At 30.5% G+C, this 72,089-nt stretch overlaps 6 protein-coding genes across 8 annotated transcripts; 4 read left to right on the top strand and 2 right to left on the bottom strand.

Annotated features, from left to right (window-relative positions):
• Nucleotides 1-6,510: 6,510 nt before the first annotated feature.
• Nucleotides 6,511-11,649, bottom strand: LOC101251372 (GRF1-interacting factor 1-like). 2 transcript variants are annotated; one of them, XM_004236751.5, is made up of 4 exons: nucleotides 11,190-11,649; nucleotides 7,975-8,051; nucleotides 7,589-7,673; nucleotides 6,511-7,084 (listed from the first exon to the last, which is right to left on the bottom strand). In XM_004236751.5, exons 1-4 carry the CDS (start codon nucleotides 11,268-11,270, stop codon nucleotides 6,701-6,703), a joined length of 627 nt encoding a protein of 208 aa, XP_004236799.1. In that variant the 5' UTR covers nucleotides 11,271-11,649; the 3' UTR covers nucleotides 6,511-6,700. The 2 variants fall into 2 exon arrangements, with proteins under 2 accessions (XP_004236799.1, XP_010319284.1); XM_010320982.4 differs by lacking the exon at nucleotides 11,190-11,649 and adding an exon at nucleotides 8,391-8,437.
• An 11,966-nt stretch (nucleotides 11,650-23,615) lies between these two features.
• PELOTA (protein pelota homolog) lies at nucleotides 23,616-31,355 on the top strand. Its single transcript, NM_001279230.1, has 16 exons — nucleotides 23,616-23,666; nucleotides 23,804-23,886; nucleotides 25,095-25,170; nucleotides 25,629-25,703; nucleotides 25,788-25,844; nucleotides 27,608-27,653; nucleotides 28,117-28,192; nucleotides 28,396-28,471; nucleotides 28,568-28,600; nucleotides 28,677-28,745; nucleotides 28,891-28,997; nucleotides 29,276-29,348; nucleotides 29,469-29,507; nucleotides 30,569-30,663; nucleotides 30,956-31,062; nucleotides 31,282-31,355. Exons 1-16 carry the CDS (start codon nucleotides 23,616-23,618, stop codon nucleotides 31,353-31,355), a joined length of 1,137 nt encoding a protein of 378 aa, NP_001266159.1.
• Nucleotides 31,356-34,673: 3,318 nt separating this feature from the next.
• On the top strand, nucleotides 34,674-40,630 carry CDPK2 (calcium dependent protein kinase). Its single transcript, NM_001247855.2, is given in 7 exon segments — nucleotides 34,674-35,985; nucleotides 36,527-36,670; nucleotides 37,682-37,834; nucleotides 38,509-38,624; nucleotides 38,719-38,886; nucleotides 39,833-40,057; nucleotides 40,333-40,630. Coding segments are annotated over 7 exon segments (1,746 nt in total). The 5' UTR covers nucleotides 34,674-35,171; the 3' UTR covers nucleotides 40,459-40,630.
• An 8,155-nt stretch (nucleotides 40,631-48,785) lies between these two features.
• Nucleotides 48,786-53,676, top strand: LOC101251972 (uncharacterized). Its single transcript, XM_004236753.4, has 4 exons — nucleotides 48,786-49,511; nucleotides 51,042-51,203; nucleotides 51,359-52,048; nucleotides 52,339-53,676. The coding sequence occupies exons 1-4, from the start codon at nucleotides 49,149-49,151 to the stop codon at nucleotides 53,410-53,412; spliced, it is 2,289 nt and encodes a 762-aa protein (XP_004236801.1). The 5' UTR covers nucleotides 48,786-49,148; the 3' UTR covers nucleotides 53,413-53,676.
• Nucleotides 53,677-55,032: 1,356 nt separating this feature from the next.
• LOC101252275 (protein DETOXIFICATION 16) lies at nucleotides 55,033-58,638 on the top strand. Of its 2 annotated transcripts, XM_004236754.5 has the most exons (9): nucleotides 55,033-55,327; nucleotides 55,487-55,585; nucleotides 56,014-56,558; nucleotides 56,644-56,730; nucleotides 56,808-56,864; nucleotides 56,937-57,175; nucleotides 57,247-57,365; nucleotides 58,042-58,128; nucleotides 58,461-58,638. In XM_004236754.5, the coding sequence occupies exons 1-9, from the start codon at nucleotides 55,166-55,168 to the stop codon at nucleotides 58,500-58,502; spliced, it is 1,437 nt and encodes a 478-aa protein (XP_004236802.1). In that variant the 5' UTR covers nucleotides 55,033-55,165; the 3' UTR covers nucleotides 58,503-58,638. The 2 variants fall into 2 exon arrangements, with proteins under 2 accessions (XP_004236802.1, XP_010319286.1); XM_010320984.4 differs by lacking the exon at nucleotides 56,808-56,864 and having other exon boundaries at nucleotides 55,053-55,327.
• A 4,467-nt stretch (nucleotides 58,639-63,105) lies between these two features.
• LOC101252869 (dnaJ protein homolog) lies at nucleotides 63,106-67,801 on the bottom strand. The gene is made up of 7 exons (XM_004236756.5): nucleotides 67,562-67,801; nucleotides 67,303-67,460; nucleotides 65,135-65,300; nucleotides 64,899-65,040; nucleotides 64,534-64,807; nucleotides 64,244-64,442; nucleotides 63,106-63,627 (listed from the first exon to the last, which is right to left on the bottom strand). Exons 2-7 carry the CDS (start codon nucleotides 67,450-67,452, stop codon nucleotides 63,302-63,304), a joined length of 1,257 nt encoding a protein of 418 aa, XP_004236804.1. The 5' UTR covers nucleotides 67,453-67,460; nucleotides 67,562-67,801; the 3' UTR covers nucleotides 63,106-63,301.
• Nucleotides 67,802-72,089: the final 4,288 nt, after the last annotated feature.

The following is a 72,089-nucleotide window of genomic DNA, read 5'->3' as shown; positions in this document are numbered from 1 at the left end:
CTTTCTTGATTCAATGAGGTAAACAACTAATATAAAACAACTATTTACATCTTCAAACTCTTGGATACTCCGCCTTTGATTCGAGTTAGCCAGAACACCAATATAGATACCAGACACCAAGTGTAAAATAAAAAAATAAAAAACTATGTTTCATCATGCATGGCCATGTCACAATCTTAATTCCCTTGACTATACTTCATTCAAACACACAACAAGAAGCTACTTGTGTTTGTTCATTACCTTCCTCTATGTTTCTAGGAAATTTCTTCAATATCCTATATGTATAAATAGCATGCTTTCAAGATTCACTTAGACACAATATTTTAGTACAAATATCCAAAAACACAAGTGTGTTTGTGTGTGTGTGTTTTAAACATCATGGATGAGCCAAATCAAAGAAGAGAGCCTATAAAAGTGAAGTATATAGATAGTCCTGTGATGGTAAATGCAAAAAATGCAACTGAGTTTAGGAATATTGTTCAACAACTTACTGGTAAAACACCACAAAAAATGTCTAGTGGTGGCACAACAATTGAGTGTTCAAGTGTCAAAGCACATAGTAATAGTAATAGTAATAGTAAAAATGTAGATGAGTTACTATGGAAAGAACTTTCACAAGGCATATCCATATATCACTACTTGGATAATTACTAGTGTTTTATTATGGTTCTTTCTTTCTTCTTTTTTTTCCTCGGGATGCGGTTCTTTCTCGAATGCTGTTAATTTGAAACTGAAATGTTTTATGTATTGAATTGTCCTCTTCTTCTTTTTCCTTTTTTATTATTTCTTCTTTTTTTTTGTATAATGGAGAATTGAAGTGATGACGAAACAATTCATCAAGTGTATTCTAGTAATAAATATCTTTGTCTTCCGTTCTACTACGTACAATCGATTTCAATTTATATGTCTTACCTCGATTAACCTAGCATGGAGTTCTTTAAACTTTATTTCTAGAATCGATCTTGGATCCGTTCAACACTCTCTCATTGTCCCTTCATTATCATTCGTACTTCATGTGGACAAGAGCGATTTTTACTTCATAAAATAATAATATTTAACTTTTGTTTTAATATAATTATCGTAAAAATAATTTCTTTCACGTCCAACAAAATATTATGAATGTTTACTAACATATGTCAAAAAGGAAACATAAATCTATTATGATATTTTTGACTCTTCTCATCACACAAGTCATCAACCACGACCACGAGGACTTTTTTTATTTTATTTTATTTGGACTTGCAGAATATTATTTTATTTCATTTAATATAATAGAGTTGCCATCTTTTTTTTTATATATATATATATAAAAAAAATTACTTTTTTTTGAGATGAAGTGATAAAACTTAGTTATACATCAACTTCACATGATTATATATATCATTCATGACAAATAATTTGAAATCCTGCTTATATAATCAATTTTTTAAAATATATTTTAATCATGACTCATTAAAATACACTATATCCTCACCTTATTATGCTAATATATATATATATATATATATATATATATATATATATATATATATATATATATATATTATTTCGTATTATAATATACAATACAAATTATGCTTTAGAAGATAAATTAAGTTATGCCGTCTAATTCTACATAACATAATAAGCCGTTTGAGATAAGCTTAGTTTATAACTATGATAGTTTCAAAATGTTAAGCATTAAGAAGTTCATAATTAAATCACATTAATCAAGTGAATAAAAAATATATACCAAATACATAATCAAATCCCTAAATTTGTTGGATTTTTTTCCTCAGGTAACTCAATTACGTCAGTTTTCAATTGAATCATTGAACCACCCATAATTTATTTTTTTAAAACACTTTGGGTTGATTTTGATCAGTTTTTCTATTGTAAATGTCTTCAATTGTGTTCGAATTGTAATAATTTTGATTGAAGGAATAAAGACAACCCGTGTTAGTCTCAATTGTTTTCTAATGTGTTCAAATGACTTAAGTAAAACAAAATTATTCTCAAATATTTTTACTATCAATTGGACTGATGATTTGTGGAACAACATATGTATCCTCTATCAATACCCCTCACAAATCTGGTTTCACATCAGACAAAGATGTTTGTTTAAACGGAACAAATTATGGGGGTTCAATGATTCAATAGGAAAATGACGAAGTTGAGGTACCTGGGAAAAAAAACCAAGTTTAGGAATCTGCTTATGTATTTGGTCTAAAATATACTTTTTCTCTATTTCATATTAAGTGAATATTTGATGGAGTTTTTATTGTTCAAAATAATTGAATTGTTCAAAGTTTAAGATGGATGTTTGAAGTTTTTATTTTTTTTTCATATTCTTTCATTTGTTGAAGTTTTATATTTTCGAAGAGATAAATCATACTACTTGTAAAGTTATATTTATGTGTTTCACAAAGGGCAATAGTAAAAATTATGATTTTTAATCATGTCCTTAAAAATATTTTCTATGTGGTGTATCGATATTGCCTCACAAATTCAGTTAATATGAAATAGAAGAGGCAATATATTTAAGATTATAAATTTTGAATTACAAATACAAATATCATAATATTATTTAAAAATCATAATTTTTTTTTGTAAAAATCTTTCGTGAATTTTATACCTAATTAAATTATTCCAAACTAAAATAAATATAATACTATTAAATAAGTCATGCCATTCCAATAAGAGAGCTTCATTATATTGTCAAAAGAGAACTTTGAAACTATTAAATTCCTAAATATAAAAAGATTATATTATTCTTTAAAAAAAACGAAGAACAGAACATTGTAATTCAATCCAAAAACTATTATATAGGTTGACATTGGAAGATTAATATAAATTATATTTTTGATAGTCAAATTAAAATAATGACCTTTTGAATTTATAAGTAAAATCACATATTTGAAGTCGTTGTGTAGTTTTATTACCTATATATATATATATATATCCTTTTGATCATATTCTAGAGGAAAATTAATCAATATATAAATAATATATTTATTGTAGTACATATATAGTATTGTACTTTTTTTTTCTTGACCAAGGGTTTTTTCTTTTTTTAAAAAAAAAAGAAAATTTGATTATTGAAAAATTGGTTCACTAGAATTAAAAGTCACGTATATTATCAAAATTGTCTCCTTATTAGTAGTAATTAATTCTTGATTATATATTTTTAAATATGATGGCCTATTTGATAAAATATTTATTCAAACTATATGCATGTGTGCGCTTTCGTTTGATTGAATACTAAAATTAAGGACAGGAGGAAAGATTACTAAAATTTGTGATTTATATGTTTGAGTTTTCATATCGGCGATTATTTAAATATTGATATAATCTTCACAGCATGATCATACTTTTGAATTTTATCATAGTATTAAAGTCAGATTTAATTATCTCAATTTATGATTTTACTCGATACGAGGCATTCCATGCATCAAATGTTCAGTCCTATCACATTATTGATCGATAGATTTTTTTTCCCTTATATATTAATTGGATAATACCATATGAACTAACTTTTTGCATATCTCAATGTCAACTTGTTTCTAGATGTAAAAAAATACATCTTTTTCTTTACCTACTAATTCAACTTTTTAAAATATCGTTATTCTTTGGACCCTGCATTGAATACGTGATGCTTTATGTATCGATGTCAAAATGTTCTCATTTATTTCCTACCTTGGTTTATTTCTTGGAAATTTCTTCAATACTATGTATAAAATCCAATGTTGTTTCAAGATTCACCAAGCCAAAAATAAGTGTACACATATACATATATATATATTATTCAAAAACTTCAAAGATTTATTTGTGTGTATATTTATGGACATGCAAAACCAAAACCTTAAAATTAGAGAGCCCATCAAAGTGAAGTATATAGATAGTCCATTGATGGTTAATACCAAAAATGCAAGTGAGTTTAGGACAATTGTTCAAAAACTCACAGGAAAAAACCCTAAAAGAATGGCTACAAATGGCATAGTTGATGAGTTTTCAAAGTGTCAAAGCACATGAGATTGATGAGTTAATGTTTGAAAGAACTTTCACAACCTAGCAAGGGATTTATCTGAACGCCTTTCGTCGAAAAATTATACTATATATATGTATAAACTTATTTCATATTTTTTATAGTAAATGATCATTCTCATGACTTCTTCTATCATGTTTATTTACTATATTCTGAATTTTCTTAATAAAAATTCTGAATTTGGCGCAAGACATCTTATGTATATAACCTTCACATGTTGGCATGTTGTTCTTATTATTATAATAATAATTATTGTGCATGTGTCTTAATTTACATGACATATTTTATTTTTTTTTAAAATGTTCTAGAAAAAAGACGTTATTTTTACATAATCAAAAATAACTAACTTCAATATTTTCAACCCTATTTACTCTTAACGACACTGATATAATGCCTAAAACACTCACTAATATATACACACAATTTATTTAATTGGACTATTCGCTTCCCAAGATATAGGATTAGTTGAACTTTATAGTGAATATCAGATATCGAATCGAAAGAAAATAAAAACTATACCTTGTTAATTACCAAAAAAATTGTCAAAACTGTTGTGCTGAGAAAGTGAGAGGCAATTTAGACTTGAAAAATCATCCAAATGATTGTTGTTTTTGCCGAACTTACTGAAAATATGAAAAAGAAAAAGAGGTTGTGATTTTGCGATTATTTTTTCTGTCTTAAATTATTTATTGTAATTTTTAAAAATAATTATCTTAAATTATTTGTCCAAACCAATGGTTACTCTCCAAATATCATCATTATAATTGATATTTAATTTTTCTAAAAGTGTGTAAAAAAATACGATAAATATTTTGAGACACCAAATATCATAATTTGATGACAATATCTTTGATGATTCACACAATCTTTAACTACATTTTGAGAAAACAATTATTCAATTAATTTTTAAAAAAAAAAGTTGACAAAATTAAGAAAAAATGGGTCCCATTGCTTAAGAAAAACAAGCATTGAATATTTTTTTAATCACATTACAATAATAATTGGTCTGTGAATACAATTTTCAAGAAGTCTTGCAATAATTATTAAAGTACTTATTTTGAGAAATATACAAAGGGTGATTTAGTCAAATATTTTTTAAAAAAAATTATAAGTACTAATTAATGATTTTCTTAGAGGGTATATCAACTATTCAATGATTATATTTATTTTTATAATTGAAAAGAATTGTCAACTTTAGCTTTAAATTCTTAAAACAATACTCCCTCCGTCCAGAATTGTTTGTCATGTTGCGCTTATTGAAAATCAATTTGACTAACTTTTAAAGGTAAATTAGATCGCATTAATTCGATATTTTAAACAAAAAAAATAGATATTCTAAAACTACATGAAAAGTACTATAAATTACAATTGTTTGCATATTAATATGATGAAAAAATACATCTTAAAATATTAGTCAAAGTTTTTATAATTTGACTCTAAAAATAAAAATCATGACAAATAATTCCGAAAGAAGGGAGTAATTATTATGCATCGATTTTCTTTAATAAAACGATAGTTAAAATGAAATTAAGAAAGTAATAAAGATATAGATACATTATTAATGACTCAAAAATAAGTGATTTTAGTGTTCTGACATTCCCTCCTTTTCATATTATATAGCACTTGTTAATCTAGCATATCTTTTTTTTTTTAAAAATAATTAAATATGTATTTTACTAAATTAATTTGAATAATGATGTTTTAAAATTTTTAAATTTAACACATCAAGGTAGTAAGAAAAAAGACATTTTTTTCTTTTAATTTTATAAGGTTGTCGAGTAAGATAAAATAATTATTTTTAATATAAGGATCAAGTAATATAAAATGGATTACAATTGCATGAGGTATGAGTAATCTCTTTACATTGACATAAGATTGCTATTTATTTTATAAAAAAAATTGCAAAAGTTTGAAATAATATGTTTTTTTTAGCAAAATATAAATTGATGGATCAATTTTTAAAATTTAAACCACAAATTTAGAAATAAAATTTTACCTCGTAGGTGAATTCAGGATTTAAAATCAAATTTTTAACTTGAAATTGAAGTTTTGCTCAAATATTATTAACAAATACAAATTTCAAATTTGAGAAGTAATCCAACATTTTAATTTGATAAATTCTACCAAGCGATCCCTTAATACATTGTACAGGTTGTGTGATGTTATGTTATCTCAATTTCAAAGAGAACAGAGTGAATACAAACCTTACTCCTACCTCGTAGAAATAGACGGGTTATTTTCGAGAGATCCTCGACTCTCAACTTAAGCACTTAATACATCAAAAGTGAGATTTGAAGAGGGTATGAACGTGAACCATATGGTGAAATTCCCACAAGTAGAATTTAGAGAGAATAAAGTGAACAGAAACCTTCACGTTAATCCTACCTCACGAATATAGAGAGGCTATTATCAATAAACAAAGCAATTCATAATCAAAATAACCTAAGAGATGTACATGACAACATACAATAACAAGAAACAAAATGAAGTAGGAACCATATGTTAAAAACAAAACATAGATTACAATTCTTAAAACACAATTCCTTCAAAATTCTTGCCCAAACATGATCTTGTTTCTAATTAGTTGACAAGAAAAAACTAAAACCTCCTCCTCCCTATCATTACTACTAATACTAATACTACTACCTTAAAATTACTAGTAAAACCTCAAGTTTTTCAATCCTCAGAAGCTTTCAGATAAAGATTCTCACCACCTGAACTTCCGCCGCGCCCTTCAGCAGACATACTACTCCCAATGTCTTGCTTATTTGCGCGGCCGAAGTCATGAGAGAAACCACCACCATGAGGTGATGATTCACTTTGAAGCATGTGATGAAGTCCAGTGCTTCCGCCACTGCCAGAACTCATGCCGAGTTGGCTACTATGCAAGCCTTGTTGATATTGCGATAACTGAGATTGCTGCTGCTGTTGTCCATAGAGCATCGACGAGGATCTTGCAGCCATGAGTTGTTGTGTTGCCATTTGTTGCGCTTGTTGTTGCTGCTGCTGCTGCTGCAAGTAACTGTGTGTCCCTGGCTGCATCATCCCACCAGAAGAGAACTACACAAAGTACATGTTTCACAGTTATTTCAAGACATAACTTGGATTTAAACAAGAGTTAATGGTAAAAGAAACCGCCTAAACTATCATCTTCTCGCAAGTGTAATACCATAACTATCTATTGTTCTATTTACATAACAAATCTATCATCATTTCACGAGTTTCGTACCTCAAGTATCAGTGTCTTTGTAATAAAACACACATCGAAGTTGAATTGCCTTACACGCGCTTGTTGTCAATTGGGAACAAATAATTGGCCAACTCAGCATCGAGATATGTTTTGATACAAAGAGAGTGACAGGTTTAAGTAGTTAAAGAGAACAATAGATAGTTGAGGTATGAAACTTTCAAAGGTGATAGTTTAGATGTATTTTTGATCATCAACTCTTTACACAGTCGGTATATATAACTTAAATCCTCAAGGAAACAATGGATACTTAACCCAAAAAAAAGCTAAGTGACAAGGTGAGCTTCGTCCAAAACGATATAAAAAGACTTTGTTACCTGAGAATGCATGCTAGAAGGTTGAGGTTGTGAATCAGCAATCGCAGCAAGGTACATCAGATTCCTCTGAAGCCTAGCTTGGTTCCTGCCACAACAGAAATTAACCAAGTAAAATATATTTACTCCAGGGTTTCAAAGACACAAAAATTCGAGCATTCATCACAAAACGACCTCTCAACCTTCAAAACAACAAACATAAATACTCAATCTAATCCCACAAATAGGGTCTGGGGAGGGTAGGATGTACGCATACCTTACCTCTACCTGCATAAGTTAGGGGCAAGGTTTGCGTACACACCACCCTCCCCAAACCCCACGTGTGGTCACACTAGATACGTTGGAGATGTTGTTTCAAAGAAACAGAAAATGAAATGCACTTCACTTACTCCGCACATTCACTGAGTTTCCCAGAGTTCTGGCTCTCAACAATCTTCAGAATGAGTGATTTGTTCTCATCCAAATACTAACACAGAAAAGGAACAAAAAAACAGCATAAGCAAATATTACAACAACATCATATGTAATGGCCCATATTTCTAATAAAACAACAGTTAAAACAGCAATACTTGCCTCCTAACTATTCAGTTAGAAAAAGTAAGCTATTCATTATTAGGTACTGTTCAGACAAACCGAATATCTTTCACTTAGACCGCGTATTTGTATAAAGAAATTCATTAAGTATGTATAAATAACTCACTAACTAATACAAGCTACAAATTTTGATAAGTGATTCTTGAACTTGAGTTACATAAGTGATTTTTAGTTTTGAAGGTCATAGAGAGTACACAAACTGTATGCCTACCTCGGGAGGTAAAGACATTGTTTTAGGATGACTCTCCACTCAAGTAACACACATCAGATTTAGTTACATGAACCATTACTTAATTAACCATCTTGAATAATATAAAAATATGCACTTTAATCACCTAGATAACACCACCAAATGTACCAATTATTTTCCAAGTAAAATATTCAACTCACTTTCCAACAAGAATATATGGCCTTTCTTCAAAGCATTATATTATTCAGACTGTTAAAAAAGTTAAGAACTTTTTAAAAGCCTGCAATTATTACAAAAAATTCAAAAGGGGCTTTTGACTGTCTTATTATGACCAATTCTGGAAACTGACTAACTGCATCAGAACCCAAACAAAAAAGCACCTTTGAGAATCTGACAATGAAATTTGAACAAGAAAGTCCTTTGCTGTGGAGGCATATTCATGCAAGACTAATAGTTGTATTTTCTAGAGGAAATAATCTTTTACAAAATTTAATAGAAGAAAATGTCTTTTTCGAATCTCTTACGTGTTAAAATGAAGTTCTCTCGCAAAAAGGCGATAAAACTAAAAACAAGTTTGTAAAGACACAAACACTATCGTAGCAGTCTGCAAAATGCATTTCAGAGTGGTTTCTTTTCAGCTCAAAGTTTACTCTACTGTTTAGGTGACATCTGACATCAACAAAAGGAACTCAAAAGCTTCTGATATTTATCTCTTCAGTCAATAAGCAAAAGTTGTTCAAACAGTCCAGGAAAGACTAGAACAATAAGCATACATACCCTTTGGCCTTTACAGCACAAAAGGAGAAGATTACAACTACTAAACAACAAGAATAAGCAATCAAAGTAATCCCTTAGCTACCACATCAAAAATAACTGCACTAGTATATGTTGTGAAGTGTCAGCAAAACCTTTAAGAAGATACCTTTTAAAAGTAGGATTAATAAAACATGAAAAAAGAAAACAGTTGCTAAATGCCAAGGATAAGCAACCAATGTATCCCCTAGCTACCACCTCAAATCTAAATGTAGTTATGTGATAATCTCGTTTAAAAGCTTAACCTATTAGAGAGAAATCACACATTCATTTACTTAATTATTTTTTCTCACATAGGGCGCAAAAAGTACAGAAGAGGGAAATAGCCGTTAAGTTGCTTAGTATCATTAGAAAAACTTAATTCGTACATCGAAAGATCACAAAAGGGGATATTTGGAGGTGATGAATGGTAGTTCAAGACCAAACTACAAAATAGTTTCACACACATACAATGAACTTGTGCGCCTGCGAATCATCAAACCCATGTATATGAATAGGACTACGTTGCTATAGAGAACACAATTTTATTTACTTAATCATCTCATAAAAGCATCTTACTTTAAAAAATGCAAGAGAGAGGGAAGAAGAGGAATAAAAAGATTATAAAATATAGATACCCTTTAAGCAAATCTTATTAAATATCATAAAATAAGAGGAAGATTCCAATTTCCAACTACTAAAAGCCAAAGAATAAACACAAAGGAATCCTAGCTACCTACCACCTCAAAAATAACTACACTAGTACTATTTTCTTTTCATGATTTCATGGCTCAGCACTTTGAATTCTTTTTGATAATAGATGACGGAGAGACTCGAACAGAGTTATATCTTCCATTTGTATAACCATTACAACAAGAAGCTTTAACTATTATAAAGATTACATTTTTATTTGCCTAATCATTTCTTCTCCAGTAGAATATATACATAAAAAAGCATCTCACAGTAACAAAAGCAACATAGGGGTTAGAAAAAAGATTATTATATATAGATACCCTTTTAGCAGTACTTATCAAACAGCATAAAAAAAAAAGTTCACAACTATTTATAAAATCAAGAATAAACAACCCAAGAAACCCTAACTACCTACCCCCTCAAAAATAACTATAATAGTCTATCCTTATTCATTTTATATTATGGCTAATCACACAAAAAGATGTTTTATCTTTCTCTGTATGAAATCATAACATCAAGAAGTTTCAACTGTTACAAAGAACACAAAAATATTTTTATTTGCTTAATCATCTCTTTGCCAGTATACATCAAAGTATCTCAGATTAACAAAAGCAATAGAGGGGGAAGTCAAAGATAATAAAATATAGATACCCTTCAATCAGTACTTATCAAACAACATACAAAAGAAGATCAGAACCTACGAAAAAGCCAAAGAATAAACAACCAAACTATCTTTTCCATGTTATCATGGCTCATCACAAAAAGAAGTTTTTATCTTTTGTATGTAAAAACCGTTTCATCTAGAAGATGTATAAGCTATAAAGAACACATTTTTATTTGATTATAATACACAAAAGCATCTCACATCAACAAAAGAACCAGAGATGGAACCAAAAGATAACAAAATACAGATACCCTTTTACCAGTACTAATAAAACAACATAAAGAAGAAAAGTTCATAGACTACAAAAAACCCAAGAAACCCTATCTACCTACCACCTCAAAAATAACCACACTAGTATATCCTCTTCATGATCATGGCTCATCATAGAAAGAAGTTATAAAGAACACAAACATATAGATACCCTTCTGGCAGTACTAATCAAACAACATTTTAAAAACAGATCAAAACCTACTAAAAGCCAAGAATATACAACCAAACTAAAGAAGTTTTATCTTCTGTTTGTGCAAAACCACTTCATCTAGAAGCTGTAAAAGTCATAAAGATCACATTTTTATTTGATTACTCATCTCTGCACAACAGTCTACTGTACACACAAGAAAAGCATCAACAGAGTAATAGCAGATTTTCAAGAATTGAAAAGAAAAAAAAACCTGTTGAATATGGTCAGTAGTGACGTTCGTTGGATAGTAAGCTGCCATCATGGGCTGCATCTGCATCAGGTGCTGCTGCATATTATTTCCTCCCTCTTTTTATACCCACCAAACAAAACACACACACACACTAAAACACACACACACAAAGGGGGGTTTTAAATGCAAAGTTTCAATCTTTATCAGTTTTTTTTTCTGTGAAGAGTGCAGAGATATCAAGGCAAAGTGCAAAAAGGAAATGGACCCTCTTTTTTTTTTTTCTTCTTCTTCTGTTCACAACTTCACTTGACTTGTATAGTGACACTCAAATACACAGCAATGGCAATTAATGGGATATTGACAGTACGTAGGAAGAAGAAAAAAAAAACAGAGCTATGGGGTACATCAGTTTTGTACTCACTGTGTGAGGGGGTGTGGGGTGAGGGAAAAGAGAATCTCAATTCTTGTGGCCAACAAAGCCATTATAAGCCTTTGTAAGGAAGTAGTAAAATGTTTTGCCTTACACCAACCAGACTAGTAAACTCGTGATCGAGTGATAAATACTCATTTATTTTTAATTAAAAGTCTTATATTCGTATCTTTTTAATACACAATTAGTTTTATAAGAGAATATTTTACCTCGTTATCGCATGAATTTGAATTTAATCATATTCCAATCTAATTCAAGATTGTATTGTAGGGATAGGTATTTCTTTCATTATTAATAGGTTTTGAGTTTGGCTATTTAGAAAATATTTTATTTTTTGTATGAATTTAAATTTAGTCGAATTTTAATATAAATAGATCGCGTGTGAAAAAATTATATTAAAAAAAAAAGTTAAATGTTTTACCTGCATAGGGGTTGGATCAATTTTATATTTTTAAACTTTTAATCAGCAGTCACTGCCATTAAATTAATGTGGGCAAAAACCAGGTACTACTTTCTTGATTTTATGTGATTTGTGTGTCACCTAGCAAATCTCAAATTATTTGTTACTTATTTAATTTTACAATAACTTATATAAACTTTTATGTATATTTAAAGTTAGAGGATAAAATATTAGTTAATATTAAATTAAAAGATGTATTTATATACGCAATTCAATGTAAGTTTTTTGTTTTGCCATAAATTTGGAATTTTTTACAGATTTAAAAAGAAAATTATGTTTAAGCATATGTTTTAATAAGAATAAATTGTGAGTTAAATTTATGAGAAGTTTTGAAAATCTAATCAAATTTTACCATCAAATAACTATTTTCTTTTAATTTTACTTGCATAAATCAATAGTCAAATGCTAATTAAATTTAAAATTTTGATATAATAAACATCATTTTAAAAATATTTTTATTAGTTTGATAGCTAAATCACTTTTATTCGATCATGGAATGAATTATTCAGATAATCAATATAATTCGAGCTAATTCATGTGTAAATTTATAACTAAGACGATAGACTTATTCTTTCCTTTAGTAGAGATATCGAACTCAAATCATCTTTGATAAGAAGCTTTTCCATTCGAATATAACCTTCAGATGAATCGAACTTCAATATAACTATCGAACATGAGATCGAAAAAAATTTACCCCGCTCCACCCCCCACCATATTGACACCACCCCCTAGGTTAAAAGTTAGGTCACGTGACGGATGATGATAAATAAAAGGTTTGTACACGATTATCGAGGAAAAAAGGACAGAGAGACAATTCCTTCTTTCTACATTGGGCTTTGGGCCCATTTACCGCTCCGGTCCAAACTCTCTGCCTTATTGGCCCACAGCCCACTTATTTTATTACACAACTCACGTCATCACTTTCTATAATCGAGAAATTCCTTTCGATCTATCGTATTATTTTGATGAATATAATTTTTAGATGAATTATATCGTTTTTTATTATCACATAATATCATATTAATAATTTAATTTATAAATTTACGAAAATGTCATTATATGAGACATATTGTTCAAATTTAAATAATAATCTAATTATATATCATATATTTCTTCCGTTTAGTAAAAAATGATCTCTTTTTTTTTAATCTGTTTTAGAAAGAGTGATTTTTTTTTGTAACATTTTAAAATCAGTTTTTTATGTGGCATGTTCAACGCCATAAGATTAAGGGGCAATTTTGAATATTTAACCTAACTTTAATTTAAAACCACACGATATAAAAGTTTTTTTTATATTTTTAAACTCCGTGTCAAGTCAAATCAGATTAATCTTTGTGAAATTAAGAGAGTGTAATACAATTTGATATAATACATTATAATTAAAATTATACATCTTATATAATACGATCCTATATAATGCAATACAAATAATAATAACCATCCAAGCAAGGTTTGGGGGATGGGAATACTATGGGTCTGTTTGACATAGATTTTTCAAATAATATTTGGAAAGAAAATGACAAATAATGTCTATTGACGTTATTTATCATTATTTGACAAATATCTCAAATTTTCAAAGATCAGTTTTTTCTCTAATATTTGGGTCAAATCTCATTATTTGGGATCTTTTGAAAATTAAAATTTTATACTAAATTTTTATCTTGTACAAAAACACTCTCTATATTAGTTGTTTGTGTTATATTACAACGTGAATAACAAAGTAGTGATGGAATATTTAGTGAGTATTAAATGACAATATGATTGTTGATGAAAATGATGAACAATCGGCTCAGATAACAAATCTATGTGCTTTGTCTACTTCACGATGTATGGAATAATGCTGGTTACACTCACTCCAAGCTATCACATTGTTCTAGTGTAATGAACACTATTTGTTATTATTGCAACGAAGATCCACTTATCTTGTAATACAAACTTAATATTAGTATTGATAGTCAAAACTTATGGGTATAAATCATATTTTTTAAAAATAAAATATGTATATTGAAATCTAAAGTAACATTTTTTTTCTTATGGTATAAGAGGGAATTTTTTTTTAAAAAAAAATCTAAAGTAGGGTGTCTTGTAAATGTGCATGTATTAGGAAAGGATATTTTTGATAAAAAAAATTAAAAATCTATTTTTTTTTAATTTTGTTTTTATTTAATTAGTGTATTTTTTTCGTTGAAATTACATATCCTTTTAGCTTTGGCTTTTAACTTTAAATACATTTAATTAATTGTAATTTTATTATTTTGAATGTTGCTAATACTCACGTAAAATTTATAATTACTTTGAATTTACGAGAAGAAAGAATGAAATGATTTACTATCCTCCCAACACACACATTTATGTATTAAAAATGCTATTTAGAAGAAAAAAAATTGTTTAACTAATATCAGTTAAAATTTATCAAAATTAATAATACTTGTCAAATATTTATTTCGCACTTAATAAAATTATTTAATCAATGTTACTAAAATATAATTTATAAATAAATATAACATAAGGTCGGACAAGATTAAGGTATATTTAAAATTATGGCTTTTCTTTTTTTCATCGCTCTAGCTTATACATTTTATTTTGTAATTTTACATAGATCATATTCTTTTTATTTAAAAAATAAATAAATTAGAGGGAAGGACAAAGAAAATGGAAAGGAATTAATGTGGGGAATTGATCCTCATCCAAATATCACGGGAGTTTATATAATTAAATGACTGAGCTACTAAAATTTTGTCGTAAATTAAAAAATAAAAACTGGGTGTGGGGGAGTCTGAAAGGAGAGAATAATATGGGTAGAGTTATCAAAAAATGTCAGTTCAGCTTCACCCGGCCCAAGTCTCGCATGCCAAGAAATTTGATGAGTTAGGGTGGATCGATCCTTCATTTAGAAAGGCCTGAAAATGATCAACCCTACCTAATCCCAGAAGGGTCATGGGTTGGGGCGGGCTAGCCTTTTTATTTCTTTTTCAAATTTAAAATTCTATTAAATAAAAAAAAAGATTGAAAAGATTTTCAAATCAAATATGTCAAACAATTGTGTTATTTCAGTAACACTAGCAAAAGATCTCGTATGATTAGCATGTATGTAGTATACTGGACTAGATATGTGTGATATATATATTTAGTGTGATGTATCTCAGACACGCAAGCAATATAAGAGAGTGAAAAACGATACAACGCGAAGGCGAGAACGCAAGATTTGCATATGTCCCCCACATCAAATCAACTTAGATACAATATATCTAGAATAAAATACACCTAATTTTGAGTCCATGTATACCGAGATATATGTATCTAAACGCACTAAGATCTCGTAAAATTCGTGATATTACAAAAAAACGTGCATCTAAGTTAGCTCATATACTAGTGAGATTTCTGTAAGTTATTCTTAAATAAATAGTTTTACCCCATGGACCGACCTTCAACCCGATCCTGTCAAGCCTCAAGGATCGTAGGCTTATATGGATGGACTTATAAGTCTTAGTTTCAAATGAACTTGAAATTTTTTTATCCCAATCCTACCCAATAACGGGTTGGGTTGGGTTGACTCCATACACTTAGCCCGTCTTAACGACTCTAAATATGGAGGATTGAACACGTATTAATAAGGTAAAAGTTCAGATAACCAACTAACTAAATTACTAAAATTATTTTATTTTATTAAAGAGAGAGAAAATGAATGGGACACAGGATTTAAACAAATGCACCACTTTTATTTTTTATTAGAAAATGTCACACGGATTAAAATAAAAGTACTATTTAAATGTAGAAAGGTAACATGTTAGATAAACCAAAAATGATACTGTGTAGTAAATTAGAAAAAATGAATGAATAAGAAATGTAAAATAATTTATTTTTTTTAACATTTTAATGCAGGATAGTATAGTTATAATAATTGAGGAAACAATATTTTTATGTCCTAACAACTAACAAAAAAACCATATTAATATTTTTATGCTTATTGTTTTACTCTATTATTCAATATTTTGAAATCTTTCGAATAAATAAATATTTTGCGCAAAAACTGTTGTTTGATTAAAAAAAAAAACTTTTTGGTGTCTTCTAATAACATCGTATGTGATATATTTAATATTACAAAATAATATTTTTTTAAAAATATATTAAATATATTTTGAATTTAAGAGAATCGAAATAATTGTTTATTTTTTAAATGCATAGAGAGTCAAGGGGGAGTCAACTTTTTTTAAACCAATTTCCCTTTTTAAGTCATAGGGAAAATGCATAAATATATATCCTCCCACATTTATGATCATATTTTCAGGAATAAATGATTGGAATATTTAAATTACTCGTGTTGTTATAAGTTTCATATTTTAACTAGGAAAAAAGCTTCAATATGTCATTAAATTTTTAGGAAAATGTTTATTTATGTTATCAATTAAAAGTTTGACTTATTTATGTCATCAGTTAAAAGTTTGACTCATTTATGATATTACCGTTAAAAAAAGGTTCTTTGGTGTCATTATTTTTAACGGTGATTTTACAAAACCACTTTTGACACGTGACCAATGATAATTCGGCCACGCCATCAATTTTTTTAATAAAAAATATCAATTTTTGTTCAGAAATTTGATTTTTTTAATTCAAAAAATTGATGACGTGGCTAATTATAATTCGGCCAGGTCACCAATTTATTTAATATAAAAAATTTTATTATGATGTGATCGAATTATAATAGGCCACGTGTCAATTTGGTTTTGCAAAACTACCGTTAAAAAATAATGGCATGAACGAGTATTTTCTTTAACAGTAATAACATAAATAAGCAAAACTTTTAACTGATAGCATAAATAAATATTTTTTAAAAATTTGATGACTTATTTAAGTATTTTCCCTTTTTAACTATTCACTATTGCACTCTATATTTATTTAAACCATTGCTCTCTCCATATTAAAACATACCTCAATACTGAACTGACCCTCAAATATTCATTTTAAATATTTGGTCAAAAACTATATATATTTTTTAAACTTCTCCAAAAATTTGATTAATAGAGCTATTTGCTCCCATAATTTGTATTTCCAAGTATACTATTGAAATTCATAAAAAAAGCTAGTGCATAATTAGTGAGTAGATTACGAGTTCCATCGAATTCAATAAAATATTTAATTTGAAATTTTATATTTATATTTAAAAATAATAAATTATTAATTCATAACTTAATAATTTCAAATAATTAAAATTCCACTTGTAAATTTTAAATCTTAATTCTAACTCAAATAAAAAGTCCTTTTTACCCTTCTTATCAAACCTTTTTGATCATTTGGTCAAGTGAATGGTGACAATCCAACACTTGGTCAAAAAAAAATTGATAGTACATGTCAAACTTATGATGAATAATAATACATTAGCTTTGTTGGGTGTTAGGTGGTAGTATTAGGTCTTGCCTTTGTTTGGATTTTACCAACATATCATCTCTCTCACTTTGTTTTCAAATATGCCAATGGATGGTGGGGGATATATATATATATGTAGGGTCTATATTCTCATCAATTAGGAAAGAAATGTAAAAGAGGGTTTATCAAAAAGACTAAAAATTTCATTTACGTTATCAGTTTCAAGCTTAAATAAATTGAAAAATTACATGCATATCGCGAATCTCATCTCTCTCGCTTTGTTTTCAAATATGTCAATGGATGGTGGGGGATATATATATATGTAGGGTCTATATTCTTATCAATTATGAAAGAAATGCAAAAGGGGGTTTATCAAAAAGACTAGAAATTTCGTTCACATTATTAGTTTCAAGCTTAAATAAATTGAAAAATTACATGCATATTGCGAATCTCATCTCTCTTATAACATCAAGATAATTAGATTAGTAGTGATTAGGGTGCTTTAACCACTCTTGTATCTTTCTTTGATTTTAATCATTCAATATAATGATATTCGAAATCTATTATATTTGCATGAACTTATTCAAAGCACCCGCACATCAGTTTTGAGTTTCAATGTAGGGGGAAGGTTGGAGTACAAATAACAATCTAACATACGATTTGTAAATTTTGAAATTCAGTAATCCAATTAATTAAAAATTTATACGATAGAAAATTTACTATCGTGTTTTATTTTGATTGATATTGTTTTTCTTATTAGTTTGCTAAAAAGTGATTTTTTTTTATTTTCTTACAGTAATTTTTTTATGACCACACTTTTTGGTAGAGAACTTACTTTCTTTGTCAAATTTTATACGAAACGGATATAGAGTACAAATTATGTGATTTTAACACTCTCAATATCAAAATCCGAACTCAAGACTTTAATAATCCACCGCACCTTTTGATAGTTATTTTGTGATAGTTTGATACGTGAGATAAAAGATAAATTCGAAATAAAATTTGAAATCAACTTGATCCCTATGTTTGGTGTTAATCTCATCATTTATACCGAAATGACACGATTACTATCTCATACAAAAAGTAAAAAAAAAAAGATAATCTCTAAAAATATTCTTATTTATCTTATCTCACATAGCAAACGACCCAATAATTTTTCCACTAACCAAGTTTGAAATATTTTAGGATTTTACATTTTTGATCTACTATTTCCAACTTTAATTTATAATTTGAAAACTTTGTTTAGAAAAATATTTCAATCGAAATGGAATTATTATTTTTTTGTCTTTTTCTCCCTTTCATTTATTTCTTCATGATTATTTTTTCAGTATGAATAATTTAACTCAATTGTTTGTTTTTTTATTTAAAAAATATTGCCAGTTTCTCACTTGGCCCCTTTTTTATATTAATGTTCAGAAAAGTACTCCATTAATTAGTTAAGAGTGTGACAACAACTGATCGAAAATAAAAAAAGATGTTTGACCAAGTGAAAGATATGTCACCATCTTTAAAAATAAAATGTCATTTTTTTTCTCCAAAAAAAAAAAAGAAGTTGAATATTTTTTTAAAAAAATCAAATTATGTTTGAATATAGAATTTCGAATAATATTGTAAATGAAAAATGTGTCATTTGAAAAACTAATCAGAAATATAAAACTCATCTTTATTAAAAATCAAAAAGTTGAATCCATGTATAATTAAATATTTTTTATATGAGCGACTAGAATTAGATGTGACTCGGAATTTATACTAATGTTTCTAAATGGCTATCTATTAATCTTTTACTGTCTTTAAATTATTTTATTTAGGATCATATCCCTAATAAACTACAATTGCATCGCGTCTTGTTTAATAATCTTTCAAGTTTTTTTTGACGCATGCATGCATATTTCTTTTACGTGTTGACATAATACATAAGCGTATTATTTTATTTGGTTTGAGCTGACATTTATAACTTTCAACCTTAAGCCTGTATAAATATGTATTGAAATTTGTATAAAGTTAAACAAGTAAACATAAATGTCCTATATGACTACTCGTGTAAATTTATATTATGTCATATTGAACTCATATTATGTTACATATGATAATGCATATATTTATTTGTTTAATTTATATAAACTTAAATGTATACTTGTATACACCTTAAAAATATAAATATCAGTTAATACAAAACTAGATAATGCATTTATATATTTCAATCTCACATGTCTGAATCATTTCAATTTTATTTTTTTTATCATGTTTCACCATATAAATTATTCTCACTTGATTAATATTTTTTAAAAAACACGATAAATATTTTAAGACGAAAAAAAATATAAATGTGGGTCCAAACATTGGGGTGGTACCTCATTGAAGTGGGTGCCAATTAAATGTGGCAAAAATTGAAAGAATTGAGTTGACACTTGTGACAGCTAAGAGAAAAATTTGATGAATTTTGGAAGGAAAATTGTACACTTCCTCCCTCTCAAATTATTTCTTACCAAGAATAATTATTATAAAGTATAAAGTAAGCGTGATAATTTAATATACAAAATATTTTGTATTAAATAAGTATAGAAATACGATATATTTAAATAATAATAATAATATTAACAATCTATCATAATGTAAGTATTAATATCTATTTATACGATTTAAATCGATGAGCTATATGATAAAATGCAAGTATAGATATTCTGCTTATAATACAACCATTAATTAATGTGAGACGGAGCCAGGATTGAGTTTGCCAGTTCTAAATTTAAGGATAGAAAGATATAAGCATTGTAAAGAGAAAAGAGAAACTTTTATTGATAATGCGGTTCAAATCCATAATTGTAGTGTGAAAAACATTTTTACGATCTTTTTTTATCATTCAGTCATCAATTAGTTTTGTTAAGGAGTTCACAAGTTAATATATATATATATATATATATATATATATATATTTATCTTTCTAATACAATTATAGAGTCTTCAAAAAAACTACTGAATTCATCGAAACCTGCGAAATGCTTTGTCCTTTTCTATTTTCACGATCCCTTCCTTACCAATGAGTCGTCAATCAATTTTATTAGGGGATTTACAAGTATTTAATTTTCTAATATAGAGTCCAATAAAAGCCATTGAATTCCTTCGAACTCGCGAACCACCACCTAACTCTACACCTTTCTATTTTCATGACTCAAATCGGCGCTTATATGATAAAATGAGAATATATATATATATATATATACATCAAAATATTTTTTGATCTTGTGATTTCGAACGAGACGAGTGAAAAACTAAAATTTTATAAAAAATAATCATTTTCATCAAATAATTTAATTTAAAGATATACGACAAATAATTTTAGTCAGATGAAGTAGGTTTTGGAGGTGAGGAGGAACATGACAAAGTTCACATGTTCCTTTTATTCAAGTCTCTGATTGAGTAGTAATGTGTCAAATGGACTTACTATTTTCATGTATAAGACTCATATGACATTTTGCCCTTTCAGCCTGCCTTGTTATTGGAAAAAAAAAATGTGTTTTTGTGTACTTCTCTTGGTTCTTTTGAGCTATAACTCTGCATTTACCATGTGACTTGGTTTAAAACTTTTAAAAATGAAGTGTCATTTCAATGTAGTACACTTCTTGTTTCAAAGTTGTAGTACAAAGATCATATATATTTATATTTGATATTTATATTTCAATAGCGGTCAAATATTTCTACGACAAACTTCAAACCCTTTGAGTTGAGGAGTATTTACTACTACATTTATTGTCTCCATCTTGAAATTTGCATACTGTTTATCTGTGTATATACGTGAGTAAAGAGTCGTAACAAAAGTTATGGATAAGACAAAACTCAATAAGTTTAGTTCAAATCAAGGACGTGTCATCTATAGTACTTAGTAGTAATATATCTTATATCTACATTACTTTTTTCATGTCTGAAATTGACCTCTACAAATAGTTATAAATAACACTTTTGGCGTTTCAATTTTTTTAATAAATCAAAATTCTCAAATGTCATATTGGTAATTCTTATATTTATTTTAGCACTGCAAGTGTGTGTGTATATATATATATATATATATATATTATTAGTAGGTTCGATGTTAAGAATCTAAAGGTCAAATTAGTCCAATTTATATTGTAGATTCATTTTTTCAAAGTAGTGCACTCATCCTTTCGAAATCCTAGATACTCTGTTTCAGATCCTATAATTGTAATAAAAAATTATGTTAATATGTATAAGTAGATAATAATGTATTTCGAACCTAATAAATTAAGAAGTATATGATTGAAAATACATAAATTTAACCTTTTGGATCCATCACTAAATTATACATCATTCTTGAGCATGAAAAAAAAAAGACAACAAAACGAAATTCAAGTGAATATATGTGAACTGTGAAGTTATGGTTGGCCCAATATTAGGCCCAATGTCATGGTTGGCTCAATTTTAGGCCCAATATCATGGTCCCCTTCAAATTGCTTCTCATGGGCCCAACATGGACCAAAAGAGGAAAAAAAAAACTAGAGGTTTATACTCGTACACAACGTAATCCCATAAGTAGAGTCTGAATAGAGTGATGTGTACACAACTTTACCCTACCTTGTGAAGGTAGAGAGTTTGTTTCCGTTAAACCCTTTATTGGAGTAAACATATCAAAAATCAAGTATATAAGGCAAAAACAGTTGAGAAAAAAAAAACATGCTGAAAATAACTAAAAAGCCAACAAGTAGCAACACCAAATAATATGATAATCGAAAAGATATAACCTATTGATAAGAGAACTAGACAATACTCAACTACATGCTAACTTTATACCCTAATTCTCAACCTTTATATCTTCGTATCTACAATCATGTTCTCGGTAAGCTGCAGATATTATATATTCAGTCTAATTAGCTCACCCAAAAATCGTTTCAATCTACCTCTACCTCTTATGATACCTTACTATATCCAACCTCTGACACTTCCTCGAAAGGGTATCCATACATTTTCTCTTCACATGTCCAAACCTTCCCAGCCTCATCTCTCTCATCCTGTCGACCACATAATTAAACCATTCTCACTTTATCTCCAATAACTTCATTCTTGATCCTATTTCTTCTAAATGCACACACGTTTATTTTAATATCCTTATTTTTGCTACGTTTAATTTTTAAACATGTGATTTTTTTTTACTAATCAGTATTAAGCTTTTAATGTTACATTTTAATCGCACAAAACTCTAGATGTAAATATATGCTTCATCCACCTGTTTCAATACTAAGATAACATCATCATCAGTCTCCTCCTAATTATTTTTTTTATAACTAATTAAGTATGACATAAATTGATTTATTTTTCATTTGAATCAGGTCTAATCAAGTGGAAGAGGCAAAACAAAATTAGTTGAGACAATTTTTTTTTTAAAGTCATATTACATTAAAAAAAAAAATAGGAAAAAATTACTTAAAGGGATACTAATAAATAACACTAATATTAGCAATACTTCTCGTTTATTATCATTTATAGCCATATATAACAATACTATGATAAATGCAATACTATGTATTAAAAAGTATATCATGTATGAAATATATGTGTATTATAACCGTTTTATAATATATTATGTTTGTTTGGTAAGCTATTGACACATTGTATTATGTGTATTAATATGTTTTATCCACCAATAAAACTTGTATTATATGTATTTTATAAATTCTTCTTATTAAAACTGTATTATAAATGTATTAAAAATTATCAAGTGAAAGTAAAATTATTACTATAAATGGTAAATACTTTTCTAATATTACATATTTATGAAAGTTTTCCAAAAATATACTTTTTTTTTTAAAAAAAAAAATCCATAAATATAAATTTGTTAAAAGAAAAGGTAAAGAAACATCATATATAACACAACAAATATATAAAAAAATATTTTTAAAATAAAAATATACTAATTTTAAATTGCAAAATTGAGGGTATATTGGTCATTTTCTCCCAAAAAAATAAAAATTCAAGTCCTTCTTCAACAAGGTTAGGAAAAACCTAAAACATTAAAAGGACACAAACCGTTAAAACCTATAAAAAGTCTTTTCTCCATTGAACTGAAGCAAATCTCATACGAAAAAAATTCTATAAAAAGTTGTTTAAATTCATCTTTTTTTCTGCTATTTACATGCAAAATTATTGAATTTTTCATTAAGTTGATAAATTTGTTTCATTCAATATGAAGATTGTTCGTAGAGACTTTGTTCCTGATGGTTCTGGTAGTGTAAAGGTAACTTTTTTATCTCTATAATTGTTGTTTAAATCTATAATTCGAGTAATTTTCGTGATTTTTTGAAACCCCAGATGAAGAAAACGTTAAAATTGATTTGGGTATTTTTTATTTTTTAATTTTCATGTGTTATACAGATAATTCCAGAAGAAGCTGATGATCTATGGGTTGCTTATAATCTGATAGCTGAAGGTGATACTGTATTAGCTGTTACTGTTAGGTATTGCACTTTTGCTCAATTTTATTAGTGTGAGGGCTTAGCATTATTAGCAATTTTTTTGGGATAAATAAGTAATTTTTATTCGCGTATGTAATAAGTTTGAGATTTTGTAGAAAAACATGTTTTTACTATAAGAAGCATTTAGTTTATACTACTCCCTTACTCCGTTACAATTTGTTTGTTTGGTTTTGAATTGTCACGAGTTTTTTAAAAAAGAGAGTAAAGAACGACTTTTGAATCTCATGGTCTTTAAACTAAAGAGATTGTGGGATGTACGGAATTTGGTCTTTTATCTTGTGCTATTAAATATGGTAGGTGGAAAGTCGAATAGAAGAGTTGCCAAATAAGGAAAGAGACATTATTTTTGGAACAAACTAAAAAGAAAAGTAGGATAAACAAATTAAAACAGGGGGAGTATTTGGTTTCTCATCGGTGCTACAAGAATTACTAAAAAGCTAGCGTCTTGCCTTTTTTAAAAAGAAATTTTGATCCTGAAAGATGGAGTTTTTAATTTGAATATGGATGTCACTTGCTAATTAGGTTCGAATTCTGTTCATTCGAAAGCTTGGAGCTTTTTACTTTGTTTATAACTACATAGTTGATTCTCTACACTTGTTAATGTTTCTCATCCTGTTGAGTTGATTGAAAATTTATGTTTTTTGGATAACATATTAATTGCTCTCGTTCTCGTAAATGTCTAATTTCTGCATCAATTTTTGTTGTTTTATTCGTTGATTAGCTAATTCTTAGAAAATGTAGTGTTCTGTGATGTGCGAAAGTAATCTATAAATAGTTAGACTCTAATCAGATTTGTGCTAAATTCTAGTTAAATTTGTCTAAATTGGCCTGAGATGAGTTTATATAAACTGTGGAGTTACATGGTCAGTGAGGATTCATTTATACGACCTGAACTTGCTTGGACTGAGGTGTTGTTGTTATTGTTGTTTGCTGAAATTGTGAATGACAATGTTACTATAAGGAAAATGGATTTTGAGCATAGTGTGAGTCTCTACTGATTACACAGGTTGATAATAGTATTGTTATATTTGTTTTGCTTAAAGCTTAGGGGAAGACTCTTTTTTAATGTTGAGAGCAACTTTCTTTTGCAAATTATGCTATGTGGGTCTTTGCTGATTGTTAACACGGTTTAGCTTGTCACAACACAACCTACTGGAAGCTGGTTAAATTTTGCTTGTAATTTCTTGTAGGAAGGTCCTGAGGGAAGCTGCTTCTGGAGGAAGAGATGCTGAACGAGTGAAACTGAAATTGGAAATTAAAGTTGAGGTAAGGATATATTAGACATCCAGCATCATTCAGTTGTGGGGTGCGGGCCTTGGTTAGAACTTTGTTTTAGCTTCCAGCATAAGGTGTTTTAATATAAATTGAAAGATAAAACTTTGAAATCAATTAACTATAGAGAAGAATCTACTAAGGATAGAGAGGAGACTTTTCTTTGTCTTCCTTTTCCAATGTGGTCGAGATGAAGTATTTTTGGGCAGTTTGATGAATTTTGAGGATATCAATACAACCCGTGTATGACATATGCATGATAAATTGTCACATAACAATGCTCCATTTCTAACTAATCTCAATAAATGCGATGTTGATAGTTTTGTTACCATAGTAATGATGACAATTGTAATGTGACTGGAAAGTAGGAAATAGATAGTGCTCTTTCTAGAGTTTTTATTTGAATATATTCCACTCCAATGTGGTATAATATAATCAATTTGGTGTTTTAGAATGTGGAGTATGACAAAGAAGGTTCTGCCTTGCGTATTCGCGGGAAGAATATTCTGGAGAATGAACATGTAAAGGTGTGTATTCTTCAACTTAATCCTTTTGGATAAATTCCTAATATTGATGCTGCAACAAAAATGTATCTAATTATTTTATTGCAGATAGGGGCCTTTCACACTCTGGAAATTGAGCAACACAGACCTTTTGTGCTAAGAAAGGTACAATGCTGTGTTTTGATTCTTTTGCAACTATCACTCTGTTTTCTTTTAAAAATTTTGAGGTATATTATTTGCACTTTAAAAGCTATCAAGCTGGTGATATATGTTCTTTAGGATTGCAGCTCTAACCTATGTTTCTCAGACTCTTCAAAAATGTCAACTGGTGCATGTCGGATTCTCCAAAAATAGCGTGTTTTGGAATATCCGACATGGGTGCGGCATTGTAAGTGAAGAGTCCGCAACTTAGGCTCTAACAAGTAAAAAAATCTGTAAAGTTATTCATGTAATTTACATTATTATTATAAAATCCCCGGAAAAAGAAGAAGAGTACCTTTTTTTTCTTTAATAACCTTGGTATCCGGGCCAGTTTGTGCACACTTCGACCACTTCCACCAACACAGCTACCGCCTACAGGGTAACTCTTTCCATCAAGGTTTTGACAAATAAGAAGAAATTGTCTAGTGTTTTTCGCCTCTGGTTGGATTTGAACCTAAGATCTTATGACTCTTAACTCACTTCATTGGCCGCTAGACCATACCCCTTGGGTGCAGTTACTTGAAACTAAGTTTAATTTTTCCCGCTAAATTTCAGTTGTCCCGCCGCTGACACCCCTTCGAGGCATCTCGTGTTCCTGTCCTTTGACGTAGTTCACATCCTGCACGAAAGGTGTACATACGATACCTCCTTTCTGTCTCTAGATGGAACAACCCTTCTACATTAATGATGATTCCACCTTGGTTATCATCATGACTAATTCCATGCCAAATAAGCCAAGAAATAGCTACACATTTTCGGCACACACCAAAAAAGGGAACCCGAAGTATATTGTCGTTGATTTCTCATAAACAAGTGTACAATGGTTCGAAAATTATCCGAAAGCATTAATGCTTATTAAGCTATTATTAACTCCTATATTATACATTCTATGGACTTTGGTCTGAGGGGGCTAGTTTCTTTTCTCAGCTTGTTTCTTTGTAGTTTGAAGGATCTATGCCCCCTAGTTCGTCCAACACAGGTAGGGCTGAGGCATGATAAGATAAGTGACGGTTTGTGTAGCCTAGGTAATATATACTTAAGTGATGCAACAATATAAGTTCAGGTAGGGGAAATTCTTCTCGTACACATAGGAGTACATGGAATTTGGTAAGATTTCTTGATTTTTTTCTGCATTATACAAAGTTGCTGCATAGATTAAGTATAACTAAATAAGTGTCTTTTTATAATTAGAGGCTAATGAGTCATAGAAGTTGAATTAGGAGATAATCATTTGTAGTTGTAACTAGAGGTTTCTATAGGAAATTGAGGAGTATCCCAATCGAAATATAAATGCCTAAAAATGTCTGGGCTAAGAATTACATGTGAACTTGATGTCTGGGCTAAGAATTACATGTGAACTTGAAATTATATTGATCGGGTACAGGTCGAATGAAATTTTCCATAATTTCTTTTACTACTGGATTTATTACTTAAAAGGGTATAAACTTATCAAAATAAGATTTCTTAGAAGGTATGCGTGCTTTTATTTAAAACTTTTGTTTATGTATAATCCTATCTAATGCATGTACATGAATTATTTTGAATTTATTTTTACTCAAAGTAATCGTTATTTTCCTGTGTCATCTTCCTTATTATTTTTGTATATTCTATTTGTTTAGCAAATATATGAGCATCTTGTTTGTTTCAATCTTAGTCTTACCTGAACATAGTTGATTTATACGAAAGCTTATACATATATGAGTTCTGACTTGCATTATCTGATTTAGGTGGTCTGGGACTCACTGGCACGGGAGGTTCTTCGTCAAGCTTCTGGTATTTTTCACAGTGCACTTTAACAAAGTTATATTTTTATTTGTTCAAGTGTTGCCATTAACTTTATCTGCAATATTAGGCATTTTAGTTCATAGCCTGACTTTTCATCCATAACTTATCAAGTTCTATAACATGTTGCTGCTTCTTTTTAGTACATTGACATGATTGTGAAACCACTTTATAGGTGCATTATTCTTAGATGGATTGTTTCAGTCTAGGTGTCTTTTAGCCCTTATGTTGCAGAGGTTTTCTTCTTTACTCGTACACTTGCAGTGAGAACATGATTATTCGCTGCAAGTACATGTGTGTTGCAGAGTGCTTTTGAACTGATGAGAAGTTTCCTATATAATTGTTGATATTCAGCTATATTGATTCCAACATGGATATGTGTTTGTAACTTTGTACTGCTCTTAGATTTACCGTTTCAATATGCTGAATACGGTTTTCCTTTTTGATGATTCAGATCCATCTGCAAGTGCTGATCTGGCTGTGGTTCTGATGCAAGAAGGATTGGCACACATTCTTCTTATTGGTAAAAGGTAAGCTTGACAATCTCATAGTCCTATGAATACAAGTTTTAAACAGATCTTGAGCATCTCCTTTTCTTGTATTTAAACGAGATGTAATAGTTTAAAAGTCGAATGATTATGTCAGAATTTCTATATGTTGAGGCTGAGTTAAGTGTTAACTAGATTGTATGGCATAATTTTACCTTATGTACTTGTTACTGTTGTCTGAACAGTGTGACTATCACCCGTTCTCGTATAGAGTCTTCTATACCGCGCAAGCATGGACCGGCTATTGCAGGTTATGATAAGGTGAGTCTCTTACTTCTTTTTGTTTCATCTTTTGTATAATTTAATTATTTTGAACATGACGTCAAGTGAAATTGTGTTCTTAATTTTGATTTGCAGGCGTTAAATAAATTCTTTGACAATGTTCTACAGGTAGACTTTTGTCAACTTTCTTGATGTTGCTTAATTTCCAGAAGCAATATGTTATAGGTTCTTATTTCTGTTGCAGGCCTTTGTCAAGCATGTTGATTTCAAAGTAGTTCGCTGTGCTGTGATTGCAAGTCCAGGATTCACCAAGGTATTTTTTGTATAGTTACACTTCTTAGCTAGTCATACTTTTATGCTATGTTACAAGGGGTAGAACTTGCATATCTAATTATATCTGTACTATGCATATGTTAATTCAGTTGTGACATTTAAACTTTTTTGTGTTGAATGTGCAGGATCAGTTTCATCGTCACCTGTTGTTGGAAGCCGAGAGGAAGCAACTAAGACCTATAATAGAAAATAAGTCACGCATAATTCTTGTCCATACAACCTCGGGATACAAGTATGCCCTTCTTTCTCTCTCTCCTTGCCCTTCATCTGACATCTCAAAACGAGTCAATACATTTTTGTGCAAACCATATGATGTTAGACATGCGTGCTAGTCTAAAATTGACTAATATGTAGCAATACATTTTTGTGTACGCGATTCTCTCGTCAGTACTGCTATTTTAGTACAAATCGCCTTTATTATTTGTCTATTGTAGTTGATATGTAAAAGTTCAATTATTATCCAGCACGGGTGTTTAAGGCCGAGAGTTTTTTTTTTCCCTCGTTTTACAGACATAGTTTGAAAGAGGTTATGGATGCCCCAAATGTAATGACTATGATAAAAGATACAAAAGCTGCCAAAGAGGTACCTTCTGACCCTTGTCCAACTTGATATGATCTTTAATCTTTATTCTTGTGTTTGTTCAAGTCTTTTTTCGTATTTTTTGGGAATAACTGTTTTCCTTTCTCTTCCAATCTTAATCAGGTTCAAGCCCTAAAGGATTTTTTCAACATGCTTTCAAATGTTAGGTTCTATCCTTGGTCTCAATGTTCTATTTATATTTTTCTTAATAACTTTGGATGTTTCAGATTTTTATCTATCATATGCTAAGAGTAAACACAGATTGTTTGGTTTTGAATTTATTTGTTTGCTTTTTTTGGTGTTTATCGGTTATCTTGGGTTCTGTAAGAGGCCTGAGAGTTTCAAATAAAAGTTTGAGGTGTTTAACTATGCATGACGGATATCCCTGTTTAAGGAGAGGTGGACTAATCTGAAATATTTCTAGATTAAGAACAGACACGTTGTGTTATGATGGGCAGCTGGTGATATTGTTATCTCTGCGTGTGCCTTTTTTTAGGCCTTTCTACCAATTGAATGCTGAAAATTCATTTGCAACCAACCTTGGTTGAATTTATTTTCAGCAAGGATCCGTCATAATTCTCAGATATCCAATCATCAACAACTTTGAACTTCTATTAAATTTTAGGGCATCTCAGTTGTGTTCTTTCATCTTTTGATTTTATATGCAATTTTACTGTAGTAATAGGAGTATCTCTCTTCAATGCTTTGGCCATATCGGTACGAGAGAATTTATCATCTGATGTGCCCTCTCCTTTACTTTTTTGCAGACAGAAAATACGATAAGGAAGTCTTAATTAAAAATATGCGTGTGCTTGATTTTCTGGTTTTAAGGATATTTAGGTCTAAAAACTATAGTTACATTACATAATTTAGGGATGCTAGATGTAGAGGTCTTTTGCTAGAGCGAGTGCTTGTTTGAACCCCCCGCCCCGCCCCGCATATTTCATGAATTATGATATTAATTGGATATTTATGATACCGCTTTTCAAGCTTTCTGAAGAAACTAAGAAGGATAACATCTTTATTTAAAAACTTTTTTCCCTCTCTTGTTATAACTTCTTGCAATAAATGTAGTCATGTCCCTTTTTCTGGATCTCTTAACATTTATATTAATGAGCCCCTGCATGAAGTTTACTTCCAGTTGTCAACAAATAGATCCTTGTAGTGTGTTTCTTTACCCGAAACTTGTGAAAATTGAAGTTACTTTATTTGGACTTCTCTAGGATCCTGATCGTGCATGCTATGGACCAAAGCATGTTGAAGTTGCCCATGAGCGTCTGGCTATTCAGACACTTCTCATTACTGACGAGCTCTTTAGGTGAGTATCTTATGGTCCCAGGTTAATGGGGGCTTTATGAGCAATAAAATTAAACTGTATATAGCTTGATATAAATTTGCAACTCGTGGCATATTTCAAGTTCATAAGTATCTCTTTTTACGTGCTTAGCTTTTAAAATCGACATCTTTGGTTCATAGGATAATATGTAAACATGTATAACTATCTTCAAATCTCAACCAGTTATGTATGGGCCATTTCACTCGTGCTGTATATATATAGTTGGTTGATATCGTACATGAGAAATATCCAACTTCTTTTGATCTGTTGACAGGAGTTCTGATGTAGAAACGAGGAAAAAGTATGCTAATTTGGTCGATTCAGTCAAGGATTCAGGTGGTACTGCTCTCATTTTCTCGTCAATGCATGTCTCCGGAGAACGTGAGTATATACAATTCCTGTTAATTTCTTTTTCCTCCCAGCATTTTCATCTCTGCCTTTCCCTGTCGCCCCCTAGTAATGCTTAGAATGGTATTTTCCTTCTGTGCACATATTCATTGTCCCATAGTCGCTTCAAATCCTTTTTCCTTCCTACGAACACACGTTCTTTACTGCATATTTGTCAAGGCTGATTAAAACAACTTTTGGTTTTCGTCACAGAATTGAATCAGCTAACCGGCATTGCTGCAATCCTTCGTTTTCCTTTGCCGGAGCTGGAAGACATTGAGATGTGATGGATGAAATGATCGTTCATCGGTAATGAATGTTATCTGCACTGTTAAAAATGTGACTATTCACTATAAAATGAAGTGAATACACAGAAACTGTAATGTTTTTCTAGCAGTGGAAGTAACATCATCGACTGATGTTGCGTATCGCGTGTTGTATATTCGTTTTTTTTTTTTTTTTACTAATTGAAATGTAATATATCGTCGATTATCGAGGTGTACTATATCAGTGTAACGATATTTTTCATCGAATATGTTGGCTTTTAGATAAAGTTTTCTGGTTGTTCATAGTTTCTCAGGTTTTATGTACTCTTTTTTCTGCTTATTATATGCTTAGTTTGGTACCTATTATGTTTGTGTTTTGTTTGTCAAATCATCAACCCGTATATATTAGGTTTTTGACTAATTCAGATTCGTATAGTGTAAGATTAAAAACGGAAACTCTCTTAACTATTTTAGGTTTGACTAATTCATATTTGCATAGGGTTGACTAATTCAGATTTGCATCGTGTAGGATCCACGAGAACGGAAGTGCTCTTAACTATTTTAGGTTTGACTAATTCACATTTGCATTGGCTAATTCAGATTTGCATCGTGTCAATGAGAACGGAAATGCTCTTAATCATCTTAATTATTTTTTTCTTATATATAAGCATGTTGATTTTTTTAAGGGAAAAAGGACAAATATATTTCCGAACTATCGTAAATGGAATGCAGATACTCTCCGTCATACTTTAGTAACATTGGTGTCCCTATCATCCATAAACTAGACCATATATATCATTTATACTAACGGATATACATGTGTCATAATCTTATCCACCGAACCGATATCGGATCGATAGAAAGATTGCGCCACGTGTCTCTATTTAGTATTCCGCTAGAGTGAAGGGCATATATGCTCTAGTTATTGATAGCAAGGGCATCAATGTACCAAAAATATGACGGAAGATATTTGCATACCATTTACGATAGTTTGATTTCCCTTTTTATATAAGAGTTTACACCTTGCATAATTATTTTATTTTATTTTTTTTATAGGAGCACCAAAAAAACATGACAAGAATAAATAATTACTTGCCGTCTTAGTAAACCAACTTCTCTACGTTATTATTTATGAAAATAGGTTGGAAAATCATAGTAAAGGAATTCATGCACCATTAATACGATTAATAGCGGAGTTAAAATTTTCATTAATAAGAATTAATATAAAAATAAATAAATAATTTTGGTTATGTAATTTTCATATGGGAAAAAAGGATAAATATATTCCTGAAATATCGTAAATGGCATGCGGATACCTTCCGTCATACATTAGGGACATTAGAATTAGAGCATAGATACCCTTAATATTAACTGACATAAACCTGTTATAATTTTATCCATCAATTCGACATCAGATCAGATTGTGCTATGTTTCTCTATTTAGTCTTCCGTTAGAGCGAAGAGCATATACGCTCTAGTTTTTGAATGACAGGGGCAAAAATGTTCCTAAAATATGACGAAGAGATATTTACATACTATTTACGATAGTTTGGATTTATATTTGTCCTTTTTCTCTTTTCAAGTAGTGGAGGTTTTCACTAATGGTGATATTATTTAATTATGATACATATTTTTTTTTCTTTTTTATAGTTTAAAGTTATTTTGTTTATTAAATACTGATACATAAATTGCATTTTGTGTATTGATTTTCTGCGTATTTGCCGGCAACAATTGTGGATTTTGAATAGGCCCACACTATACTATTTTTTTTTCAATTATTTAATTTCAACTATAATGAAACAAATAGGAAAAAATAGCATTAATAAAGTTAAACATTCATGGTAGATAAATAGCATTAGTAACGTTCGCAGTGAAGTTTCACTAAGTGGGGTTTGTCGATAGAGTATACGTAGATTTTATCACTGTCTTGTGAAAATAGAAAAGTTATTCTCGAAAAATTCTCTGTTCAATTGCATCAAACCTCAGTAAAAAAAAGAAAATGGTAAAAAAGCATAACGGGGTTAATATGAAAAGCAACATTATAGCCTACAAGACTGAAACAATACTAACAACAAAATAACGTGATAATTGAAACACAATACGTAATATATATATATATATATATATATATATATATATATATATATATATATATATATATATATGCCGACAGATAACAAAAGCGAAGCGAAACAACATTCTAACCCTACTAACCTTTCTACCTAATACACGACCTCTATTCCTTTCTATCTAGAGTCACGCCTTCGGTAATATGAAGTTGTGTCATGTCCTATATCATCACCTCTCCCCAATACTTTTTCGATGTACCTCTACCCTTCTGCATATGTACCCTCTACAACCATCCTCTCGCTCTTCACATGCCTAAACCATCTCAGTCTCGCTTCCCTCATCTTGTCCATAACAAAGACCACTTCCTAATTATGTCTCTCCTAGTATGCCCACACATCAATCCATCTCAACAATACCTCCGCAACATGCATCTTTTCAGCATATGAGTGCTTGACTGACAACGCTCTCGTCCATGCAACAAGGAGTCCAATCAATCACTTTATAAAACTTATCTTTAAATTTAAATAAAATAATTTTTTTTATCATACAAAACTCTAGAGACAGACATCTATTTTATTTGTGTCATATTCCGATACGATATATGATAAATAAATATAAGAGTAAAATTAAAGTAAATATTGGCCAAACCCACCAAAGTTGACACAAATAATCCTATGAATATCCAACCAAAACGCGTTTTTCTTGTGGGTCTCTTCTAATTTATAATTATATGGCAACTAACCATATTTATGGAAAAACGTGTAATAAATATATATTGCTATTTGTTTCGTTTTATGTAACACTTAATTTTTAGATTTTGAAATTTAAATGAATCTGCATTTTATAGTAATTTTTTTTATAAATCTTTTAAATATTTTGAACTATCAACTATTATGATTTATATTACTTTTTACTTTGTTTATAAATATATAAATTTCATTTCTTCAAACAAATATGAAGATTAATCGGTCAAACTTAAAATTGTTTAACTCTCGAAAAACAAAAAGTATCATATAAATCGAGACAAAGGGAGTCCTTCAATCTTAATCAGCTTTCGGGTTCGAATTCTTGGGTAGGGAGTCATCTTATTTTAGGGAGTGCTTTACACCTAAAGAGTGACTTTTGGAGACGAATTCGAATGTAATTGGACTCGAATATAGATATCAGACACGAAATGGAGAAAATCATATATATATATATATATATTTATTTATTTTTTTCCTTTTTTTAAATTATTAATTAAATAACATAAACCCTTACAGACCAATTTTCATTTGTTATGCTGAGAAACTTCTTTTCTTACCTTGGTCACTAAGCTGTTCTTTTGACTTCCTCAAATGTAATAACAAAAATTTCTGAATATTTATCCAAAGATCAAGACTTTTTATCATTCTTGGGATTATTTGGCTTTTGCTTTGTCTTTTTTCTTTGATTAATTTATCTACTTGGATTGCTTATTCAATTTCTTATCAATGGGTGCATAGTTATTTTGCTAATTACATGAACTTGTATTCTTACTTAGATAGGTTTTTGGGTTCTTCTTGTTTCTTGATTTGCTATACTTGAAGTGGAACAAGTTCTTGATTTTACTACTTTTTTGACTAGTGTTGTGTTTGATAGAGAAGGGTTTGACTTTTTCTTGATTATTTGATTGAAATTATCAAGATCTTGTTGATTTTGAGTGGCCATTATAGAGCTATGTTTGTAATTATATAAGATATTGAACCGTTGGGGAAGTGAAAGATTGGATTTTGAGATTAGTGTCAAATGGGGAACACTTGTGTTGGACCTAGTATTTCTAGAAATAGGTTCTTGCAGTCTGTTTCAGCTGCAATGTGGCCGGCTCGGGTGCCGGATGACTCTGGTTCCACCACTAATGGTGGAAGTAGTAGGGGTGGAACAGTAGAATCTGGGAAAGACCCTGATTTGGTAGTTCAAAATAGGGCACCTGAACAGATGACAATGCCTAAGTCTGAACAGAAGGAAGTGGAACCGGTGAAGAAGGAAGAGGAACCGGTAAAGCCTAAGAAGGCGGTAGAGATGAAGAGGGTAGGTAGTGCAGGACTTAAGACTGATTCTGTGTTACAGAAGAAAACAGGCAACTTAAAGGAGTTTTTCAGTATAGGGAAGAAATTAGGACAAGGACAATTTGGGACTACATTTAAATGTGTCGAAAAAGGGACAGGGAAAGAGTATGCTTGTAAATCGATTGCTAAGAGGAAGTTGTTGACAGATGATGATGTTGAAGATGTTAGAAGGGAAATTCAGATAATGCATCACTTAGCAGGGCATCCGAATGTTATATCGATAAAAGGGGCTTATGAGGATGCGGTAGCTGTTCATGTAGTTATGGATCGGTGTGCTGGAGGTGAGCTTTTCGATAGGATTATTCAGCGGGGGCATTATACAGAAAGAAAAGCAGCTGAGCTCACAAGGACTATTTTTGGAGTTGTTGAAGCTTGTCATTCGCTGAGTGTCATGCATCGTGATCTTAAGCCTGAAAATTTCCTTTTTGTTGATCAGAAGGAGGATTCACTTCTCAAAACTATTGATTTTGGATTGTCAGTTTTCTTCAAACCAGGTACTTAATTTGATTAGTTTGTAGTTACTTTGTGGAAGCTGCTTTAAGATACCGTCTTAATTAATGAGCATCAATGAGAATTGACGTGTACTATTCATGAATTTTATGTGTTAGTTCTTGGTATTCATGATGCAGATTCTGTTGGACTTTGTCCAGGACTGTATCTTGATTTAGATGCACTTTGATTTAATCCAGTGGCATTCATATTGTATTGAACTCTCATGATAAACCTTTAAAAGGGGAGCCTTGGCGTAATTGGTAAAGTTGTTGCTATGTGACTAGGAGGTCACGTGTTCGAGCTGTGGAAATAGCCTCTTGCAGAAAATGCAGGGCAAGGTTGCGTACAATAACCCTTCTAGTCTGGATCTTCCCTGGACCACGTGCATAGCAAGAGCTTAGTGCACCGAGCTGCCATCTTTTTTTTCTCTTGATAGACCTCGTCTGATGCAATTTGAAGCTCTTTCTCCTCTATGCTATGTTGTTCATTAGTTGTAATGTATAATTTTCTGAAACAGACTATTTATGGATGTATCCTTTGCAGGTGAGAGATTTACTGATGTTGTTGGTAGTCCTTATTATGTTGCACCGGAAGTTCTCAAAAAGCGGTATGGTCCTGAAGCTGATGTTTGGAGTGCTGGTGTGATTGTTTACATCTTGTTAAGTGGAGTGCCTCCTTTCTGGGCTGGTGAGATTTGAGGATACTTGTTTTCTTTACTTTTTTTTTGCAATTCTCTCTGTTCAATTCTCCAAAATTATCTCGGTGATCATCAAAGCCTACCATATTAATGGGATCTCTGGTAATAGGCCCAAGACCCGGAAGACTAGTGAGACTTAATAACATAAGCGAGAATGCCGAGGTCTTGTCAAAATATCCTAGAGGAAAATTTCGTGCTGTGTTAATTTTGCTGAAAAAGATGATATGATATTCTCAAAGCTTTGGGGGAACTCCTAGTTTGAATACTCCATTTCCCGGGACCTCGAATCGTGGGGCTAGCGCTACCATAATCATATTACCATTTAATTGATACTTGATAGGATCCTGTCACAAGATTCCTTTCATGAATAGTAATATTTCAACTTGGTGTGATATTGTCCATTTTGAGCCAAACCTGATTGATTTTTCCCGAAAAAGCTCACCCCATTAAGAATATCCCTACACCTTATATGTAGTTCCCGACATTTTTCACCTTCCAATGAGGGACTATGATCGCACACCCAACAATTTCCCCCTTGAACTAAGTTTCACACGGTCGATCACCACAATCCAAGATCACCCCTTTAATTAAGTACCAGAATACCATTACCACGATCCACAAGTCAATTTTCAAGTTTCACTGTGTTGCATGTGCCATCCCACATGACCGAGCGATTATGGCCATGGGAGCCCAAAGCTAACTTCTTCTTGTGATCAGCTGAGATTTCCATAGTTCTTGCTACCTTTGTGTCAACTGCTGCTGCTGACCCTTAAGGCGTCGAGGGCAATCACCAGAAAATTGGGAACTTCCTTTATATGCATGCACTTTATATAAAAAGAATAACTGCATATTCAAAATCAGATCTATTTCCATAAACTAAACCAGTTTTGTCAGCAAGGGAAAGAAAGTGAAAGTTTTTTGTTGGAAACCAAATGTAGCTCTGCCAATGATGTCTTATCTTTTCGTATGATTTCTCTTTACTAATATATAATATTATACAGAAAATGAGCAAGGGATATTTGAACAAGTCCTGCATGGTGATCTCGATTTCTCGTCAGATCCATGGCCTAGTATTTCAGAAGATGCAAAAGACTTAGTTAGGGGAATGCTTGTTCGAGATCCCAAAAAACGTTTGACTGCTCATGAAGTCTTGTGTAAGTATTCTCAACAGTTTGTCCTATCTGATATTTGAGTTTAACAAGTCTACCTGTTTAAATGATGGTGGGTTAAATTTTAGTGGGAAATGGTTTTACATTCTACATTGGTAATTCACTAGTAATAGTAAGTAGTAGCGAGAAGAGGAAAGGTATAATTCATATGCTAACGATAAAGATTCTTATAGGCTGTGAGTGAGGCTGGCTATATGAGTACAATTCCCTCCATTTCAATTTGTTTATTTACTTTCCTTTTCAGTCCCTCTGAAAAAGAATGTTTCTTTCCTTTTTTAGCTGCTCTTCAATTCTAACTTTCAACATGACATGTTCAAGACCACAAGGTTCAAATGTCTTCTCTACTTCCTTAAACTTTGTGCCAAGTCAAAGCAGACAAATTAATTGAAACAAAGGGAGTGCATCATTGTGCTGTAATTCCGCTTGTTTTATTCCAATACTGAATACTCAGTAAAATTTCCTCTATCATATAGTCTATTTCATAATTGATCATGTAATAGTGCTAATGTAATGGAGAAAGTTAAACTCTGCCCTTGTGGTTAATATTTTGTATTGCTAGAATCCTATGAAATTAATTTAATCCCCTTCCTATTGCAAAAATTTCCCTCAAGATGAAGAATTTGGATAAAAGTTAATGGGTGATTTTGATACCTCCGCAGGCCATCGCTGGGTTCAAGTTGATGGTGTGGCTCCAGATAAGCCTTTGGATTCTGCAGTTCTAAGTCGAATGAAACAATTTTCTGCAATGAACAAGCTCAAGAAGATGGCTTTGAGAGTGAGTCTATAGATTCACAAATACATCCGAGAATCATACAAACTGTGGATTGAAATGAGTCTGCTTAATATTGTGAATTACGTGTCTCTTGCAGGTCATTGCTGAAAGCCTGTCTGAAGAAGAAATTGCCGGTCTGAAAGAAATGTTCAAGATGATTGATACAGACAATAGTGGTCAAATAACTTTTGAGGAGCTCAAAGTTGGTTTAAAAAGAGTTGGCGCTAATCTCAAGGAATCCGAGATCTATGATCTTATGCAAGCAGTAAGTGATCTTATGTCAAGTGGACCTTGGTAGATAGATATTTCAGTTCAAGTCAAGCTAAGAACCTTCATGGGTAGAATCATCTAAATAAGCTAATTAATATCCCGTTTTCAGTAAGATTTTGATCTCGCAATAAGAATGAAGAAACATGATTTATGTGTTTGAGGGACAACAAAAATGGGAGGAAGTATTTAAGATCTTTCATTATTAGTTTCGTAAGTTCCTCCAAATGTTCCTCACGAAAGATCATTGCTAATTTCTCAATGCCATTTGTATCATGTGAAGAAATGTGTACACCGGAGAAAAATAACAACAATGTATGCCTATGTCATAATAATGATGAAAATAATTAGTTAATTACTTACGCGACCTCTTCTTTACCCAAAGGAAGTAACAAAATGAACAAGTGAATGTATTTCTTCTGTTTTTGCTAAGACGAATTGTAAAAATATGGTATCCAATACTTCCTTAATGCTAGTGAAATATATATTGTTACCATTTTAAACGGAAGACCCACATAGAAACTTAAAAGTTCCCTTGTTTCTTACTTGTATTTTTTGGTCTAAGGAAATTATTTGTGTATATGCAGTAGTTGGATAGATTGTTGAGAATTACAATAACAACAACTAGCCTCAATTAGTAAATTTCGCCTGACGGGTATATTTGGGAGTTCGATTGCTAAAAGGTGAAGGGGATTGTATGAAAGCTAATATTAGTCAATTGGAAATAAAAATTGTGCTCGTCAGCTTACATTTGATCTAGTCAATGTGGGCAAGAAGCAAGACGGAACGATTTAGCCTTTGAATATCCTCTTTTCTCTATGTTGGTTTCTAATTGTATAAACCTAAATCTTAAGATTCGTTTAGCGTCATGACATTCTTACATCTCATGCTTAACCAATTTGATAGTGACCTCATGTAACTCCTCGTTTTGTCCGAAATTGCAGGCAGATGTTGATAACAGCGGCACAATTGACTATGGGGAATTTATAGCTGCAACATTACATTTCAACAAAATTGAAAGAGAAGATCATCTATTTGCTGCTTTCTCTTACTTTGATAAAGATGGAAGTGGCTACATCACCGCAGACGAGCTTCAACAAGCTTGTGAGGAATTTGGCATCGGTGACGTCCACCTGGAAGATATGATCAGAGATGCTGATCAGGACAATGTAAGTTCTACTCTTGCTCTCCTTGATTTTAATATGAAACGTCATACATGATTTGCCAGTTTTTCTTACGAGATTTTCGTATGCTCTTTAACCGTTGGCATTTGTCAATGACTTTATTGAAATCATACTTAAGTTTGAAGGATATGCAGTAATGACTTCTTTGTATGATGTTACCATAAAATGATGATGCTTATACGAGCAAAGACGAGCTTCTTTAGTGTGTGATTTTCATTCATGGTAAAATTTTGAGTTTTCGTTTAAAAAAAAAAATTCAGGATGGACGCATTGATTACAATGAGTTTGTCGCGATGATGCAAAAGGGACATCCGGCTAGTGGTGTTGGCAAGAAAGGTCTAGAACACAGTTTCAGCACCGGATTTAGAGACGTTCTAAAACTTTAGAGAGCCTTTGCCTTTGCCTTTCATCCCCCTCCTTTAGTTTTGTTGTATAGTAGAAACTAGTGCTTGTCAAAGCAACAACTTTGCTATTTCAATGCACATCAGTGAACATTTCTCCCAGTTTCTGCAAAATTTTCTCAACATTTGCTTCTGCAATACTAGTGTTCATTGATAACTGTCAATATGTTGCATAGCAACAAACTTCTGTCACATAATTACGCGACGTTGCAACTTTGCACCTATAGAACGTTGAAGTATAATATGTATCGATGAGCAGGTACAACTCGATTCTTCTCTCTAAGTTGCTTATTTTAGATCGCGATTAATTGTATATTTGTGATCAAGGGTAGTAACACTGAGCTACTACAGGTGTGTATTTGATCTGTTATATTTTAAACCACTGGTATTTACTTTTCTTAAATTTCGTATCAAGTCAAAACCAGACAAATATATTGAAACGGAGAGAGTAGTAAATATATGGTGTGTAGTGAACCATACAATATGTGTCTAAAGTTACAAGTTCCAATAAAACAGTGGGGGAGCAAGCAATGTGCAATGAGTGAAGTTCCCATGCTTCAATATTCCAACTCCTAAATATAAATCATTTTGTTTAGGATTTAGGGCGGATCTAGAAGGTCGGTTATAGATTTTACGTGAAGTTAATAATTTTTACTCAAATTTATAATTGGAAAATTCATTAATTATTTAAAAATTACTTAATCATGAATCAAATAATTATCGATGTACTTTTAAATTCTGAATTCGTCTCGAAAAGAGAGAAGAGGCAAATGATATTAGCATGTTGTGTGTCTAGCAAGCTCTACTACATTTATTGAATAAGAACAATCAAATAGGGCCATTATAATGTCCCATGTGCTATTGACTTAGGGTTGTTGGGGTCAACAAATGAACTAAATTAGTTTTATGAATATTATTCCGATTACGATGAAACGATCGAAATTTTTTTATTTCGAAAATCTTGAGTTTGATCAATAAAAGTGTGTATAATCCCCTTAGAATTGGTTATTTACCTTCCTTGCGGGTCCAATTCGACGTAAATTAAGATTAGTTAAACCTGTGAATTTTCGGATGATTTTTTTTCTCGGCTCTTGTGGTTCGTGTCAAGATTAATTAAAATACATACTCTATTTGTCTTAATTTATGTAATACTATTTGACTTGACATGAAATTTAAGAAGAAAAAAAAACTCATGAAATTTGAGATTTAAAACAAGTCATAGATATTCGTATGAATTATCTGATTAAGGGTAAGATTGACATTTTAAAGTTAAATAATAAGTAAATATAAAGTGTTTATTTTTTTAAAAAAAATGACTATAAAAAAAATGTATCACATATTAGAAGGACTTGAATTAAAAATCTTTTCTTCGATTGACGAAGAAGTCGAAGAGATTCAACATCTGCATCTACTATATATAAATTAAAATAAGACATAATATATAAACATATTCTTTATCTTGACTTTAATTGATGTTTATGTCCTTCAACTTTAAATATATACAAATAAACACTTAAATTATAATAAAATTAAATAAGTAAACACGCATGACGACAAGCATATAGAGATAACAAGGAAAAGTTACACACTTGACAAGGACTTGTAAATTTAAAAATTATGATGATTACTTAGTCAAGGAATAATAAGTAAGTAAATGAATAAAAATTTTAAAGATTGTATGTACCAACCATTTAACATTTAAAAGGCATAGATGGTGATAGGGCAATTTTAATTTTTATAAGAGAAAATATGTGGCCAAAATAAATGATCGTTTGTTTTGAGATATTGAGTAACTTAGGTAAAAAGGATTTGATGTACCCCTCAACTTTGTTATTTAGAGCTGATTTACCCCTTGTTATGAAAGTGACTCATATATACCCTTACTTATAAACAAATGACTCATATATACCCTTTTCCTCTAACGAAAATGAAAAAAAAATTAATCTTACTTTTTATTATTTTTTTCTAAAAAATATAATCTCATGTGAGTAAATTTAATCATCATCAAACATATTTTCTTTTTTTGACTTTTTTTTTTGTTTCAATCACTAATTTAGAATTATTATTTTGGTAATTTAATTTATTTATGTTTAAAACTTATTCTAGATGACCAAATTTTTTCTTCGAATACAAAAATCAAATTACAATATAGACAAAAAAATAGTTTAACTTTTTTTCTTTAAACTAAGGAATGAAAGAAAAAAAATAAGAATAAAAATAAGAAACTCAAATAATTATAATAAAAGAAGTCAAAAAATAATTTATGCATGAAAAAAATAAAAACAAACCTTGAATTTTGATAGAAGAATCATATATACCCCTAAATAATTTTTTTTAAAAAAATTCAAAGTAATAAATATAAATTTAAAATATAATTTTTTTAACTTCCGTTAAATGAAGGGTATATGTAAGCCATTTTTTAACGGCGGTGATATATGTGAACTGTTTGTATGACGATAAGGACATATATAAGCTACTTTCATGACGAGGGATATATCAGCTCCAAATGAAATTTGTCCGTCTATTGTACTTATTATTGTCAATGGTTGCTTAATTAATGTTAAAGTTCGACCATTCGAATTTTAAAAATAATGATGATTACTTAGTCAACGAATAAATTAATAAATAAAGCTTATACCAACCATTTAACATTTAAAAAGCATGGTTGATAACATTGGAATATTTACAAATTACAAAAAAAAAAATGTGGTGGAGAAAATAAAAGTGGCCCCTGTTAATTCTCCATTTTAACAACCTCAAATTTATATAAATTTTAATCCTATAATATCATTTATTTATTCTAATTAAGTGAGTTGAGATTATTAATTTTTGGGTGTACTATGAGTTTTTAATCATCATTTGAAAAGTAGAATAAAAAAAGTAAAAATTTAAGGAATCCCATAGCGTAATTCAATAATTACACTCTGTCTCGACAAATTTAGTATTTACTAAAAATTCCTTAAAATTTTTGTTCCGTGATACTTTAGACTCTAGTGATACATGGTAAATTTAAACTGTTAAGAAAAAAATGGGGAAAAAACAATACATTTAAACTTGTTAACTAAAATAGCATAATTTACGGTAACAGATCATTAATCAGCGTTAAATTAGCACGTAATTGAATATTAATTTCAAATTTTGAAAATCAAAGATTATATCATCTATTTTGAATACAATTTTCAAAACCGCATGATACATAGAAAACATTATGATACACAACAAATTCATGTATCAATGCATCGTCTAAAACACTATACACACTGATTCAATTAGAGAATACTTAACTTATAGTTGTGTATTTAAGTTATTTTTCCATAAAAAAATAGTTATATTTTAGTGCAAAATTAACTATATATATTACTGAAGAATCATTCAATAGCTGATTAGAATAAATATTATGTATGTATAAGATTCTGTATAAGTGATATTATATTTAGTAATTGATTAGGATTATGTATAAAATTAATTCGATATTTTGATATTTATAATTTTAAAACCTCATAATTAATATGCATATATATTAGGGAAACTTACATAAATATACTATAATAAAAAAGTATTTATCATTTATAGCAATAATATTTTTTTCACTTGATTACTTTTAATTTATATATAATACAAGTTTAATACATATTACAAAGAATAATTTATTATTCACATATAATACAAATTTTAATAATGGATAATACATTTATCACACATTTTAATACACTTATAATATAATGTGAAATTTTTTTTACCGAACAAACATAAGATATTTCAAAAATAATTATAATTCAAATATATTGCATACATAATTCACTTTTAATACATATTACAGATGTATTATAGTATTGCTATAAATGAAAATAAACAGAAAATATCACTAAAATTAGTAATTATTTTTTAAAATATATTAATTCATGTAATTTTTTGAATAAGTTATTAGAATTTATGTATAGTTTTATGCACGATAAAAGTGAAATAACTAAATAATCCTATAAATAAATTTTCAAATATCTAATTCCTATCTTATTAATAACCGCATAACTCTAATTAACTGTTATTATTACTAATTATTATTATATTATTATTTTTTAAATACTTTCTATTAAATATCAATAAAAAAATATATTATTTAATTCAAATAATCCCACATACCTAGAAAAAGGTGTTTTTGTAGAACTCACGTGTGTGGATAAAAATAAAAGGTCGGTTATATATATTTTTTTGGTTTCTTAAAAAAATCTCTTTCTTTAAAAGGCGGCTGCTTTTTTTTTTTTTTAATTTTCATTTAAAAAAATCATAAAAATTTGTTAAATTTATTTTAATTTATGATTTATCTTGACAAGAAAGTTAATTGTTAAATTAAATAAATATCGATATGAATTTGCGTATACATTGTTCAATTTTTTTAAAATAAAATAACTATTATAATATTTTTTTTAATTATCCAAATAATAATAAATGTGAAAGTAGATAGATTTAAAGCTGTGTCTGTGCTGGAGAAAGATATATAAATATATATACAGCTGCATTCGTGAATTTGGATAAGTTGGAATTTCACATTTTTTGTGTATTCCAAAAAGATAATATCTTTAAAATCGTGATATTCGAAATAATTTATGCATATTTTAATTAATTTTATCGTATATTTATTATTTTTATTAATAAATAAGTATTAAATAATTTTATTTATTAAAATTATATTAATAAATTAAAAAGTTATTTATTATTTTTATCTTTAATGCTACAAAAAGGATAAATGCAATGCACATATTTGGAAAATTGAAACTATTAAACCAAAATAATGCGATAGTTAAAGTACAAAAAAACAATAAATAATATCAAAATTATTTTTAAAAAAGTAGTATCATACAAAATTGAATACTATTTAGTATTATATTATCATGACTTCTTTCACGGTTAATATTTCTTTTCGATTCGCGTTAGATATTTTTTTGAAATAAGAATCTATTGAAAATATCTTTCTTTTTTTTTTACTTTTCAAATAAAAAATAAATTATACATACACTTTACTCTCCTTAATTTTTTTTAAAAAATAATTATATTCATGAAATTATACTGAATATATCATTATTTTTAAATAAAATTGAATACTAAAGTAAGTACTTACTTGTTGTCCACATATTCAAAAGAGAATTTATTGGCAAGTTTTTTCACATTTTATTTGCCTTGTCATAGATAATAATCCAATAATTATATTGACACTTTTTTCTTTTCTTTTCTTTTTTTAAGTTTGGACCCAATAATAAATGAGTGGAAGGAAAAAAAAGAATTAAAAATTAAAATAGGATCATGCACCTTATGGAAAGTGTAATATTTTTTGCATTATAAATGGTCCATAAAGTGTAATATTTTTTCCTAATGATTTTGGAGTTTTTTTTTTTTTGGTAAATTAAATTTGTTTTAAAATATTTACCCTTTTAGAAAACTAAAAGAATCATTTTCCCCATTTCAAATCTATTCATATTTGCTCACATTAATGAAAATATTGACTAAATTAAACATTTCAGAAAGAATAAATGATCGTTTTAAAAATTAAAGTCAACTTTAATCGATTAACCCCAAAGGAAATAAAAATAGAATGTCCCGATAATTCATAGAATTTGATTTTATAACTATTAGTTGAAAAATTATTTGAGAAATTAAATTATCTATAAGAAGATTAATTAATTAAAATATTAAATTTGATCTATTTTCTAGTCATAAATAGCCCCACCATAGAGGGCCATAACTTTAAATTTGTGGTCTCTATAATGCTCAAATTAAACTAGAATTTTTATTGATAAATACATATGGTTACAAATCAAAATATGAATAGTTTATAAATCATGTGTTTTTTAAAAAAAAAAATATTTAGTGTTACATATATTCGTATGAAGTTATAACTAGTTAATTAAAATTCATACAATATAATAAAATTCTTTCAAGAGGAATTTATATTTTATAAATTTTTCTTATTTTCAAGATTTAAATCTCGAGATTTATTGCTAGAGTAGAAAAGATCGTATTTTATATTACATCGTAATAATCCTTGTTGATATTACGTGCACATATTGCACATTGTACCGTCGAATTCAAATATACTTTTTTCGATATGTGACATAAATTTCGTAACATGGAGATTCATTCAAAACTCTATATATCTAGAATAATTAAACATCATTTTAAAACAAATTTCAATTGTTCAACCAATTATCACAATCCTTGTCAATGTCACATGCACATATATAGACATAAATTTCACGACATAGAAATTCATTTAAAATTCTATATATCCAAAATAATTAAACATTATATTTAATATAAATTTCAATTGTTCAACCAATTATCACAATCTTTATCGATGTCACATGGACATGTTGCGTTTTACATTTGAATAAACGTGCGATTTAAAGATTCATTTAAAATTATATTTAGAATATTTAAACATCGTTTTAAAGATAAATTACAATTGTTCAACCCTTTTTAAACATGTATAATACTGAAGAATCTTAATTTGGATATATTCTTGGCTTTTCTTACTGGCCTAATATTGACAATATTTGTTTGACATATTCAATACGTATGTTTTCCTTTCTTTATTTTTTTTTTAATTATTCGATATATAAAATATACTGTTTCAACTAATTTAGATTTATGATTCATAAAACCCCATCAAGGGTTATTATTTTGTTCCTTAAACCTAGACCATGTTACAAGCACTATAAATTTTTACGTTATCATGATTTTAATTCGAAATATTTGATTACATATTTAAAAATTTCAATCATCTTATCATAATTTTTGACTATACGAAATGTGTTTTCTATTATTTAATATCGTAGGGTTAGGTACCTGTTAACGTCCATAAGATCAATACTTTAAATAAATCCAGACATTATTTTATTTTTTAGGTTTTAGTTTTGTTTATTTTTGGAAATTTAATTTTGTTAGAAAAGGCAGTGTGGTTTGAATAGTTTTTTTTTTTTTTAAGAAATATTTGTGAATACTTTACTTTTGAGTTGCTTTTTTTTTTTTCAAAATCATTTTGGTTTAATTCACTTGACCAAACCAAATTAATTTATGTTTATGACGAAATATTTATTTCTCGCTTAGTGTTTGGTGCGCAATTAGTTAGGGGACAAGTACCACGTTGCTTAAGAATGACGAAATTTATTTGTCGTTTGGGATGAATCAGTTGGTTTGGAGTGAACGACGCGGGATCAATCCCCCCTCAATGTCTTTCGAGTCGAACCTGTCACATAGGTTTGCCTGATGCAATTTACACGTCTTATCTGACTTACAGGCTATTACACAGTTAAAAATTTATCCAGTACACTGACAGAAACTATAACAATGACGAGTTATTTCAAATTTAAAAATATAAATATATATTATAATTATAGTAATCTTAAATGTACGTAGCATTTGTACCTATTTTTCCTTACATGTAAAGAAATTCACCAAAATGGAATAAAATCAAAATTCACAATTAATTGATGCAAATTTAAGCCTTCTCTAAAAATGAAAGAATCATATTTTATTGGCAATTTATAATTTTAGAAGAATATAATATGATCTTTTAAGTTTTAAGATATTTTAGTAATTCCAAATGTATTATTGGATTTTCCCCCCCTTAAACGTAAAATAATTCACTAAATAAGAAAAAAGAAAAAAAGAAAAAAGAATCTCTACACAAAAATAATAATATATTTTTAGTTTCACACATGGCAAATTCACATTGGAAAAATCCCCCAACTAATTCACCAAAATAAGAAAAGAAATAATACCCTTCATATTAATTTGATTACGTTTTGACTTAACATGAAATTTAAGAAAATAAAATTATTTTTAAAATTTTATGATCTTAAATCAAATATACTTAAAATGTATTAAATATCATTTCATTTTACGAATATAAAAACAGTAGTAATAAGATTAACATACACTTTATATTTCTAAACTCTATTTATAAAATTTCATAAACAGGAACGGAGCTAGCAAGCATCCAAAACGTACTTTCATACCGCTTTAGCGAAAAATTACATTATTTATACATGATTAAAATTATTTTTTATGTAATATACATAATATATACTGAATCTCTCTGACTCGTTAATGTGATTTACTTCTTTATATTTCAAACTTTATGGCTCTACTATTATTCGCGGAGTATTGTTGTTGTTATAAATATGGTATGTCCTAAGTTGAAAATAAAAATTTACGAAAAAAAGAGACATTCTTTTTTAAACGGAATTCTCGCCCGAGGATAGAAATAGTGTCTACATGCACTCTCTTTCGTAGTACAAATAGAGACGTTACTTGTGATCTTTTTTTTTTCTTCACTGCCGCTCTCTGCCTACAATTTCTCTTCCTTTTATCTCTCTGCCATTTGTTTACAAACTAACTTCCATAATCCCTCTTAATACAACACCTAATCACTTCTAAATCTCATTTTATCAACTCTTAATCTCACAATTATCCAAAGAAAGATCACTTTTTTAAGCAATAAGAATCATAAAAGAGTGATCTTTATTGTATTTTCTTGATTTGGGTTTATACTTTATAGCAATCTTGGATCACTTTTTAGTCTTGAAAGGACAAAAAAGTGATCTTTTTTTTTAAAATCTTTTTTTGGGTATTTTCTTGTTCTTGGGTCTGTAGTATTTCGGGGATTTGAAGTGAAAAAAATGGTTGTTAAGTTGATGAAGTGGATGCCATGGCCTCCACTTTTATTATCGAAGAAATTTGAGGCTAAGATTACTGTAAATTGTATTAAAGGTTTCAACTTTTTGTCAGAAAAGCATGTGGGGGTCCAAGATTTTGATAGATTGAGAGTTGGAATTAAGTGGAAGGGATCAACAAAGGGGATTTCTTTGAATTTGAGCTCTTTTACTAGGAAAAGTGTAAAGAAGAATTTTACAAAAGAAGAGTGTTTAAAGGAAGATGAGGGGATTGTTGAATGGAATGAGGAATTTTTAAGTGTTTGTAACTTTTCAGGTTATAAAGATGGTGTTTTTCATCCTTGGGAAGTTGTGTTTACTGTGTTCAATGTGAGTTCTTGATTGCTTTTTACCTTTGTTATATCATTATGATGTTTTGTGTTTTTGGCTGTTGAGTGATAAGGAATCCAATTCTAGGGAATTTGATTAGTTCCATGTTCATTTCTCTCGAAAAAAAATTGACATAATGTTTTTTGGCTGCTACAGTGAAATGTTGTTACAGTGAACATATAATATACTATAACATAACATGAAAAATCGGGTTCCAAAGAGATCTTGGCCGTTGCAGTGAATATGTTGTTATAGATGATATCTGGTACTTGTTTTGGCTTTTGTTATTTACATTTTGTTGTAGATGATGGTTCTTTTTCTTAATTGTTTTTAGCATGAATTCTTCGTTAGTGTATTTGTTTTACTCACTTGTCTTTTTGATTCTGCTTTACTTGAGCCGAGGGGCGAGGGTCTATCGGAAACAACCTCTTTAACTTCATAAGGTGGGGGTAAGGTTGCGTACGCACAATCTCTTGATAGTTGTGTTGTGAATCCTGATCATGTCCATACAACTATTCGGGATGATAAATTTCTTGGATTTCCTTAAATTAGGAATTTGGTTTTCTTTGTTGGTTAAAGTGATGCTTGGTTTTTGATTATTTGATCATGGTAATTCAGTATAACACAGCAGCATATGTATGAGCCTGTTCAAAGAACATTTGAAAAAGAGTTGCTTGATAAAATTCATCAATATGGTTTTTACTGAGTTTTATCACCACTGGTAAACTTAGTGAGTTTAACAGTGGAAAACCCTGAAATTTCGCCTAAAGTACGATATATACACAATATAATTTTCCGATATGCTAATAGCTTAAAGTGAGTTTTAACTTTGTTATATTTCTCTCTAAAATTTTGAACAACTGAGATACTATTCCAAATGCTTTTTAAGCCTTCTGGAATGTAATAATTGCCTTTTAATGGATTACACTTTTTGAGCCTGTTGGGGTCATTTATTTTGATGTTATATGGTGGATGGTGAGACCTACTATAGTTCTTTGGACATATACAACTGTACTTTTTGGAAAGGAAAAAAACATTATTGGCATAGTCTCTTATTAATTAGAAATGGTAGCAATTGATTATTATAATTGTTTTTGTTGTTTTTATTTATTTTTATATATATATTATACTTTATTTTCATTTCTACTCTTATTTGGTATGATGATGACATCAGTTGAGCTTAAATGGAATAGTAAATACATATAGCCGATCCACCAACTTGTTTGGGACTGAAGCATGTAATTGTTGTTCTTCCATAGACTCAACATTGTCCTTAGCTGCATGTTTCTTTGACTGCTTTGAGCCTATCTCGTCGTACATGATAATTGCATTTTTTTTTTGCAGTCCATGGGTGTTTTACTAACTGTTGCTTCAGAGAACATTCCTTTATTTTCAGTTTTAGTTTTCATATACACTAGCATCTCAATTGAACTCCTTGTTTTTGTGTCCTTCGTTGTTCGTATACTCCCTTCCATGTGGTTCTCCGTGAGCTGCTTGACACAATACTTATTCATACTTCTTCTGAATCAGGGTACAAGCAAAGGAACAGATCAGAAGGTACCCGTACTTGCTGCTGCGACATTGAACCTTGCAGACTTTGCTTCACTAGCTGGAGAAAAAGAAGATGGCATTGAAATTTTTGTTCCTTTGGAAGCCTCTGTTGGCAGATTCAAGAGTTGCCTTTCACTCTGTGTAAGAGAAACTAAAGCATACTTTTTGTTTGCTCTCTCGTACTCCTGCAGCAACGTGAATATATCATTTGATCAATCTTTCACATCTACTTGTTGTATATGTGTGTGTGTGTGTGTGACTGTTTCCTAAAGACATGTTCCTGCATATGTCAACAGCTATCGCTCAACCTTGTGGAATTGAGGAACACTAACGAAGCTTCAGAGAACATTCCAAAGTTTATCATGTCTGCTCCAGTATCTCCAATTCCTGGAAACGTTTTGTTGATAGACAGAAATGAGGGTTCTTCTTTAAAAGCAGGTCTGCGGAAAGTTAAATTTTTCAAGGCATTATCTATTGGGCGACACAAGAAGGTATCTCATGAAGAGGAAAGCAGCAGTGATGGAAGGAACTCAGTCAGAAGTGAGGATCCCAATTATGTTTACCCAGTGGATACAGATTCACTTGATGATGATTCAGAAGAAGGAGAATCGGAGAAAGGAATGGAGGATACAAGTGTTCAGAAGTCATTCAGTTATGAAACACTTGTCTATGCAAACCATGCTGGTGGATCAATTTGTTCAATCACAAGCAGCAGCAGCAACGACGAGGATTTAGTCCACTACAGCCATCATATTTCAGACACAAGGCACAAGTACCCCGAGGATACAACTGCAGCACTACGAAATCAATCTGCAGAGCAGAGTTCTAAACGCAGCATTATCCCCTGGAAAAAGAGGAAGTTGAGTTTGAAATCTTCTAAAACCAAGGGGGAGCCGTTGTTGAAGAAACATTATGGAGAGGATGGTGGAGATGATATAGACTTTGATCGTCGACAGCTTTGCTCATCTGATGAATCTTCTTCGGGGGTACGTTTTGTGCTTTCCTTGTGATGTTTGATTGTCCCAGTATCTAAATAGAATTTGCATACTGTCATTTATTATCTTCATTTCGTGATCTAACCAATCTGCTACCTATTATACTTATACACCAATATGCCTGTCGTATTGAAGATTTACTGAGCTTTGAGAGCTTCCTTTAGTAGCTTCTCTACTTGTATAGTTGTATCAAGAGTCTATATTGTTGAGGTTTTCATGTTCATGGTTGAACATGTATATGTCATAACTAGTCCTCTTAGCAATGTGTGTAATTCTTGCAGTGGTACAAATCTGAGGAAACTTCTCCAAATCGATTTTCTATCTCCGAGTTTGGAGATGACTGTTTTGCTGTGGGTAGTTGGGAGCAGAAAGAGATAATAAGCCGTGATGGACAAATGAAGCTGCAGACTCAGATATTCTTTGCTTCGATTGATCAACGAAGTGAACGAGCTGCTGGTGAAAGCGCTTGTACAGCCTTGGTTGCTGTCATAGCTGATTGGTTCCACTGCAATCCCAAGGATATGCCCATCAAGTCCCAACTTGATCGTCTTATCCGGGAAGGCTCACTGCAGTGGAGGAATCTTTGTGAAAAAAAGACCTACATGGAACGTTTCCCAGATAAGCATTTTGACCTTGAAACAGTCCTGGAGGCGAAAGTGCGTTCACTCTCAGTCGTCTCCGAAAAATCATTCATTGGGTTCTTTCATCCTGAAGGAATCGAAGAAGAGGAGGGATTTGACTTCCTTGATGGCGCCATGTCTTTTGACAACATATGGGACGAGATATCTAAATCTGCTGAAACCCCCAGTCATGGCAAGTCCTTTGTTTACATTGTGAGTTGGAATGATCACTTCTTTATCCTCAAGGTCGAAAAAGATGCATACTATATCATCGACACACTGGGAGAGAGGCTTTTTGAGGGTTGTAACCAGGCATATATCCTCAAGTTCGACAAAGACACAACAGTTATGCAGTTACCTAGTGAGTCTCAACAATCAGACGATAAGTCATCTAGCGATAGAAAAGAGAAATCCGATGTCAAAGAAGCTGCTGATGAAGGAAAATTTGTCATTTCTACCAATGGCTCCGACAAAATGCAGGAAGACATGGTACCTGAAATCATTTACAGTGGTAAAGAGGCATGTAAAGAGTACATTAAGAGATTTTTGGCAGCAATTCCTATTAGGGAGTTACAAGTTGATGTAAAGAAAGGATTGATGGCATCGACACCCCTTCATCAACGGCTACAAATTGAATTCCATTACACAACTAGCTTTGACCCGAAGTTTGAGTCATCGTCTACACAAGGACTGACCGCTAACAGTTTGGCCATACTACCGTCAACATCAGAGTAAGCAACGATTAAGCTTTATGAGTATATGCATAATGCTAATCATTTTAGGAATTTTGAATAGCTAATTGCTGTTTATCGCTCCCTGGAGAGTCCTTTTCTTTTTTTTCTTTCGTATATGAGTGTAACTAGCTCGTTATCTTCTCTGTCTTTTCTTTCTTGTACGGGGGAAATGATAATGTAAATGACTATGGAACTGTTCAAGAGTACTCATTTTTTTGTTCTCTCAAAGAGGGAAGTTGAGTTAAATGAATATATTAGTTCCACACTGCTCTTGATTGTTGTTTATTTTGCTTTATTTGAAATCATGTTTGTTCAGAAATGGAGTAAATGAATCCTTATAGTTCATTTCCTTCATTGAGCTATAACATAATCAAATTGAGTTTTCTTGTAATCTTCCCCCTTGTGGGTACATTAGGAGAATCATTTTTCTCTGGACTTGGACTTGGAGCAACAGTGAAATTGTCTACGCGTGATCTATATAGCCTATAGATCACGAGTCGAGTCCGAGCCGTGAACATTGATGTTTGCAACATTGCACCAAGGTAGGCTGTTTGGACATATATGTTTGTGTGACTTATAGGTCACAAGGTTTGAGCAAGGATTCAAACGTTGATGCTTGCATCAGGGTAGGTTTGTTACATATATGTCTCGCTGGGACTCAAAGGTCATGGGTTCGAGCCTTGAAATCAGTTATTGATCCTTGCGTCAGGGAACATTTTTAGCATATATGTCTCTCTATGACTGGTCTCGGGTTCAAGTCGTAGAATCAACCATCTATGTTCACGTCAAGGTAGGCTGTCTAAGTTACACCCCCTTGCAGAGGTAGAGCTAGATCATTAGCTACGGGATCGGATGAACCTAATAGTTTTTGCTTAGACTAGGTATTAGTTGGAAACCTAGTAACTAAAGACGAGTTATGTGTTCGATGACAACTTCAAGATTCATAAACTTTAAATCTTAATTCCGCGTCAATCTGAGACATGTAATACTTGACTATTAATCATGTTCTCCCAAGTGGCATCACTCTGCTTTTTGAATACTACAATTCACTCAACTTTATTTTACAACAGAAAAGTCATTCAACTATTGTTATTTTAGCAACATAGTCAAAATCGCCGCTATAAATAATATTAAAACTGAATGTCCATGTATTTACATAAGATGTATATTAATTTATACTTGAAGAACAAGTTTTGGTTGGTAACTATATAATTAGTAAATAACTTTTAGTTACTATGAGACTAATCTAATTAGAATCTAACTAATGACTTGGTGACTAGTAAAGTTCCAATATTAGTAGCAATTTGTGTTCTATCAAACTTAAACTACTTTTCAACTTCTGTTACGACTCAAAAACACTTATTTTCTCCTTAAAACTCGCTTAAACACCTCAACTCGTAAAAATAAGTATTTTTTTTTTAGAAAAAGAAGGTTTTGCAATAGCTTTGCCAAACATATTATACAAATCCAATTCATATTTTATCCATTCATAATTAGATGTAGAATTTGAACAGATGTTTTGTACTATCTTCTTGTTTTGGAACATTACAAGTTAAATACAAAAAGAAAAAAAAAGTCATATTCTTATTTTATATCTGTCCCTAGTGTTAAAATATAATTCAATTTTGTCCTTATTGATCTATTCCAAATCTATATGCTAGCTAAATATCTTTTTTTTATGTATATCCTTAGGCTAAATATCTTAAAGCTTGAATCTTTTTTATTATGTGAAGGCAAAATTTGAGGAGGGAAAAATGGATATTCAAGATATTGAGTGTCCACTTATAATACCAAAATCAAGAAATGAAGAATCAAAGAATGAGAGAAAATGTGATGATTTTCTTGAAGAAGTTAAGAAGATTTTGGCATTAGCAGGGCCTTTAATGTCAGTTAATTTTCTTCTATATTGCTTACAGGTAAGGGTGTTAAATGAGCGAGTTAGGTTGAATTTGAACGGATTAAAATGAGCTAAGTTGATACATTTGTCGAGTCAGTAATCTGTCCAAACTTAAAAAAAGGGGTTGTGTGGATCATGTTTTTCATATATGGACTGATTTTGTAACTCATGTTTACAGGTGATTTCAGTTATGTTTGTTGGTCATCTTGGTGAGTTAGCTCTTTCTGGTGCTTCAATGGCTACTTCATTTGCCACTGTCACTGGTTTCAGCTTGTTGGTATGTCTTTTTTTCTTACTTCTTTTATATGTAGATGAGAGTATAGTGTTGTCAAAGGGCGCGTAAACGCTCCAAATTTGAATATGTACACCTAAACACCTCAACCCGTTAATTTCCACTATGTCAGTTGAACACTATGACTTGCAAAATGATCACCTATACACCTCTAAGATTTATCCGTTATATTAGTTTCGGATGTCCACAAGACACATTGGAGACAAGTTGGAGTGTTAAGTTGCCAGTTGAGATTATATTGAGGTGTCCAGACATGCACTCTCAAAGTCGGAGTACTTACTTGTCTGCTAAGGTCAAGTTTGGGTGCCTGTATACGTATTATGCCTATAATTATTAGTCTTGGACTATACATTCATACATTTGTATATTTTTCTTCAACAAAGCTCACACTTCAGTTGTTTTTCTTTGATCAGATGGGAATGGGAAGTGCATTGGACACAATTTGTGGGCAAGCATATGGTGCGAAGCGATATCACATGCTTGGTATCCATATGCAAAGGGCCATGATAGTTCTTCTTTTCGTTAGCATTCCGTTAGCCTTTATTTGGGCAAATGCAGGACATATTCTTGAAATCTTAGGACAAAGTTCGGAAATAGCAGCCGAAGCAGGGGATTATGCACGGTTCATGATACCGAGCATCTTTGCCTATGCACTACTACAATGCCAAATGAGGTTTCTACAAGCTCAAAACGACGTCCTCCCTATGATGCTTACTGCAGGAGCTACAACTTTGCTGCATTTATTCACTTGTTGGTTTCTCGTGCTCAAAACCGGCCTTGGCAACAAAGGGGCTGCTCTGGCTAATGCTGCGTCTTACTGGATTAACGTGTTCTTATTAGCTGCATATATTGGGATATCGCCTTCTTGCAGAAGTACTTGGACTGGATTTTCAATGGTAGCGTTCACTGACATCCCGAGATACCTTAGACTAGCTATTCCTTCAGCCGTTATGGTTTGGTAATCTCTCGGTCACTTCTACTTACCAATACATAGAGCCATAGACATATATGAAAAAAATCGCCTTTTTATATGCACGTTTCAGCTTGGAGAGTTGGTCATTCGAAATGATGGTTCTGTTATCTGGCCTTCTTTCTAATCCGAAACTAGAAACCTCAGTTCTTTCAATCAGGTTAGTTCTCAAACACATTTAGTACTATCATATTTCGCCTCGTCTTTACTCACTGTTGTATACTCCATCTTTTTCAGCCTTAATACATCTTCAATGATATACATGTTGCCTTTTGGACTAAGTGGTGCCACAAGGTGAAAATTTTTCATACTCCGCGTAACATTATCTTATTACTGTTCTCACATTTTATATGTTTTCCTCATCAGCATAAGAGTTTCAAATGAATTAGGCGCTGGACGACCAAAAGCAGCTCGTGTAGCAGCGTATACTGCACTGTTCTTAGCTACTACAGAAGGAGTTCTAGTAGCAATGTTCATCATTTCGGTTCGTAATTTCTGGGGGAAATGTTATAGCAATGAGGAAGAAGTAGTAACCTATGTATCTGAAATGTTGATGTTTATAGCAGGATCACACTTCATAGATGCAAATCAATCTGTACTTTCAGGTTTGTTTCAAATCCTTTTAGCATTTTTTTCAACAAATCTTATAGTTTTAATAATAATGTAAAAATTTTAGGTATTGCTAGAGGATGTGGTTGGCAAAAAATAGGTGCAATTGTTAATTTGGGAGCTTATTATCTATGGGGAATACCTGCTGGTATTGTATTAGCTTTTTTCTACCATGTTGGAGGAAAGGTAACTTCTCTATGCATTTTGTTTAGTTATTTGGACTATGTTGCTCGGACTCTCTAAAAAAGTGTCGCACAGTTCGTGTCAGATTCTTCAAAAAGTAGTGGATGTTTTGAGAATACGGGACGGGGTCGTGGAAGCATTTCTGGACTATGTTGGTCGGACTCTTCAAAAATGTTGAAGGTGTATGTTGGATCCTGGAGGATTCGACACGGGTGTGGCGGCAACATTTTTTTGAGAGTCCGTTCGACATAGTTCTATAATGCATTATGACAGGGAACTCTCCAAGAATGTTGTATGGTGCGTGTTGGATCCTCCAAAAGTAGTATATTTTTGGAGGAATTGACAGGGTGCGACAACATTTTTGGAGAGTCCGTGCGACATAATTCTTTGATGCATTATGACAATGAACGTAACTCTCCGAGAATGTCGCATGGTGCGTATCAGATCCTCTAAAAATAGTGCAGCTTTTAAGGATCCGACGGAACATTTATGGAGAGCCCCTGCAAAATAGTACTTCTCTCCGTAAATGTCATGTCAGATCCTCCTAAAAGCAGTGCATCTTTTGAAAATCTGACACGAGCGCATCATAACATTTCTACAGAGTCCGAACAATATAGTTTTTTAATGTCTTATGACAACACTAATGATTTTATACTTTTTTTTGTTATGTTATTAAAAGGGACTTTGGTTGGGTCTCACTCTATCACTTCTTGCTCAAGCCCTCATTTATTTAGTAGTTACTCTCAGAACAAATTGGGACAAAGAGGTAAATCTATTTATTTTTTTCCATCCTTTTAAAAAAAAACTCATTTCAATTATTTTGATCGGTCACTTTAGAGGCGGTAAAATCAACTCATTTTTTATTGACCACTCAAATACGTTCGAATTTGAATAGGTTGAATTTTGATTATTTTGTTGACTTGGTCTAATAAACTGAACCTGAAATGACGAACCTAACTATTATGTTTTTAAAAAAGATGAAAGTGCAATCTGCGCAAATTTAATCTAATCCGTTCATTTGTTAGTTCTATTTTTATTATATTTGTTTGTGTTTTTTTTAATAAATAATGAAGTCTTTTTCTTTGTCCTTTTTTGTAGGCAAAGAAAGCAGCTGATAGGGTGATTCCAGAGTTAGCATAGAATAAAATATTTTAAAGAAAGTATCATATAGAATTGAACATTTTGAATTTACAAATTGTTTAGTTTTGGGACAATCAATGGTTTTTGTTTTAGTTTTTTTAAAAAATAAATGTGAATATTGATTTTATTTTGGTTACATATTGTTTTGGTATCGGGGGTATATTACAAATTCACGTGAACTCAATATCTGCAAATCAGTTATTATTATACTTGTTTAATTTTGGGACAATCAATGGTTCTTGTTTTAGTTTTTTAAAAAAAATAAATGTGAATATTGATTTTATTTTGGTATTGAAAGGATATTATATATTCACGTGAATTCAATATCTGTAAATTAATTATTATTATACTTATTTAGTTTTGGGACAATCAATGGTTCTTGTTTTTGTTTTTTTAAAAAAATAAATGTGAATATTTGATTTTATTTTGGTTACATATTTTTTTGGTAATGGGAGGATATTACAGATTCACGTGAACTCAATATCTGTAAATCAGTTATTATTATACTTGTTTAGTTTTGTACAATCAATGGTTCTTGTTTTAGTTTTTTTTTAAAAAATAAATGTGAATATTGATTTTATTTTGGTTATATATTTTTTTTTATATTGGGAGGATATTATAGATTCACGTGAACTTAATATCTGTAAATCAGTTATTAGTTTTGGGACAATCAATGGTTCTTGTTTTAGTTTTTTTTAAAAAAAAATTAGATGAATATTGATTTTGTTTTGGTTACGTATTTTTTGAAATTGAAGGATATTACATATTTACGTGAACTCAATATCTTTTTACTGTAAATCAGTTATTATTATACAAATCACTATAAAAAAATTTAAACTTCTAATCATAAATTCTCGTATATAATCGATATGAATTTACATTTTCATTAATTTCTAAACCAAACAAGTAAATATAGTTACACAATGAAAGATAATACAATGATATTAAAAATTGAGTATTAGATTTCCTTTTTCAAATTATACATGATTTTTAATATTTTAGATGGCTTCAAATAGCTTTTTTATATATTTTGTATCGGGATTTTGTGTTATTTTGATTATTTTATGGGGAAAAAAATTATCGTTCACCAACATAAATATTAAATATCAGGTAATTCTATTTATTAAACTTCAAAAGAAATTATATACGCTTTTTCGCTCGTTGAAATTTAAACGTGAACTCATAATTCTTCGATCTATTTTATTAACCACTATGATTACATCCTTGAACGCAAGTAAGTTAAAAGAATCGAAATATAAAATTATTAATTATCTCTTTCCTTTTCTCTTTTTAATTTGTGTTTTGTCTCTATGTGTGGGGGGTCAGTGTTAAACTATCCAAAATATTATCAATTTAGCTGTCATAGCCTTAAAAGACAAAAAATATATTTATTTAGTTTATTTCCATTTTGTGTATGGTATTTACTTTGGGACGTTAATTACTTTAGATTTGTAATTCATGAGTTCCGTTAAAAAATAATTACTTTTTATCGGAGTTTTTTCTTTTTGTACGACTCAAATTCGAGATTTTTAATCGAGGGTGGAAGAATCACGAAAGGTACTTATGCTCAAAAAGTTATCTATATGCATGATTTGCATCAGAGGTGACTCGACACTGCTAAAAAAAAGACATGTATTAGGCCCTCAAAATTTAAGGGGCCTCATTTTTTATAATAATAGGTTATAAGTTATTATTTTTTAACAAATATTGAATACTATTTCTAGAAAAAGTAAATTTTTCATGAAAAATGAAGGGATTAATAAAAGAAATTTGACATATTTGAAGTATTATATCTAATGAAAAAAAATTTAAAATAAGAATGGTTATATTATCAGATGAAAACTAGAAGAAATAAATTATATAAAAGTTATTATTTGATTTTTACTTTAAGCTTCTAATACGCTTGAATCGTACCTGATTTGCATTATTATTATTATTATTATTATGAATTGACATTTTATAATTTATATATATTAATACTTAATAATTATTATATATGGTGTTGGCAGTATTATAAACAAATCATTGTTGTACTCAAAATATAATTATATTTCTTAGAAAAATTAAGAAGGTTGTATTATTTCTTTTCTTATTTTTTTCAACTTACTAGTCAAATTATTATTAGAATGTTAATTAATTAGATGTTTAAATGAGAGAGAAAAGTTAATCAATTAAGACTATTAAATATTTTTCTTAATAAATGCACAAACTCCGAGATATATACTATATATATATACATGTTTACCGCAGATGCGGGAGGCCATCCTGGTAATAATATCTTTTCATTCTCGAGAAAGGGTCTTCTCCTCTTCTTCCACCATTTGAATTTGGTTTATAAGATTTTTTTTTTAATTAATTTAGAGTACAAATGCATGTGAACAAGAAACAAATTGAAAAAGATGCCCTAAATTAGTATTGTAAAATACGATGAAATAGATGAGATTCTTTCATTTTTCATCAGAAGTATAGATTTTGACTCTTTCAGTGGAAACAAAAATAATCTTGATAAGGAGCGTTTTTTTTCTCTTTGGTCAGTATTATACTCCACAAGTTCAAATATATCAGACCGATGAGTTTCGAATATCAGATAATTAAATTTAAAAATGATAGATGATTGTACTCAAAACTTTATTATTTCATTGGAAGTGGAGAATTTCTACAAATAGGACAAGTTGGATGAAGCCTTAACCAAGGGTCAATACATTTAACATGAAAAATATGACCACAATTAGACAATAATCTTAACATATCATTGTCTTTATAATCACCCAAACAAATAGAACATCCAGAGGCAATAATATCATCATCAATATTATTATTATTATCATCCTCTTTATGATAATAATAATGAACTTTTGCTTGAGAATATAATAACTTTGGATAATTTCTCAAAATTTCTTCATCAATACCTTGTTGAACAAAAACCAATTCATCACCAACAATTGTAGACCTACTACCATGAGAAGAAGAAGATGATGATGAAGAATTATTATTATTATTAGGCATGTTAGAATTGTTGCGCGATCGCGATCGCGATTGGATACATAAGTAAGAAGCATAAGCCATGACTGAAAATAATACTAGCACTCCAAGTGAAAATCCAATTCCATAGCCATAATTTTTTCCAAAAGTTTCTTCACTCAACTCAACATCATTTGGACCTTCACTATCTTCCAAAATTGTATTGTTCATGATGGAGTAGAAGAAGAAGAAAAAAATGGAGGATCTAATTTTGGACTTCTTGTGTGATGAAAAAGAAAATGAGATGCATAGAATTATTTAATTTAGCTTTGTATATTATATATATGTATATTAGTGAGAGATATGATGTCATGAAGGACTCAAGCAACCTAAAGAGGGTTGACTAAGAGAAAAAAAAATTAGCGCAAAATGCTTCGTACATCAGACTGTTTTACTATTGCTCATATAGGTCAAATGATACCGATCATGTGAAAAATTATTACTTCATAAATATTATCCCTCCGTCTCTAAATACTTGTCGTGTTTCATTTTATAAAAGTCAAATCATATATATCCTGACTAACATTTTACGATATATTTTTTTGAAAAATTTACTACTCATAATATAAAATTGACTCTCGAGAAATGAAACAATTTTAATGATTTTTTTTAAGGTCATTACTAGTCATGTAGCTTCCCAAGATTGCAACTTGGCTAGTTAGGCATATTTTAAAAAATTCAACTAAAAACTCATTGTTTATCCATGTTGACTTTAACTGACTGGTGGAGTTGAGAAATTTATGTGAGGAAAACTTATGTAGTGATAAATTATGTGTTGTGAGAGGGTTGATTTACAAAATATATTGTTATTTATAATTAGATATTAATAAAAAATATATTGTTATATGTAATGGATTAATATCACGCAAGTTGAAATGAAGGAATACAAGTATATTTCTTATCCAAAATAAATAAGTTTTAGTTCTCAACAAAGCCAAGGTAATAAAGGGGACCAATGGAATAATAATTGATCCCTCAAGTCAATAAAATCAACTGGAAATTTTAAAATTTCTCATAATTGAAAATTGCAACTCAACTATAAAATATCCATAAAAATATATATGTCTAATGTTGACAATATGAAAATCCAGCCTACTTTAAAGTCTATTTACTAGAGGAAATTGAAGTGAATTCAATTATAATGGCTCTCCATGTTAAGATTGGTGTTTGTATGGGAAACATACAAGTTGTGGTTTTTATTGACCATTTTGAAACAGTAGCCACCTTTGCCCAACAATTAGAGCCGTTAAGGAAAGAGGACTTCAGTCTAATCTAAATAAATCTGTTGATTTGTGAAGCTTGAAAAACATAAAACTTGATATTTGAAGTTCAATCGAAAATTCATTCATTCAAATGGACACTATTGACATTACACTAAAGGATCAAATATAGAATTTATCGAAATTTTTTAACGAATGGTGTCTAATTGGCCACCATAGGTGGCCTAGCTATGCCCCTGCAACCATATATATAGTATAGAGTAGATTTTTCTTGTATCGATACTACCGCAAGCCTCGGTTCCTCGATAGGTAATGGGGCTCCTGAAGACAGATATAATAACACAACATCTAATAATCCCAGGTCACAAAATTTTGCTCACAGTTTTATGCATAAATAAAATTTCAAAGTCAATAGTAATAATCTATATCTCCTACTAGAGCAATGTTGTTCCTGACTGTCAATTCTTATATCAGCCCTATTATCAAACCCAAGAACAGGGAGATTGATATACTTGACGAAATTAAGTACTGCTATCTACCGAAAAAGAGAGTATCAAATTACTGTTGTGCACATTGCACTCTCTGTGCACCACCATGCATATCGTCGTCATCTTCGTCATATGCCTCTTGGGCCTGTTGCTGCTGCTTCCTACGCATCTCCTCATCAATGTTCACGTCATGCAAGGTGGTTTCCTCGCACTCGTCCAATTCCATATCGGACGCTTGTGTTTTAGGCCTTGCTGGCAGCACTGCTTCAAGATTCTTGCACAACTCTGGGGTTAATGTGTTGGGGAAGTCCACGGTGAAGTGAATGTACAGTTTACCTTTCATGAATGGCCTTTGGTACATTGGCATGCCTTCATCATTTATGGCCTTAAATTGATCTATGGTGCCCAGGAAAAAAAAAATTACACGACATCAGTTTCACAAAGATATATGCAGATATCTCTACTTGCAGAGAAACGTTATCCATAGAATACTCTCTCCCCCTCCCACCAGCGATATGTTTTAACGCCAATAGAAGTAAGTCATCAAGAAGACTGTTTAACCATGAGCAAGAGACAGTCATGTAGAGGCATATACTTAATTTGGCAAGTAATATATGGAATAAATAGACAGTCATGCAGAGGCATATAAAATCAATGCATGCTCACCGTGTAGATACTGACCAAGTGAGGTATAGAATAAGACCACAAAAGTTAACTCAGTATGCACATTTGTAAATATTTTTTAAGAATTTAGAAGGAAATAAAAGGAAAATAGAATTACAACAGACCAAAAACATGATAAATGATCTAGTTACCAGTTTGAGGGTTCAAGGAAAATCATACAAATACAACAAAATTTATTTAGCATTCATATCAAAGATAATCTAAATTAATACTTGAAAGGACATGCAATGACAAAGAAGCCTACGAAGGAGAGACTCTCAAGACTCAAAAATGACACATCGTCCAAATATCAGAATCAAAAGCCCATTATTAAGATACTTTGGCTTACCAGGCTTGACAACTTCTCCAGGTTGGGACTTGATTATCAGCTGTCTATTATCTAGGTGAGTCAAGACAAACTGAAAACCACAGAGAGCCTCAGTCAAGGTCAAGGTGTGTTCTACAAAGAGATCATCTCCCTTTCGCTTAAACTTGGGATGTTCCTTCTGTTGCAAGATAAAAACAATGTCTCCAGTGACAGTATCAGGCTGCAACAGAACACAAACCATGTTAGAGATCAACAAAGGTTTTGGTCATCAAGAAACAAAGTATTTCAAACACTTTTTTTGTGCATCTTACCTCCTCATCAGCCTCTCCTGGAAATGTTATCTTTTGTCCATTTTGCATACCCTTATCCACAACAACTTCCAACACCTTCTTCTCCTGCACAACTTTCTCGCCCTTGCACTGTGGACACCTGTCTTTATCGTTTATTTTCTCACCAGTACCCCTACACTCATTACATGGGTGCTGCATCTGCTGGATCATGGGGCCAAGTTGTCTGATTGAAACTTTCATTCCTTTCCCTTGACATCCAGGACATTTCAATGAAGCACCTGATTTAGACCCTACCCTGAAAATACAGATATAACACCACTTTCAGCAGAACCTCACAAATGTCAGTAGATTATGACAAATGTAAATTAACCACATTGCGTACTCACCCCTTGCACTTTGAGCACAACACATTGCGAGATAGTGATAGCTTCTTTGATATTCCATTGTAAAGATCCTCCAAAGAGACCTTGAGAGGGTGGACAACATCCTCCCCTCTCCTTTGCCTTCTTCCTCTGCTGCTTCCACCACCTAGACCATCAGAATAATCCACATCCATAAGAAATTGGAGATACATGAGAGAAATTAGGAACTTCAACTACAAACATGCTTAGGAGAAGCATACCACCAAACCCGCCTCCACCAAAGAATGACTGGAATATGTCAAACGGGTCATGTCCACCACCTCCACCACCCATTCCTTCCTTGAGAGCATCTTCACCATACTGATCATAGATCTCACGTTTCTCAGGGTCATTCAAGACCTCATAGGCTTGGGCAATCTCCTTGAACTGACATATAAAATATAAAATTTAAAATAAAATAACTATACCACTGCACTGCAAGCATCACCATTACCACACTACTAGAAACATAATCAACAATAAACATAACAATTACAGAATATTGTGACACAATTAAAAATGTATCGGGCAGCCACATTGCTACTACTTCAGTTGAGTCACAAAAATAAGACCTAACATCCTTTCTTCCCTTCAGAGATCAAGATCTTCTCTACCTACGCCACTCCTGGAAGGATCACCAGTGGGGATCTCTCTTTTAATCCCCATATGACTTGAACTTCTGACATATCATATAGAAGAAATGTGGCTTACAATCTAAGTTAATTCCAGAAGAGATTAGATTAAAACTCCTACAGAACAATCGCAAGACCTAAATTTAGGTGACTTTTAGATAATGTTTATGTCTGGTCCATCTTTCTCATTATTCTAATAACCCACCAGGCATCTCTACCTTCCACTAGCCGTGTCAGCAAAGCCAGGAATTTCAGATCCAAAAAATAGTAAAATGGCATAATTCTGAGTAAAACTTGTGACCTAAAACTTTTGAATTCCCCTTACCATTACATAAGAATCGTCTGCTAACGTCAAGGGGACTCAACAGTCAATATATAACCCAAAAGAATTATTTACTACTTTTACCCTATTTGAAACGAATAACTGGATCCCCGACCCCCCTCATCCCTGTCCACTAGCACAGGTATCCACCTCCGCCTAGTAACCCACAAGCCATTCAAGCTTCACTAACAGTACTAATTTTCCCAGTAGAACTAACTTCCTAACAAAACCCAAAACAGATAATAAGAGGGATAAGGTAAATAGCAAAAGACTCATCCACATACAAAGATAAACAACAATCTCCAAAAAGGGGTCACATAATAGCAAAACCATAAACCAAAACAAGTAAAAGGCAGTAAAGAAAGTTGAAAGTTTTACTTTTACTGGATCACCACACTTAACAAAATTCGTGAAATGGTTACAAAGTTAGCAAACCCATGAATAAAAACCAAGTCAGCCTAGTACAAATATGATTTTTTTACTTCTTCAGGATCACCACCCTTATGAGGATGATTTTTTAGTTGAGGCTTTCAAGTAAACTTGCTTAAGATCGACTTGTAAAGCACTATTAAGTACTCCCAAGATCTCACAGTACTTGATATTATCACTCTTCTTCAGCACCCTCCTAACATATTTCAATAGCTTATAACTACTACTCGAAAGAACTAAAATCCTGAAACCATAAAGCTCCCCTCTTACTAGTATCCCACAGATAGCTTAGTTAAACTACAGTAAAAATTACCATTAAAAAACACTGATTTGTATCCAAAGACAAACAAGCTATCAAAAGTGATCACAAAATAAGCAACTCCATAAGCACAAACCAAGACAGAACCCATAAAAGATGAAGCACAACCCATAAATTAGAGAAATTTACTTAGTATAGCAACTGAAAAGGAGCAAAATCCTGAAACCATAAAGCTTCAAACCGCAACTCCACCTCCACCTAATATGCCACAAGTCATTCCATCTTCACAAACAGTATAAATCTTCCACCTTCAACTTTCCCCAGTAGAACTAACTTACTAAGCTCTAAAACAAAACCAACAACAGAAACTAACAGGGATCTTAGGTAAACAGAAACAAATTACAAAAAAAATTAATCTCTATACAAAGATAAACAAGCAAAACCCAGAACAGAAACTAATAGGGATCTTAGGTAAACAGTAAAAACTTACAAAAAAACTGGTCTTTATACAAAGATAAACAAGCAAATCCAGAACAAAAACTAATATGGATCTTAAGTAAACAGCCAAAAACTAATCTTCATATAAAGATAAACAAACAAAACCCAGGATCTCAAGAAAAGATCAAAAAAATTACAAAAACCCAATATTCAGATAAAACAACAATCTACAAAAAGGGGTCACAAAATAACCAAATCCATACACAAAAACCAAGTCAAAACAGTAAAAAGCCAAAAAAAAAATTTTACTTTTTCAGGATCACCACCCTTATCAGGATGATTCTTAATAGCAGCTTTACGATAAGCTTTCTTCAAATCATCTGGTGAAGCAGTATTAGGCACTCCCAAGATCTCATAGTACTTAGTGTTATCACTCTTCTTCGGTGCTCTCCCAAACATCTTTCAACCTGCAAAAATCACAAATCCAATTCAATAATTACTCATAAAACCTTAATAAACAAATCAAATCAATAAAGATTCAATTTTTTTTGTAAATTTTGATACATACAGATAGGAATCTTCGTCGAGAAGATTAGGTCTTTAGGTGTTAGAGAAGAAGGAGAATGAGGAGGAGAAGGGTGAAGGGTGGGATCTGTGGTTTTATATGCAAAGAAGGTAAACGGACGGCTGAGATTTGTTGTTGTAAATAGAAGGTTCTAGAAATTAAACTTTAACTTTGTGTGGGCTTTTGATATTCCTATGTTCCCACACTCAACACCCCCACCCCCCATACCAATTAAATTTTTTCAATAAAAAAATTATTGTTGAAATTAATATAATTTCTGAAAAATTAGATATTGTTGTAATTTGAAAAAACTTATAAATATACAAAATGTAATTACCGTTTAAAAATTGTTGGAGTTTCGATACTTTACACTTGTTAAAAATTCTTGTAATATGGTAAACAAATTATAAATTTTAATGTAATAAATTATTTTATTCAAAGTAAATCAAAATTTTGAAAACGAAGATATTTATTCTAAAGTGTTTTCTTGATCAACATATAAATTGAGATTGTGATTAGCATATGTTCGATGCGTTGTAAAAACAACAACAGTGTATTCAGACTCCTCTTTTTTGAATGAGGTAAAGAAATTGTTTTTAAAAGGTTCTTAAATTTTTTTCAAAATATGATTTTACATAAGCAATATTAGAGATAAATAAAGCAAAATAAATAACAATAGAGTAAGAATGCTTAATATAATGATTATATAGTACCTTATAAATAAACAAATATTCAAGACTAGAACCAGATTCTACCACTTATATTTTGTTTGGATGATTGTTACTTGTTATTTTATAATGTATTGTATTATATCATATCATATTTTATTGTATTGTATTATTTTAATGTATACAATATTTGGATAAATTGTATCATTCTCCGTTGTTACACAATGTCACGTATCTATAATTTGAATGATAAACCTACAAAAAAAACTAGGATATAGGTAGAACTACTATGAAAAGGTAAAATAAATGACAAAACATAATTATCAAATGATAATGAGAACAAAAATATTAAGGTAACAATGCGATCACATCAAATCTGTCATTACAAGAAATGAGTTTTTTCATTGTTACCTAACAATGATACGATACAATAATAGTTAAGTAACAATCAAAACAGACATTGTACTTAAGATTACAATACAACTGACAACAACCATTCAAACAAATTGTAAGAATAGAGAAAGACTGACTACCTACTAATTAACCACTTCGTATCTAGGTCATGATCTCAATGAATTAAAAATGTATCATGTCATGTCTATAATCATCGTTGTCCACAAAAAAAATCCAGTCCACTTCTATCTCTCCTCAAATCTATCACCGTAAACCTTCCACACCTCCTCAGCAGTCATATGTATTCTTCCATTCTACATGCCTAAATCATGTTAATTTTGTTTTTCATATCTCGTTCACTATGAAGGTTGTGTATCTTTATTTTTAATCTTGTGTCGTCTAGTACACTACACATCCATTTATGCATTCCCATTAAATTCTTCTACCTTCATTGTTTTAACACCTAATTAATCTTGACCGATCAATATTTCACCAATATAACATAATATCAGTCTGATGCATTCTGACTCTGAGATTACTCAGACCTGTTTACAAAAACATAGCTAGGGCTACTGCAGGGTGTTCAAGTGGCACCCTTCGTCGAAAAATTATATTGTACATATTTGTCAAATTCTACAATTAAAGAATATATATTTAGAGTTGGACATCCCTGGCAAGAGATATGCCTTTGGTTATTAGTAATATGTGTCCTTTTAAATGAAGGAGGTTCGAGTTCGAACTCCAAATAGAATAATATTTTTTGTTTTGTTTTGACAGTTACTCATCATTATGCTTGGACACCCCTGATAAAATTTCTAACTCCATCACTACAACGTACGTAATAATATAGATGAAACAAGTGGTAAAAATAAATTAACTATATGGTCCAGTGTCTTAGTAAAGCTCCATGATAGTAGGGAATTGTGTGAAGCAGTGACGAAGTTAAGATTTCTATTTAGAGGTTTAAAATAGGGAAAATGTACAAGTACCCCCCACCCCCCTAGGTTATGAGCAAAATATCAGAGACACACCTAACTAAAACTAAGGTCTTATTACCCCCAAACTTATTTTTTTTGTAATTTTATACACCTTTTGTTTTACATAGCACACTCTGTGACTCCATACAATTGAGGCGCGTGGGAGATATTTGTTTGCCACATAGGCCAGAAAGGTGCACAAAATTACAAAAAAAAAAAGAAGTTTTGAGGGGTAATAAACCCTTAGAATAGTTAAGGTGTCTCTCTGCGATTTCTGTCATATTAAAAAATATAATTTTAATGATGCATAAACTATATAATTCTCTATTGAAAGAGATTCAGATGAACCCCTTGACCTTATCTAGCTCCACCTCTAGTGGATTATATTGCTTTAAAGTCATCTGAAGTTTTGCTCGTAATTAATAATGATATTTGATTTGATTTTATTTCTATTTTTCGATAGGAATTTGATTTTTGTTTAGACTATATTTGCTACAAGTTGCGTAGAAGGTTTTTTGTGTTTTTTTGAGGCATGCATGTTGTGTACTTCAATAAAGACAATTTGAGTGCATAGTTTAATGTAAGAAATGTGTAGTTATAACTTTATTCTACGGAGTCTTGAAGCCTAAAAGGTAAAAAAAAAAAAATTATCAAAAATTTTAAAGGAGTATAAAAATTTCTTTTTTAATCAAAAGGACAAAATCGCTATTGACGCAGCAATTTTGTTTTAACGCCGTTTAGTCTCAAAATCGCTGACTTACCAGCGATTTTGTTCATATTGTTTTTTCTTTTTTTAAAGAAAATCGCTGTCCATGCAGCGTTTTGAATAATTTTATTTTGAAAAAACTTAAAATCACTGTGACTACAACGTTTTTATTATAAAAAAAAACTTTTTGAAAATCGCTATCTATGTAGCGATTTTAGTGGGATTTTTTTTTATATTTTAGTAAATCGCTGCATGGGCAGCGTTATGAAAATGTTTTTTTTTTTGTCTTTTCAAAGATTGCTGCCTTGACAACAATTAATTTTAAAAAATTATTTAACATTGGTGAATATTTTTTAAAAATAATTTTAATCAATGTTTTTATAAAAAAAAAAAAGTCACTTTTGATAAAAAGAAAAAAATATCATTGCCAATTATTTTTTAAAAAAGAAAATCGTACTAAATGTTGGTGATTTTTCTTTTTTTATTTTGATCAAAATAAAAATCACATTACAATTCTTGGTAAAAATTTCACTAAATGATTTTATTATTTTTTTTAAAAATTGAAATTATTTTTTTTAAAAAAATGGCTGCAATTGCAACATTCTTAGCCAATGCGATATCTTTTTTAAAAAAGAAGAAAAAAATTCAACAGAAATCGATGCCAACGCAGCGATTTTTCAAAGAAGTTTTAAAAATTTCCCATTAAATCGTTGTTTAGGCAGTAATTTAAAAAAAATATTTTTTTATGTAAAAACAAATTAGAAAAATCGCCAAAAACGCTGCATGAACAACGATTTTCTTTAAAAAAAGAAGAAGACAATATGAACAAAATCGCTGGTAGGTCAGCGATTTTATGCTTCACAGTTAACGACGTGAAAACAAAATCGCTACGTCAGTAAAGCGATTTTGCCCTTTTGGTTAAAAAAGAAATTGATGTACCCCTTTGAAATTTTTAATAACTTTTTTTATCCTTTAAGCTTTGGACTCTTATTCTGCGTTTATATTGTGAGTTTTTACTTTATGAAATATACTAAAAGTTTTATTATGCGCATAGTTCAAGAAAAAGTCGAACCAGAAAAGTTTATTTTGTAATTTCTTTTTAAAAAAGAAAATAGATATATATATATATATATATCAGGAGTAGGTTATATGGTTATAATTTGAATATCTATTCATTGTTTCATGATTTTAATTCGATGAACATTCATGTCTCAATATGATTTAATTTCCCAAATAGGTTGTTAGACCAATCACCATATATAAACCAAATTAATTCCTAAAAAATAAAAATAACAACTTTAAAGGGGTAACTATTGTTGAACAAACTTGTATCAAATTAATAACCAAACATTATGTTAAAAAATAACAAGTACAATAAACTTATGTATTTATGTGACATTGTATCATTCAAAATTGTAATGAAATAAATAAAAAAATTATTTTTGAGTTAAGAGCTCTAAAATTAAAATATATATATATATATATCTAATAAAAAAAGTATTAACCCGAATATGATACGAGATAATTTAAAATAATCGGAAAAAAAATAGCAATTCAAAATTTGTTGTAGTGCTATTCCTGTGGAGACCATTATTTGAATTCTTTAAAACTCTAAAATAAAATAAATAAAAAACATATATATCCACATAGGTTGAAAAAATTTGATATAGATTTTAGTATAATAGTATTTTGATGATTTTTTTAAATTTTAATCCTTATGATATTCAAAGCATATTTAATTTATTGATAAATTTTAATTTTAGCCCTTATAATATTTGATATAGTAT

The sequence above is a fragment of the Solanum lycopersicum genome, chromosome 4, assembly GCF_036512215.1.
Source record: "Solanum lycopersicum chromosome 4, SLM_r2.1".
NCBI lineage: Eukaryota > Viridiplantae > Streptophyta > Magnoliopsida > Solanales > Solanaceae > Solanum > Solanum lycopersicum.
This window is presented reverse-complemented; position numbering and strand designations above follow the sequence as displayed.

Excerpts from the sequence above, each read along its gene's own strand:
- LOC101251972 (XM_004236753.4), top strand. The coding sequence starts at position 49,149 with ATGGTTGTTAAGTTGATGAAGTGGATGCCATGGCCTCCACTTTTATTA. Across the intron at positions 49,512-51,041 it reads TTGTGTTTACTGTGTTCAAT|GGTACAAGCAAAGGAACAGA; the intron begins GTGAGTTCTTGA and ends CTTCTGAATCAG. Across the intron at positions 52,049-52,338 it reads CTGATGAATCTTCTTCGGGG|TGGTACAAATCTGAGGAAAC; the intron begins GTACGTTTTGTG and ends TAATTCTTGCAG.
- PELOTA (NM_001279230.1), top strand. The coding sequence starts at position 23,616 with ATGAAGATTGTTCGTAGAGACTTTGTTCCTGATGGTTCTGGTAGTGTA. Across the intron at positions 25,171-25,628 it reads AATTGGAAATTAAAGTTGAG|AATGTGGAGTATGACAAAGA; the intron begins GTAAGGATATAT and ends TTGGTGTTTTAG. Across the intron at positions 25,704-25,787 it reads TGGAGAATGAACATGTAAAG|ATAGGGGCCTTTCACACTCT; the intron begins GTGTGTATTCTT and ends ATTTTATTGCAG.
- LOC101252275 (XM_004236754.5), top strand. The coding sequence starts at position 55,166 with ATGGATATTCAAGATATTGAGTGTCCACTTATAATACCAAAATCAAGA. Across the intron at positions 56,559-56,643 it reads CCTTCAGCCGTTATGGTTTG|CTTGGAGAGTTGGTCATTCG; the intron begins GTAATCTCTCGG and ends TGCACGTTTCAG. Across the intron at positions 56,731-56,807 it reads ACCTCAGTTCTTTCAATCAG|CCTTAATACATCTTCAATGA; the intron begins GTTAGTTCTCAA and ends CATCTTTTTCAG.
- LOC101252869 (XM_004236756.5), bottom strand. The coding sequence starts at position 67,452 with ATGTTTGGGAGAGCACCGAAGAAGAGTGATAACACTAAGTACTATGAG. Across the intron at positions 65,301-67,302 it reads AGGGTGGTGATCCTGAAAAA|TTCAAGGAGATTGCCCAAGC; the intron begins GTAAAATTTTTT and ends TTTATATGTCAG. Across the intron at positions 64,808-64,898 it reads TTGTGCTCAAAGTGCAAGGG|GGTAGGGTCTAAATCAGGTG; the intron begins GTGAGTACGCAA and ends CTGTATTTTCAG.
- LOC101251372 (XM_004236751.5), bottom strand. The coding sequence starts at position 11,270 with ATGCAGCAGCACCTGATGCAGATGCAGCCCATGATGGCAGCTTACTAT. Across the intron at positions 8,052-11,189 it reads CTACTGACCATATTCAACAG|TATTTGGATGAGAACAAATC; the intron begins GTTTTTTTTTCT and ends TTTCTGTGTTAG. Across the intron at positions 7,674-7,974 it reads AAACTCAGTGAATGTGCGGA|GAACCAAGCTAGGCTTCAGA; the intron begins GTAAGTGAAGTG and ends CTGTTGTGGCAG.